The sequence below is a fragment of the Corvus moneduloides genome, chromosome 2 (assembly GCF_009650955.1).
Source record: "Corvus moneduloides isolate bCorMon1 chromosome 2, bCorMon1.pri, whole genome shotgun sequence".
Classification (NCBI taxonomy): Eukaryota; Metazoa; Chordata; class Aves; order Passeriformes; family Corvidae; genus Corvus; species Corvus moneduloides.
In genome coordinates this window covers 93,939,951-94,012,039 of record NC_045477.1, presented here as the reverse complement: position 1 = coordinate 94,012,039, position 72,089 = coordinate 93,939,951, and positions in this window count along the sequence as shown.

The window sequence follows — 72,089 nt, the reverse complement described above, 5'->3', positions numbered from 1 at the left end:
AGCCAGAGATAGCAGTAGATCCCCTAAGCTCAGTTCTTTGCAGAACCTATTTCACTTCACTGAAATATGGAAACTGAAGGAAATTTGCAGTTCTGAATGTGTGTATTAAGTCTCTGCAGCTAAACAATATGAATGTCTCGCCTGCCTCCTTCCACAGTTTGTACATCCCAAGCAAGCTCAGGTACCCATAAACACTGATGGATATAACAAGAGATTTTCTTGCATAGCTACTGCCTTCACTGCTGCCTTTTTCTCTCTGAAGAGCTGAAAGCATGCCTCGGCATTCAGAGATCATTACCGGGTGCAGTGTGTTGTTATCCCAAGCTTGCAAAAGAGAGGTGCATATTTTTGCAACACATCTCTTTTTTCACACACGCTCATCCTCTGGGGAAGATTTTCGTTGCATCTGCTACCAGCAGTGTCTTGGTGTCTCTGTTACCCCTGCAAGGTGCAGAAACTACAGAAAGGGTGTGAGTGGTCAGCAGCTTAAGTGGCACAGACAGTTTTTCAGCTGCCTGTTACTGATACTCAGCAGCCCTCACAGGGTTAACCCATAAGTGGGCTTCTGCCATGTCTTGACACAACTTGGAAGTTTGCCAAAGAGCATTCATTAAATTTCATGCTTTCTATCAGACTTACTAAATGTACTCATCTCTACCAGCTCTCATACTGACATGGGCTATTGTTATTCTTATTATTATTACTTTACAATTAGTGTGTTGTTCCCTAACCACCATTAAATATGGCTGGAGAGTGTTTCTGAGTTAATACTTTTAAGACCAGACTATACTATAAAAAGCACGGAGAATTATAGAAGACACTTTGATTTTAGGGGTCAAAATACTTTTGCTATGTTAAATTTTTAAGGAAATTCATCTTCCCAGCTGTGTCTTAACTTTTTCTAGACTTGAGTCATGCCTTAATCTGAGATATGTCTGCATTTTGGAAAGGTGAGGTTTATTTTGGGGGGAAAGAAAAGGGAATGATTACTACAAGAAAATGTGTGGTAAAGTATTCAGAAATGTTTAGAGGAAAACAAACTGTTGAAAATATGCAAATTTACTCAATCCTTGCCTTATATTTATATGATTTTTTCTGTTAGTATTTTAAAATTATGTCTTTAATTCAGAGCAGCTGTGTTAACTAGTTAGGATTCTGCTGCCATGGATTGTTTAGCCTGATGATGGAACTCAGATAGTGAGACTGTAAATAGGAGTGTTCACTTGTTCGGCCCTTTGCACTGCAACCTGTGAAAGGATCCTCATGGTGGATAAAAGTTGCTGAGAGAGAGATCACAGCACTATGTTGAGATCAAGTAAACATCATTCAAATCCCTACACTTCATCGCATGAAAGTGTATTGGAACAAATATTCCAAAATGTCTGGTATTTATAGACTTTAGTAATATGGAGTCTTCATTAAAGACTACCTGCTTTAGGACTTTCACCCTGTGCTACTTTCAAGCTCAGTGTGGAGAACTGTCCTACTTTTCTTTTGTTGAGTTGTGCAAAAATCAGCTTGCATTTTGCCTTGGGAAAGAGGCTCAATTTGTATTTGCTTTGCCCTGAGACTTGTGCAGAGAAAGCAAGTTTGTCATGTATCTGTCATGACAATATCTAGATAATTCCTTTTGATAAGCAGTATCATTTTTCTGGAGCAGTATTGAAGAGGACTTTACCCTGAAGTGAATTGAGAGCAGCTGATATTGTTGGATAAATACTGAAGTTCTGCCTGGTAGCAGGTAAATGCCTTCCATATGAGAGGCAGTCTATGTTCTTTGATTGTAAAAAATATCTCAGGTTACTCAAGAAATGATTCTCCAGATGCTATATTTTAAAGTATCTCTTTTCCAAATTTGGCCATTAATACAACCAGAAAATAAAAGGTAGTCCTGTTAAAACACAGCACTGTACAGAGGGAGCTTGGAAACAAACTTATTTCTTTCATGGCAGTTACACCACTGCTTCTGAGCTGCATGGTTGGATTGATGTTTGAACCTCAGCACGGCAAACACAAGAGCTTGGTGGACGGCAAAAGCCGAACAGAGAAACTGTGCTCCAGCAGGAAAAGAATTCAAGCTGTGGTTGTAACCCACAGCTCCTTTCCTAATGAAATATTCTGCTATTGTCAAAAAAATTCCTATGAAATACAGGGCATCTAACAGCAGGTTTTCTCTGTACCAGTATTAAAATTGCTGCAACCTGCTTTTGCACTGGTAGGAGATTAACTTCCAAAAATCACAGTAGGAACAAAACAGTAGAAAGCACTTTTTGTTAAACTTGTTCACACACCTCAAAGTGCCTCAAGAAAGGTAAGTGAGTCTTTCTACTCTCCATTCTGCTCTTGAATGATTGCTCCCTACCAGACCTTTTGCTGTGTCCTGTATTCCCACTCACAGCCCCACACGTGCAGAGCAGGTGGTACATTAGGGTGAAGGAGGGCACCATCAATACCCTCAGTGAGTCAGGGTCTGGTGTCGAACCAAGGTGAGGGAGCAACAGTGGCTTACGTGTCCTCATCCATCATGTCTGACCCATACACAAAGGCCACAGCTATAGGAGCATTTGTCAAAGGAGAGTGAGCAACTGAGGCAGCAGTCTTCCCATCTCCCACACTTCTATTCTTCATCTTGTATTTTTCTTAAACTGCAACCCCTGGAGGCAAACTACACAACCTGAAGATTTTGTATGTAATAAAAATTACATGCATACAGACTCACGCATACACACATTCTCAGCTGTTATGTTAGTTGGGGCAAAGCTTGAGAATACGGCAAAAAGAAAAAAAAGCCCAACTCTGTGGACAAAGGAAAACAGTACTTTTTAATTATTTAAACATTGCGGGCCGGCCTCATAATTTCTCAGCATTTGAAGTTGGCAATAATTTATATTACTAGGCACATGCCTTAGCACAGGTGGGACTTGTCTGCTTGAGAATCTGAGGGCAATATCTTTTATGGGCACAAAGCAGCCAGCCAAGTTTATTTTATTCCTGCTCCCATTTCCTTACAGCTCTCCGATTCTTTTTTCCCTTGTCCTTTAGGGTAGATGAATGCTCCCCCCACTCATCTATGCTCTATCTCACAAAGAAGAAAGAGGCTTGTGAATTTGTTATATTTGGTGTTAGAGCACGGGCAAAATCTGGAGGGATCAGGCAAGCTTGTTTTCATCTTTTAGAAGCAGCATCTCCCGCCCTCTATGCGCTGCAGCCTGTGGTGACACTGACCTCTGGTGATCACATAAGTAACACACCGAAGTGGCACAGCTGCAATTTTGAGCTACGGTGGGATTTTTTGCCAGAACAGTGTCTCCTCGTTAATGAGACTATATTTTTCAGTCTGTTTTCCACCATGAAGGACAGACACATGTACATCTCCTATGAGCTTGCTCCTACTCTGTTTTCGCACATGGGAAGTATCACAGTCCTTCTGTTACTCAAATAAGTTTTATACATTTCCCAAAATACATATTGCGCACGATAGAGAAGTTTATCGTCTGTCACATTAGTTCTTGAAAACTGACTTACATATTATGTTTCACAGGAACCTTAATTACTAAAACATTCTGAATAAGCCTGTGGCCCATGCAAAAGTGACACTGCAGCTTCTTGCGACGTGCTTCCATCTCTGTGATTTCTCCTTGCACTCGCCAAACATGGTATTAACTCCACTAAAGTGAACGGAAACCAGATCTCCACCCAGGCTACATTTTGTCCATTTAGCCAAGGAAAGCAAATAAATCCAGGGCTAAGGCTGTAAGTTTTCAATTGCTCATTTTAAATGTGCTCTATTATGATATTGGAATGATCTCAGCACACTGATGTTACAGAATCAAATATGTGCTGCAGACCTTGGCAGAAGTGAGCACTGAGTTTTCATTAAAAGAGTTTCAGCTTGACATTCACTTTATTTTGTAACCTTAATTCCTCTCTAATTTATTCTTTGGAAATTTTAGACCTCAATCCCATGCAGATGAAGTGAGAGAAAATATTGTGTTGCTTATTAATCATTAGGGTAATGACACAGGTATTGGAAAGCACACTTAGAATGAACTTTAATTAAAAACGTAAAAACTGATGATACTCTCATTATATAAGCAAAGTTTTTCGAACATCATCCAGTACTGCTGTAGCCCAGTAGGCATGAACAGTCCTTGATCTTAAGGATAGCTTAAAATGCAAGGAAAAGAGGGAAGGATTAATTAAAATCAGGCTGTTTCAGTAAGCAAAAAATTGTTTTCCAGAAAAAAACACGTGCAAGGTGTCAGATTAGAAGAAAGATATAGACAGCTAGATAATAATCCCCTTGACTGTGTGTTTAACTTTTCTTCTATTGATAGGTTTGCTTGGGTAGTATTAAAACATTTCATGAATATGTTTAAATCACTACTTTACTGTAGCAGAATGAAAATGAACGCTTAGTAGTCTGCTGTATTCTTTTAACAAACATATTTCATTTACTCCTTTGAGCCAAGCAAAATTAGAAGGACCTAGGGGTCTCTGATCATTAGTTCAAAATTAATGATCAGTTATTGAATAATTAACTGTCATTGATATCTCATTTCCAAACAAATCAATGGACCCATTTAAGTATTTGTGTAATGATAGTAATATAATCCTTCCTCATATGAACTGCAAGTGAATAGACCAAAGAGAAAAAGCACATTCTCCACCCGAAGTAATTGAGACCTACTTAAAAACCATTTGCTTCAGCAGAAATGTAAAGTATTTTTCTGCGTAATTTACCTCCAAAATGTGTGCATTTGGCTTCCACATTAAAAACTGAAACCTGTGTGAGTGGAGGTAGTGCTCCAATACCCTTGAAATGTGAGCACAGGGGTGTAGGAGATATTTCTAAGAGTGTGGTGAGGCCAGCCATGGTGTCCGAAGGACCCTGGGGGAGGGAATCCATCGGTCGTCCCCCGGCCAGGGACTTGCGAGGGGCAGCACGCGACTCGTGCGAACCAACTTGCGGAAGATGGGGCTGGGAAGGGAATAGGAGAGTCAGATCCCCGTGGTTCATTAATCTCTTCCTCCTGACTGTGCATTGCTTTTCTTCCACCACCCAGCACTGCTCTTCAAGGCAGTCAAACACTGTCTGGTAATCTAGGGTTTAAATCAAGATGACTACGTCTTTTCAAAATACTGTAACGTGTGTGTAGTGCATGAACAAAATTGCTGTCACTAATGAAAATGACTTTATAGACTACTCCATCCCTGTATTTTTGAAAATACTCTCCAGTGTCAAATACAACACTTAATGTTGATTGTCTTAATAAAAGCAGTGGCATCTAGGCACTTCAGGAGGGTTTGGAGGGGATGGGAGTGCTGTTTATTTCAAGTCACAAGTACAGAAAACTCTAAAACTATTCAAACCAGAAATTATTTTAAAATGTGATTCAGTTTGATCAGAACATTGGGGACTTACCCACTGCTAACCCTTCAGCTGGTAGGACAATGAATGCTTGAAGCAGAATTACTTATTAGTGTTATGAAGAGATTTGAGCATGCAGTAAGAAGTCTGTGCACATAACAAATACCACAATTGGAAGCAGAAATGTTTGCCTTATTATTTCAATGAATGTTTAAACAATAGCAGCAACAATTACTCAAAGCAGCAAAAATCCAAACTATGGGACAGAAAATCTTAATGTTCAGCTATTTTTAATAAAATACTAGTTATATGGGTATACTAATCCCAACATCTAGTTATTTTTGCTGTCACTCATTTGCTCCCATCCTTTGGCAACAAGCACTTTTTCAGATTTGCCTTCAAGTTTCTATTAGCTATTTCTTAAAGAGTTCCACCCCTGCTCTTCTGGTACAGCAATATCTGAATTCCCCAAGAATGCTGAGGTACATTCTTTGCCTTAGCTGTCCAGTTTTAATAAGCCACCAAGTTTTGCCTCAGTTTGGTATTTGTAGGTTTTCTAAGAGAACAGGCAGATACAGTAAGGGACTAGAGGGAGCAAAGATTTCCCTCCAATCCAAGCACAGACAGTGTTCTCTCTTGGTTTTGAAGGTGGTTTGTGTTCTGGAGCATGGCTGTCCCCTCCTATTCTGCTGAGTTTACCAGCTGCCATGTGACAAGAGTGTATTTTAAAATGTTTGTGAGCTTCTTTTTCAGTGAAAAATCTGTAGGTCTTTCCCAGCCTTCCCAAATGTGAATATCTCTGAGACATATGCCAACATATTGGAAATTTTTTTATGTTGCAGAAATTAGACTAAAGGCAATATGCATTTATGTCTGATTCCACTTCTGAGTGTGGAGTAAGCTGTGGGAGTGAGGGTGCTCCTTGTTAAAAACTGGGGAAGGGGAAGGCTGGTGGGATTTAATTTTTACAGGTGACCTGCTGCTACAGAGCTCCATTTGTGATCATTCCATGCTGGGAAAATTCAGAACCAAAAGTATTCATATCTGAGTAATATAGTAATTTTAAAAATCAGTATCTCACAGTACTTCATAGCACTTCATAGTAATTTCTAAACACATACAGAATTCAGTGTATTTATTTGTAGGAGTTTGCATGATAAACATAGGATAAACATATACTGCCCCGGAGAGGGAGAGGACTGAAGAACTTGGCTTTAGCCAATCCCATTCTCCATGGATGTGCAGGCATCACAGCATGTTGCAGCAAGCTCCCATCCCAACCACACAAATGCTCTCATGCATCAAGCCACTGTGTTTGTTCCTATTGTACCTGGAACGTTAGCAATTGAAAATGAGATGTCTGTTCCGTTGACATATTCACGATGTACAGAGCATTGAAAGAAATTAAAGATGCAAAAGCAATGTTGAAACAACCAATTTTTTTTTTCCCTTTCAGCTGTTTGAATAGCAAGCTGCTTCTTTCTTTCCTATGAATCTACGCTGATAATAAAAAGGAATTTTTAAAGAGAAGTGGTGAAGTTTCTTAGCTGAAAATGTTTATAAAATACCTACTTATCTTGAAATTATAATGATGAGAACAGCTAAGAAGCAATTACTATTTCCTTCAATATGCTGCCAGTGATCTTGTTCCATGATTTTGTTTGTTGTTTTAGTTTCACAGTATTTGACAGAAATTGTATCATTTTTATTTTTATTTTCTCTGCATCAAGATTTTTGTGGTTGGCAGTGACAGTCGTCTTCAAGTTCTGCTTGGAGCTATACCAGGCAACCTCTTCAATATGTTTTGAAATAAAAAATATTATTTAGATTTAGATTGTTATTTAATTGCAAAAGTGCTGTGTTTATAGCCATATTTATCAATCACCTGATAAAGGTTTTTATTTGTCAGGCTGGTGTCTAAAATAAATAAGGGTGACATGCTCTTCTTTCACTTTAATAAATGGTTTATGTGTGTGAGAAGTATCAGCCTTAATAAAGCCTATGATGAAGAATTTGTTTTCAAAGCCATGATCTAGTTCTTTAATTTGAATACAAACAAGTGTGATTTAGAATTAAATGAATACTTTGCACTGAGATTTGCCTCCTTGCTTTGTTTTGCATTTAATTTTTTTCCTTATTCTTCTGTTCTTATTGTGTGTTCTAAATTTTATAGCAATGAAGGCCAGCAAAAATGTTTCTCTGCCTCAGAGCCTGTACATATATTTTATATAGAAGTTTTATATTTTTTTAAGTGAAAAAGCTGTTTTCAAAGCAATTCCTCTCAGAATATTAACAGTTCAATAGTAATATCAGAGAAACCATAAAGCAAAGCTGAGAAGAAACAAAAGGAAGCCAGGCATAATTTCATAATTTAGGGAATTAGGAAGCTATAAACAAGCAGCAAGATTAATGAAAAATAAACTAAGTCTCCTTAGTTTTAATTCTAGATGATCCTATTAGTAATGTGTACAAAGGAAAGCCATAATTTCCGGTATAATTTTTTTTCTTTCTTTTTTAGGATAATGATGTTATTCTACTGCTCTCTCTTGACAGTCCAGGTTTTCTTAAGCAAACCTGAAATAGATAAGTTTCAGTGTGCTTGAGTTCTGGCTTTGAAACAAAAAGGTAACTTGGTTTTGATTGTCATCTGATACTATCGTCTTTGGTAGGGTGGGTAAGAGATGCTGAATTAAAGCAAATTTATTCCAGAATTTCTTGAATTTAAACTCTGAGCATATGCTTACCTGAAATAAGAACTCAAAAAAAATTGTGGAGGGCAAGGAGCTATTTTTTCTCCATTCAAGAATGATGAATGCTCTTGTCCAACTGACCAAGTTAAGAAGCAATTTCAAGTTTATCAACTAAAGAAAGAATAAAGGCTTTTTTTTCTTTCCACTCTTCTCTTGCTACTTCAATACATTTATACAAAATGCAACAGAGAATTAAATCAAAACACTGATTTAAAAATGCATAACATTAATGTCAGAACAGTGTTTTTATCAGCTAATGATAAACTCAGAACACCTCCCTTGGTTTACAAAGCTGATTGCAGCTAAAGGCAGTGCTAGACTTCTGCACATTTAGGAAACACATTATTATAGTTTTCAAAATCATTACTTTTTGCAAGCAAAATTTATTTTGTTTACTCAAATCAGATAAGTGTTACGGGTATTTTATTAATCATTTTCCTTCTTATGTATATTGACATTTTTCACCAGATTCTTCCAGTGCTCCAAGTTGGGATGTCAAAAACTGTGCTTGCAGAAATGAAAGTATCCTCATTATGCAAATTTAGGTTCCACTGATAGGCATGTTCTGTTTTATAAATTACATCCTCTTGTCAGAAGTCAAATTGTATTTGAATAACTTCATGGAAATTGTCACCAAGATTTTAAATTGTGTGCCTTGTATGCCATTGTTGATTTAGTCAGTGAGTAAAAAATGGACATATGTTGATTTTTAAATATGTGCATGATTGTTTTGTCATAAATGTTATTTAAATGAAACCTAGATGCATATGTAATTTTTCATGTATATTTTTGTAAAGTTTTGCATTATATAAATAATCTCAATGTTTATATTTAATAAAATATGTTAAACAGTATCAGTTGCTGTATATTTTAGTCCTAACAAGTTTGTTTCCTATAAACATTCTTGCAAAAATTTCCTGTAGGGTAAAATAAATATACATACCCCGATAAAAATATTAAAGCATAAAAGTTAAAATGAAAAGTGAACTTGAATTATGAAAATCGTTTTTATCTGCTATAAAAAGACTGACTTTCTTATTTACATTTTTATGAAATTTACAAAAAACAAACACAAGTATGTTTCACTCATTGTTGAGAGTATTTAGTAATATTAAAATATGTTCATTTTTTATTGTAAGCTACACAATTTAATTAAAAATACATTTAAACTCTTTACAAAGAATAAACTGAGTTAAGAAAAGAATATATTTAAATAATTTATAGAGCAGAGATTGTAATTTAAAAAATAAAGTATTACACCCTTCTAAAAAATAATTCAATGAGATGTATGTTACGAGCAAAACCACGTCCTTTACAGAAGCTCATAGTTCAGTTGATCTTAGTTTTCAGAATGACCATTATTGCAGCTGGAGTAATCTTTGATGTTAAGAAAAGTGGAAAAATCAAAGTGAAGTGGTAAATCTGTTCATTTTTCAAACATATTAATCTTGTCAAGATAATACATAAAATCAATCTTTGCTTTTTTTTTTTCCAGAGCCTTTTATTCCCTTTTATTGAAAATATGAAAGCACTTAGGAGGATAAAGAAATGTGGATGACTTTGGAAAAATGATCTGAAAATATATTTTGTCTGTTGGTATTAAACAGTGACACAAGTAATGTGAACTGTGCATGGTCAAAACATGAATTACTTGTTCAACTATTGGAATTCATCGTATTTGTTCTGCTTATAATATGAATATACAGCAAATTTCTGGTACAGCTTTCTTAACAATTCAACTGAATTTCAAACCCTGACAGTAACAAATACAAATTGCACCAGCCCAAAAAAATTGTTGGGGCTAATTTTAATATTAATGAATTCTTTACAACCTCAGTTCAGCAGTTTCGATTAAGCTTTAATTAGTAGCCAGAGGGGAATCCAAAACAAAAATAAGGAGTTGAATTGCTAATTAAGTTAGTTTGATGAGGTAGAGTTTTAGTAAAAGACTGGTTGTTGTTGGCTGTGCGAGTTCTGACAGGCTAAAAATACTAAAGATTATCATTATTGTAACTAACATCCTACATTACCACCAGATTTCTGCAAGGAGCAGACAGTTCATTAGAGTACAACACTTTTGTGTGTCAGTATGAGAATTAAAGTCTTGTTAATAAGATAGCAGTGCATGGGAACCATAGACCAAGACAAGAAAACGTGGTTTTAAATTTGACTGGTGATAAATTATCTAGTTATTTGATACTCCAGTATGCATCTGAATCTAATGTGCATTTATTTGTTAGGAACTGCTTGTCAGTCAATTCATTTCCCAAACGGAATTTTGTTTATTAGGCTACGGGGCTTAGTGATTTTTCTTTTGACGTGTCCATCACAGTCACATTTTTCTCAATTTACATGCTTTAGATGATAAGATGTTCACCAAAAATTGTATTCAGTACTGAATGTGTAGATGTGAGTAGGTGCAGTGTTAGATGCTCTGCCTCCAGAATCTACATCTCAAAGTAGGCAATTTAAGAGAAATCTATAAACAGACTTAGCTGAAGAAGTAGCATGTAATAAAATTATATAGCTATGTTTTTTTCCTAATGATCCCTTTGTTAACAGGTTAAAATCTTGGCCAGATTAACTCATTATCAAATGAATTTTTACACTGCCAAGTTAGCTATTGCATTCAATTAAATATTTTTGACATTATAAGTGTGCTACCATAGCTCCCAAAAGATTACTAATTATAACCACTAAAGCTCTGCAGTGATAGCAGTTCGACCAAACTGCACATAAGAAATGTGTTAGATATCTTTGTAAGGATCGTAAGGAATGTCATTTGATTTCACGATACTTTGATGTTTTCTATAATTTATATTTTGTCCTTTTGCTTAAGGTTTCAAAGCCTACAAACCCAATAACGAAGGGATAAGGGAAGACAGAAAAATAAATTATATTGTTTCTATGGCATTAAATATAAGCCTGCTATCAAAGCTGCATAGCACTAGTGAATTGTAATCAGGTACTTTGACTTAACACTGTTTTGTTTTGTAATAAGAGTGGTTGCCATATGTTGGAAGTCCTATCTGTCTGTGTCTTAGGGGTTTCATACCTCTGTAACAAATCCAAAAACTCATTTTATAATACCTTAAATCTACCCATTGTAATGTAGCTCCACTAGTGCAAATCCACATCAAACTTTCCTCATGAATGTTGCTAGAAGATTACTTATATTATCACTGAAAGCAAGGGGAAGCATTGAATTAGGATGCAGAAGATAGAGGAAAAATAACTTTCACCAAACCTTCTTTTAATGCATAGTTTACAATTTTCTTTCACTCAGCATGAAACTGATTAAAAGCACATGGATGTTCCTCATAAAGAACGCTTTGCACAAATAGATGCATTGTTTAATATATTTACATCCTTGAACGCTTGGAATTTGAACTTTAATGCAGCAATGTAGCGGTTGTTGGAAAGGAACATATGGTATCTACTATACATCTATTTGAATACACAGTACTTTCCTTTGCTGTCTCACTCTCTCCCAGTGGTATCCAGGGATTCCCACTGGAAGACCAGAGCTGGCTCCTGTAAACACTGCTGGTAAAAGCTGTCAGGGGCACCGTTCCTGCCGGGTGTCACACCAGCAGGCAAACAGGGTCACACACCCAGAGCTAAGAGCAGAGGTACAGGTGTGCACAAGCTCTACACTCACTGCCTTATTTAGATGAAAAATGAAACACAAAATCTTTTAAAGGAGACATGAAAAATATGATTTATGTTGTTTGGATTATTTTCTTCAGTGCACATTTATCACAGATCAAGGCTATTTTTTAGTTCTCTCTTTCTCAAATATCAGACTGACATTTTTCCATATGGCTCACTTTCTGTGTCAAAATTAAAAGAAAGTTAAAATTAATAGGAGAAACAAAACTACCTGAGTGAAATTGGCATTCATTTAAAAGAACAAGGAGAGATTTCTGGATTATTGAAATAAAATGCAAGATCATTAAAAATCTTCAAAATTCCCCAAAACCAGCTAGAAAGTTTAACCAAATGCTATATTCAGAAGTTTTATGTTCCCAATGTTTGTCTTCTTACTCCAGTTTCAATACTGGTCTGTCTGCTGATCTAAGTGCAATTACTACTGACTGACAAATGCGAAAATGACACAAGAATCAGACTTTTTACATGATGTAAAAAATCTACGAAAATTACATCATTGAAGGGAACTCAATTACTGCCTGTTAATAAATATTTTTCCCTTTCTGATTTTATTTTGATTTATTTTACAATCAAATGCAGACTATTCTAGTACACAATACTTGCAGAATGAGCATCTTTTCATACACTTAAAATCAAAATCTTTACAGTCACATTGTGTTAACCAGATGTTCAGTTTTATAAATTGAGTTAGTATGGAGCTACTAATCATTTCAGCCTTTAAATACTCAGGATAATAAAAAGAGCAGTGCTATTAACAGAATAGGTTATTTGTTTTGAAATGGAATATTAAAATAAAATTCATAGAATAGTCAAAATGAAATGAGTTTGTGCTTTGGAGTCTTCATATATGCATATATGTGTATGTGCATGCATGTGAATATGAATTTTTGTGCATAGACATATAAAAGTATAAATATATATGTATTTATAATCCCACTGAAACAATCTCCTGTTTCTCCACTCTGCAAAACTGCAATTTTTTCAGCAGTCTCCCAGTCCTAGCTAGACATGAGTGTAAGTGTCTCTAAGTATGTGTCAATTCTCTGTGAGGGCACAGAGATGGGGGAGGGGGCTGCCTTTATATTATTTTGTTCAGAAATTTATTCTTTCATCAGTTTGTACATACAAGCTGGTTTTATATTGATGACCTTAATTTAGTAATAATTGAATAGCACCAAGCAGAAAGAAGATTTAGGCTAAGTATAAAGGAAAATAATCATAGAACTTGTATAATATTCCATTTGACTGTGTCATGTTCTACAACAATTAAGAGAAAATGAAAGACTAGGCTATGTGTGACTTTCCAGGTACACAAGAGAATCTTAAAGTGGACAGTAGTAAGGTTTTTCTTGGATAGAACAGGTGTTGATCTCTCATTTTTATGTAAATTGTCCACAAATATTTCACCCTCTGAACTATATGAAATACATATGAAGCAGTATTTTGGACAGAGGAGATACTTAAAAGCTTGAGAGGGAGATATCTTCCAAAAACACACTGATGATTCTCATAGACAATAAGCACAGTTCAGGAGGGAGAGAAGTGTTTATGAGCAATCCAAATGGCCAATACAATGAATTAATAAGACAATCCTGGAAGAGAGTACATTTTTTTACATGAAAACAACTCCATTTCAATAAAATAGGCTATTTACATTTTGAATAATCCATTGATCTTAACTTCATTCACATATATCCTGAGGTATGTTACTATACAAACTACAGCACAAGTGCTCAGCCCTATGTTCAGTAGAGACTGAAAAACTAGAGCAAAAACCCTAAATTCAAAGGCAATAAATTTTAAGAGCTCCATTGTTTAGTGGAATATGCCTTGTGATGACCAAATTTTGAAAACAGTACAAAAACTTCTACCAGCTCTCAGCTGAGCAGAACCCTACAGTCCTTTCACAAATTAGCTGCAAACACTATTTTTATTTTAGTGTTAGTTTCTTTTAACTCACAGTTTGGGTGAATAGCACTATTTCTAGCTAGTGTGAATCTATTTCCACAGGGCACCTCAAACACAAATCAGCTTTCATCTAACCTGGCTTAATCAGGGTTTTCAAATCTCCTCTCTACAGCACCCGAATTGCCGCTAAACTTGCCATGAGGTCTTGCCAAACATGTACAAAAGAATCAAATTTCTGCTCAGATTCATGTTCCCGATGATTCGGCAGGAGTTTGGAATGTGTTTTAACAGTGTCCACTACAAAATCGATGTCTCTTCCCATATCCTTAGACAGATGGACAGGCTGGCAGGCAAGACCAGCCTGGTTTGGGGGCAGGGGCAAAAATAACACGATCATATTTCAACTCATTGTTCAAGTTTAATGAGTTCTGCCATAGCTCCAGCACTGGAAGGTTATTGTGAGGGAAAAACAAAGGGACCCTTCTTTTGTCTTTCTTCTCAAACTATCAGGCCCCATTACTGAAAATTAAGGTTCAATAAAATTCGTATTCAGAGATAATTAGCGGACAGCTTTGTGGTGCAGTGGATAATATGACCAAAGTGCTGGTTCACAGCAGTGTGTGCTGAAGTGTGAAAGAGCAAGTTCTCCATTGCTGCTTCTGAGGTCATACCCCCTCATCCCGCATACAATGTGGCAGTCAAAATGCAGCATTCTTACCTGCTGTGATAAAAAATACACCAAAGCAAATAAATTATTTCAACCCCCCTCCCCCTCACAGTTTTTTTTTTTTTTTTAAACAAAGCTAGATCATTAGTAATAAACTATGACTTCATTAGAATGTTCCACATAACAGGATTACAGAGGAATGTGTCAATAACTGGCAAAGGTTTGTCTTTCATTAATTAACACTTTTGTATGAATACAAACTTGTTATCCACACTTTTTATAGGTGAAATATTATCATTAAAATTAGACCTTCAGTTTAAAAAAAATCTTGATGGTGTTAATTTGTACAACTGAACATTTTCCAAATATTGTTTAGATTGGAAAAGAAACAAAATTTGAAATCAGGCAGAGTTACAGGAAGACTGCTTTTCTCTGCATTAAGGGAAAAAAAGAGTTTCAGAGTTCTACTCTTATATATGTACATATTGAAGTGTGCATGTACACATTTTCTCCATATAGTAGAATATTTAAGGAAGTAACTAATTAAATATTTGTTCTGGTTTTGTTGCTTAACAGAAATGCACATTAACTACTTCAGCTTTGCTTTTCCCATCTGTCACTAAGGAAAGAGCTCATAAGCTTAGGGATAGTCTGTAATATTGCTCTGTTTATCCTGACACACAAAATTTCTGTGTGGACAAAGAGCAAAAAGGAAATTCTATTTAAAAAAAGACGAATCAAAAAAATTTTTTTAAACAGTAGAGTATTTTCCTGAAGTAGGAACACAGTAATTTATATTTTCACCAGTTTCACCTGGTAGCTTATAAATGCGACTTTTAGCATTACAGAGATAGTAACTGAAATACTCACATGTGTATTGGAAACCTGGCTAGAACTAAGTTCTTAGATACTGATGTTGTTTCACCACTGACAGGTTTATTTGGATCACCAAATGATTTACAAGATAGATCTCATTAATTGAAGAATGTGCAAGTGCTTAATCTCACCCTACCTGAAAAACTGATGAGGTGATCTAAAATAATCTTCTCTTTTTTCAGTTCATAAAATCTTTTGTTTTGGACAGTTTGGATCAAAGTTCTGTGTGCTCTGATACGTGAGCCCTTCCTGTGTAATCAGTCCCAGAAGGAATGAAACACTTAGGTGAAACAAGACATCAATAAACTGACATTGTCTCACCCCTTTCCTGGGCATTGCTGGAAAGGTGGGTAGGGTGATATTTAATATGAGTTGTTCTCCAAGAGTATGGATAGGATTGTTGTTTTCCTAAATACCTCTTCATTTCACAATTCACTGAACAATAAGCATATTTCCAAAAAACAGTAGGAAATATGAAATTCTGTCTTGTTCAGGAAAAGGCAGTATATGATGTTACTTTAAAAACCTGTATGGAAATATCCAAAAGCAATGTTGGATTTGTCAACCATATTACAGAGATTTTCCATGATCTCAGATTTAAAAAAAGGCTTTAGATAATAATGAGCTCAATAAAGGAGGTCAATTTTTTTTCAACCAAAAAAAAAAAAAAATCAATATTATGATTGGTGACGAAAAGTAGGTCTCCAGCTTTATTTTTCAGGAGGTGTCTCCTTGAAATTGCATGGACTTCTAGATTTTTCAGATTTTGGGGAATTTTTTTTTTAAATAGCCTCTTGTTGCGGGAAAATCTCAGCACCCTGCAATACAAGGTTGAAACCTTACTGATTACAGTGGAACCAGGTTTATTAACATTACATAAGGAAGCAGTTTCATCTGCATTTCAGTGCCTGGTGAACTTAGAATGTGATTAGAAAAGGAGGATTAAGGCTGTGTCTACATTAGCAGATAATTCAGTGTAATAAGAGTAAATCAGTAGATCAAAACAGTCAATGCTGAAGCCGTACATCCAGTGGTTGAAAGTTTTCACTGTAGGTTTAGTATGATCTCCTGGTCTGAATGTCTTCATTGCACACATGGCTCAAAGTCACCTGCTTAATGTCCAAATGCTTATGGCTGCATTAGGGAATGTAGTGCACCAGGGGCACCTCTGAAGTGGGGAACCTCACTTACTTTTCTCTGAAATCCACCTTGCGAGCATCTTGTTTGCAGGAACCAAACTGTGGAACAAAACAGAGCACAGTAACATGAGGAAACTGCGGGACTAAAATGGGAGTATGATGCAGTCTAGAAGGGCCTTCCAGCTAGATAAGCACAGGGTATAGTAATTCTTGGAATTTAAGTGACTTTCTGACCCCTGTGCAACCTTCTCTACAGTGAAGTATGCAGCCACAAACTTTCTTTAAAGAAAGTCCTGCAGCTCCCCCTACTCCACAGTAAGGAGTCAGACTGAAAATCCTCCTGCAGCATGCTGCAGACACTTCAGTAAGCCCAGCACTTCAAGTTCATCTCCTTCAGAAACACATTAAAGAAAGTATATCATAATATACATTGAAGTCTGCAGGCGTGCTAAACTTACCAGGGATTATGCCTTATAAAAGTAAACTACAGAGGTCAGCAATATTCTGCCGCTTTACAGTGGCATCTCAAGAGAGATTTCCAAGTGAGGAGCAGTGAGGACCTTTGTTCAGTCCATGCAGCACAAAACCATAATCCCTCTCTACAGTGCTGTTCTGGAGACAGTTTCAGTGAGTTATCATAGTCCTGTGACAAGCTGATAAGCCCTGTCAAGGAGTTCATAAATCATCAGTGATTATTAGCTCAGGACTGGCGCTCCTCAGACTTAGATATACTGCTTGTAGACCTGAGCAACTTCACCGGCAGTTATCTTTTCTGTCTTTAGCCCCATGGTGAAGATGTACCCATAACCTCCTGTCAGTGCTTGAACTGCACCTTCTCCAAATCCTTATGCAAATTATATTATTCTGTTCTTTGCTCTTTTTTTAGAGATTTCTTTCAAGCAATTCAAGCCAGGAAATGCAATTGTTCCTCGTAACAGCGAGAAGCAGTTTTCTAACTACATGAGGACTGGTATTAACTGTGTTTGAACTGTAGTTCAGCACCTACAGGATTTTGGTGTTTTGATTAGTTTTTTTTTTTTTGTTTTGATTTGATTTTTTTTGTTCTGTGGGGTATTTTTGTTTGATTGTTTGGTTTTTTGTTGATTTCTTTCCAACACAACCCTCTAAAGTACTTACTAATGTCAATGTGATGGTTTTAAAATTTTCCAATAACTGGGAGGGTCTGACTTATTTTGATGTTTCCATAATCCTGAGGTCTCACATCTATAACTCAGTATGGGCAACTAGTTTGTGTGATGAAAACAATTACAATAAAGCGTGGGTAAATCAGAGCTGTACTCCTCCACGCAATCACCTTCTGTTTACTTAACATTAATTATTTAGGAGTAAAATTTAGAAGTCTCACTGTGATAGAAATATTACCTAAATAAAACCATATCATTCTGCATATCTTTTAAATATGAAGTGGGACTGGCAGGTATTTTATCGAACTGCTCTGCCTAGTGTAACATGCTATTCCACAGTTTCTCAGTTCATTTGAGGCCAGACAATTTTCATGCTGAAAACAGAACAAATGGAAGAAAATCAGGGTTTGAACCAAAGTCTGAGCAAAATAAACGGTGTTTTCAGAAAACTGGATCAAGCTTCAGTTTTAAAATTAAACAAATTGCATTTAAAATGAATGCTGAAAAATACCTGGGCTTATAAATTTATTTTCTTTAAAAGGAGAAGATGATTTTATATATGTATTTATAATATATATATATACACATATATATATATCAATATATATATATTAATCTCAAGGTCTGTCATTGGAAAAGGACTGAGAAATTCCGCACAGGAACCCAAAGTCTCTTGTAGCTGTGTGAGTGAAAACTTCTTCTATCGCTTCTTTCACAGATGCATTTTAGTTGTGCAACCAGGGTCTGCTTACCACAGTCCTGTCCCAAAGTTATGCTCTGCCAGACAAAGTGCGTTCTGGATCTCTTCCCACCCACCCCCCACCTGTGTCTAGCAGAGGAATTTTCCTGTGAAACTTTCCTTTCTCATAAGAAAGCAGTTAGAGAAGTCCAGCTTCTCACAGCTTCTCTGTGAAAGCTTTCATTCTCGTGAGAACTGGACGGACAACAGTTTCTAAGAATGTAAACCATTTCTGCACCTGCAGGTTGTTGTGAGAACACTAGAATTGTTTTCAGTTTTGTGAGAATAATATTTGGAAATGGGTGTCTTACTGCTCAACCTATCACCTTGGGAGGTGGTGGGCCAATGGGCCAATCGTGATTTCTCCTTTAAGAACCATGCTATAAAGGTTTTGGGTGATTAAACGAGGTCGCTTCGGCCATACCTTGCAACCCGGACTTGTGTCGTGATTCGCTGTTCTCTGGGGAATAACAGCGACATCTACCCACCCTCCTTCCATGGCTCTTTCTTGCTTGCTGCAGAAAGCTAACAACACATACAGGCTGGGCTGGAGCCAAAGAAAAGTTAAGTCTCTTACTGATAATCACAACAGGGTATCAACCTAATCTAGAGCTCAGCCTATTATTTCAGTCAAGATTTCCCCCAAAATTTTACAGGTGTATTGTATCTGGCTGAGATGTAGTTAATTTTCCCCACAGCAGTTCTGACAGTGCTGAGTCTTGTATCGGTAGCTAGGAAGGTGTTGGTAACACACTTATGTTTTGTCTACTCTTGAGCAATGCTCCACAACATCAGGGTGGTCTCTCCAACATTCCCCCCTCACCAGTAGATCAGCGTGGACAAAGTCTTGGGGAGGGACACAGCCTGGACAGCAGACCCAAAGTGACCACAGGGATAGTTCATAGCATAGGATGTCTGCTCAGCAGTATAAGCTGAGAGGGGGTGGGAAGAGTAGGGGGAGTTGGGAGCAGCATTTGTTATTACATTTGTCTTCCAGAGCAAATGCTATGCATACAGAAGCCCCACTTTGTGGCAAGTGGATGGACATCGCCTGCTGATTGGAAGCAAAGAATAAAACTTATTCCTTTGGTTCTGTGTTCAGCTTTTGTTTTTGCTTTATTAAACTGCCTTTATCTGACCCACGGGGTTTTTTCATTTTATTTTCCCACTGCCCCATCTTGCTGAGGAGAGTAGTGATAGAGTGGCTGGTGGCCATCTATCCAAGGCCAACTCACCCCACAACTGATCCCAGAGCAGACAAGACTGAAACTTCCTATATGCTTAATGAACTCTGATGTAATGAGGGTACACTTCTTCAGACACTGAAAACAGCTCTGAGGCAACTGTTCTGCTAGATACCTTCAGCTGAGAAAGGCCCATATTTTATTGTCTGTCTTACAGCAAGAATTTGGAGACAATACTGCAAATACATCAGTGCCTTGTTTGGCATTGAAAACTCACCTGTGCTACGAAGCACAGCTCTCTGCATTTTGGGCTGCAGGGAGACAGCACTACACATTCAGTGCTCTCTTCCTCGTTAGCCGAGATGCTATGTTGTCCCTGTGTGCTATGGACCACGTCTCCACCAGAGGAGCACCTGACATAAGAAAGGTACACCCAACCTCCAGATACTTCATGAATGTCAGTATGCCCCCAAACTACTTCTGCTGAGTGCACACCTGGATCCCAAACATGCGGAAGGTTTTGCCATTGTCACTAATCAGGTTTTCCCTACAGATGTGGGAAGATATAGTCCTAAAACTTAAGTTTTCAAGTGGGAAATTTCTCTTGACCTCCACTCATGAGTCTGCAGGATGAACTGACAAGGCTCCCTGCAGCATCAGAGACCTCCCAGTGCAGAAGGATATATGGAGTTTCCTTCATTTAGGAGAAGAACCTGATACAACAGGAATGAAACTTCATTCACTTCAAGTTTTGACATTGCAACTCCAAGGGGTATAGATAAACTCTGATGTTAACAGCACTTTAAGTAGTGCATAAAATCAATTCCTATTGATTAATATTAATTTAGTAATCCAGCAATCAGTTGCTATTTAAGCAAGAAGAAAGCTAATGCCTTATTTCTGAGTAAATTATACACAGTAAACAGACCCTGAGAGATACAAATATTGTCTGGCTTCACTTTTCTTTAGCAGGAAGTTTGAATGATAAATGTGTCAGCCTCGTGGTATTAAAATTTTTAGACATAAAGGCAGGTGATGAAAGAATAATGTCTTTCCCCTGTGATTGCAGCCCACCCACCACCACAGTGTGTAGATGGCAGATATCCCTGGCTAGCCCTGAACTTGCTTTCAGGCACCTGACTGCAGGGGGGCTCCGAGTAACTGCAGTCCTTGCAGAGCAGAGCTCTTCTGTAGCAGCTTGGGAATTTGATTATGTGAAACTGTAACAAAATTACCCTGTGAAGTCCTGAAAAAGAGGTAAGGAAAAAAATAGCTAGGGAAATGCCTTGAGTTACTAAAAAATTTAATTTACTGTGCATTAATTATTGGTTAATTAAGTTCAATCTCTCTCTGAAAGTTTTACTGGTATTCAAATCTTTGGTGGTTTTGATTACTTTTGCTCATTGACAGGATAAGGGTGTTTTGGAAGATAGAGGACAACATCATCTTTGTACCCCAGATTCTTTGTAGATATAATATAAAAAAATATTCCCATTGGAATTTTGATTCATTTAGTAGAAAACCAAAATTTGTAAAGAGATTTATTTTCTGATTAGTAATTAATTCTTTAAATTCCTGTTGAAACACCTGCAAAGAGTTTATTTCTAATTCTACTTTTTTGTTTTACATTTATATTTGGTGGGCAAAAACAGCACACCAAGGCCACAATCATGCTGACTTAGTGCTGGAAAATCTACTGACTTCCTGATTGCCTGATTGGATCCTATGGAATAACCATTTTTTGTCAGAACCAGAGATGATGGGAATGAAGATAAAAGGTAATATTTACAGTTATCAAATAAAACTAGCTTGAGAAAAGAAATAGCAGATCACAGAACTATGATTGTGTCTCGCCTTGTCTGAGATGGCAGACATCATGAAGCTCCTAAGGTGGTATCAGGTCTCATGCTGTGGGATAATTGATTTTATGAAGGCTGGCATTAATTTAAAACAAAAGAGTAGCAAGTACTCTGCAGTGTTCTGACTCCTTTCCTGTAGATACAAAGGTATAAATAACAATACTCAATCTTGCAGGTTTTGACCTAACATCATCATATTTCAAAGTCACAAATAGAACTGCTGGCAATCCTCATCATGAGGACAATTCTGCTATGTATTTGCACAACTGCTCTGACAATATAGGTGGTCAATGAGTACTTCACTTTAGGTACCATGTAAAAACAAGTAAGAAAAAATGTTGCTTAGGTGGGTTCAGTACCCTTGGTAATCTTCCTTCAACAATAGTAAAAAAACCTCAAAAAACAGAGTAGTTGAAAAGTCAATGGTATAAAGTTAACTCATTATACCCACTTAGGGACAAAGGTATCTACTTTAAAAAAAGGGGAATCAGAATCTTAGATTAGTATGTGATGCAGTGTAGAGTATTATTCTACTTCAGAATATTCTATTTCTTGTGCAGCAGTTACTTGAAGTAAGTGTCACAGTGCCAAGTTTCATAATATGGAGCCCTATACTACGTGTTTTCTGTTCCATAACATCAGGGAAGTGTTCAAAAATCAGTACAAAATCTACTTTGAATTCTTCAACTTGCTTGACTGCATTTTAAGTTTATCAGGAATCAATTGGTGGTCCAAGTAACATTTTCTCTATCAGACTGCTCAGAAAAGATTTGGAAAGCTATAGTTCCTTGGTGTGTGCTGCGGCATGGGTCTGCAGCATTTAAGGCCTATTTTTGTATTTTTAATAGCTCTATGGGAATTCATTAAGAGTAGTAGTGATACCTGAAACTCTGAGCAATGTGGCTGTGGCATCCCACAATATTAAAAAGATGGTAGCTCAAGAGATTCCAAAATTGTGAAAAACTGCACAAAAACAGAGACAGTTGGTAAATAAGAAAGATAGAACTACAAAAAGTTCTTTCAACAGGCACCCTCTGAAACCTGAGCTCACGGGCTTCCTTCAAGGTACGAATGAAAAGTCCTACTGTCAGCTACAAAAACTCACTTCTAAATTATTTTTTACTGAAAACAAGCAAACTTATCTTAAAATTTTAAAATATGTAAAAAGCTTCTCTCTGAGGTATCTGCATGATATGGGCTTAGCAGTTATTTTTTATCTTTTTTCAGCTTCTCTTCACTGGCCAAAACAGAATTTGCTGTTTTCACTTAAAGGTCATTAGTAGCCTGAAGGTCTATGCAAATCCTTCACACCAAACACTAATAACATTAGAATGGACTGAGTGATAAAAGAACTAAAGAACTAAATGAAGATTGGAAACTACTCGAAGTAAAAAAGGGGTGGGGGCTAGCAACTTGTCAATACAATGTTTTGACTGTGGATGGTCATAACTTGTGCGCTTTTATAGCCAAGTTCAGAGTTATCTTGAAGACGTGCAAAATCCTTTCAGGTGAGCATCAGAGAAGTTCAGTTTGGTTTTTATGTTCCTTTCCTGCTACGTTCTTGTGTCATTCCTTTTTGAAGACATTGACCATATGATGATATTCAAATGGCCAAGCGTTTACAATTTCCAGATCTGCCAAATAGCGAATCAACCTTTATAATTAAAGGTGACAAGCTGACAAGGAAAATGAATGTAAAATTGTATACGTATATGAATTTTTATGTCAGATTGCCGTCTGTGCACTTGTTTTTTCTTTGTCAATAGCCGAAGGCTCATTTCCCTGTACTAGAAGTGCATTTTATATCGAGGGCTTCAGACAGCTCCCCTTCGCCCTAGTGAATTTGCTGATTAATTTTGGATGCTCTTCTTAATTAACACCCCAAAGGAAGTCTAGATTTTCTAGCCTATATTCCATGTAAAACAAGTGAATCTGAAGAACAATGACCTAAGGAGACAGGCGCACTGTGTCCGAATGACATTACAAGAACATTGAATATCTCACAAGTCAGGACCTGGTCAGGCAACGCCTAGGGAAAATGTAGGCCTTTAATCAGGGCAGAAATGAGATTCATATTAGTCCAATTTCATTTTCTTTATTGCTGACAAAGAGAGGCTGGGATGGATGCCACCTGACAGTTGAAACATGGTGCTCCTATGCAGGAACGGGTGCCTCTGGCCTTGATTAATAATTGGTACCATTTTGACTTGCGGGCAGATAAGTTGATGATGGATGAGAGAAAAAGAGTGAAGTGATTTATTATAAAATTAGGATAAAATAATGAACTGGCTAATTGCACACAAGCCTCATAAAATGTAGCTGTGGAGTCAGAAGTGCAATGCCAGGCAACAATAATTTCCACCTCACTTTTCACAATGAGATCTTAAAGCAAAAAAAGATACAGACAACTTTTACTTATGCAGCTGCTATGTGCAGAAAAAGTCTTGCCCATTCTTCTACTTCAAGCAAATAAAATACTGAGACTTACATTTCAGTTTTTATTATTACTGTTGTACTAGAAAAGGGAACAGTGGAACTAAACAGGCCACATTAAACCAACTGTTGCTTCTTTGTTAAAGCCAATAAAACTTCTTAATTCCGGAATTTCTTTGCATACTTCAGCAGGGTAAAATCTGAAGTTATGAAACTGAGACTCATATATGTTAAAATCAAAATTGAATCAAAAAAATCAGCTTGTAAGGTCTATCGGCACCTGTAGAAATGTTCAGCCCTCTTGGTAGGTATCTCTTTTCTAGCTCACTTTTTGATGGTTTGAGCTTACAGACCTATGCTCTGTCAGCTATTTTAGAAGCTGAATCATCTATTGCTCGCAATTTTGTGCTGCATATGTCTGGCAGAGTGCAATTGTAGATTAAAAAAGTGTATGTTATAATAACCACTGGCTGTCTGGTAAAAATATTTTGCTATTATGAATCAATGTCATTATATTCTTTTTCTTTACAAGAAAAACATTTGGTCACTTTCTCTTGGAAATTTTTAAAGTCCAACCTAGTATAATTCCTTGAAAAGTTTTGCTACTAGCAGTGCCAATCAACATCCAATAGATTTTTTCTGCAAGCTCAACTATTAAACAAGCTGAAATTACTAAATTAAATACAACAGCCAGTGATATCTTCCCTATAAGATGGGTTCAGTCATAAAACTGAAAATTAATGTAGCATGGGGAGTTAAAATTAAATTTTCATGTAATCGATTTCTATTCTGCTGTTAAGAGAAAAATGTGGCAATTTCTCCTTATACTCTACAAAGTCTCCCATACTGAATTTGCCATGCAGATTAGGAGACAGAATTTTCAAATAATAATTTGCAAACACTTTATTTTGGTTCAAAAGCCACAGTCATCGGTTAAGAGCATTAAACTTTTTCCATATTCCTAAATAAAAATAAAAATGACGTATCATATCCCTTAAACAAATATTGCAAGGTTTCATATCTGATCCGGTTTTAACTGTATAGCATGAGTGCCAATTTATTCCTTGGGAAGATTTGAGAAAAGTTAACCTGAATTATTTTCTAAAGTGAACTCTTAAACTTTGTCAATCCCACAGGAAATTGTGTTTCAAAATTTTAAGGTGTCTTTAATATGACATAGTTTCATGAATTAGAGCAAAATTAATAAAGACTGTTTCCAAATAAAAGTATACACCATTTACTTAAATTCTTTTTAACTCATGTCTCCATTTTATCTGGACTAACTTCTTCAAGCGTACCCTGTTCAAAATCTTTTCACACTGATTCAATTGGAGTTTATTTGGAAAAAAACCGTATCAGGTGAAAGGTGATTTAACAGAAAAATTTCAGAAGCACCATCCTTTTTTTCTGATTCCAAAATGATGAAATTCATAATCATCTCTGTCAAATATAATCATCTCTGTCAAAACCTGAAGGCTACACCCCATCATGACCATCAGGACACAGACTTGAGAAAAATGCATATTACTGTGAGAAAGGAAATTAGAGTAATGCTGCCTGCATTGTCCTTGCAAATTGCATTAATGTCTTCTCACCATCAATACCTATGTTCTTTCAGTATCTCAGAGGTTTGGCAGTTTAAGGTAAAAGAAATTTATTTATTTATTTATTTATTTATTTATTCCCATGCTTTTAAGATCATGAGGTAAATAACGCTACAAGGACTGACTTGTGCTCTGAGCTTCTGCTCTGTACTTGAGAAGCAGTGTGGCTGGCTGTGACGTGGACTCTCTTCTGTAAGCCATATTGTAAGAGGAGTTCAGGCCATCATGTCCCTTATCTGTATGAGGTTGGTGCCAGGCATGAACTAACTCTTCATGTTTGTTACTTTGCTTCTGATATCTTTGCTGCCACTGGGACTGACACGCCTAGCAGAGCCAAAGCTTGCCATTTCTCCATACTGCAAACGTGACAGCATTGGGTAACATCACTAATGTCTGGGAGGCTTGTGGCTGAAACAATAACATTATATCAAAGGTTAGGACAGCTGAACAATTACTCTCAGATTATTGAAAGACATCTGAGAGCAGCTTCACGATCAGAAGGGAAATTGAAGTCTATGCTCTCTGTAGAAGGAAAATTAGAAAGACAAAAGCCCAACTAGAACTCAATCTGTAACTACCTTTGCAAAAGATAGAAAAAATATTTCTATAAATACATTAATAACAAAAAAAAAAGGGCCAAGAAGAGTCACCATCCATTTTTGGATTCAGATGGGAACACTGTCACCTAGGATGAGGAAAAAACTGGGGTACTTAATGTCTTCTGTGTCTCAGTCTTTACCAAAGCTCAGTTATACTCAGGATACTCAGCCCCCAAGCTGGTGGACAGGGATGGGAGCAGAAGAGAGTCCCTGCAATCCAAGAGAAAGTAGTTAGTGACCTGCTGTGCCACCTAGACAATCACAAGCTTAAGGGGCCAGATGGGATCTAACTGAGGCTATTGAGGGAGCTGGTGGAAGGACTCACCAAGCCACTTTCTTTCATTTATCCTGAGTCCTGGTTAACCAGGGAGGTCCCAGACTACTGGAAGCTAGCCAGCGTAACCCGCATCTACAAGAACAGTTGGAAGGAGAATCCGGGGAACTACAGGCTTGTCAGTCTTACCTCAATGCCAGGGAAAGTTATGGATCGGATTATCTTGGATACTATCACATGACACATGCAGGACAGCCTGGGGATCAGGCTCACCAAGCATGGGCTCATGAAAGGGAGGTCCTGCTTAACCAACCTGAGCTCTTTTTAGGACCAGGTGGCCTGCCTAGCGGATGAGGGAAAGGCTGTGTATATAGTCCACCTAGACTGTAGTAAAGTCTTTGACACTGTTGCCCACAGCATTCTTCAGAAGAAACTGGCTGTTCACTGCTTGGACAGGTATACTGGGTGTACTGGGTAAAAGAATGGATGAATCACTGGGCCCAAACAGTGGGGGTGAATGGTGCTACAGCTGTGGCCAGTCAAAAGTGGCGTTCCCAAGGACTCAGTTTTGGGGCCAGTCCTGTTTAATATCTTTATCAATGATCTGGACAAGAAAATCAAATGCACTCTCAGTCAGTTTGCAGGTAACACCAAGTTGGGGAGGAGTGTTGATCTGCTGGAGGGCAGGAAGATTCTGCATAGGTATCTGCCCAGGCTGGATTGATGGCTGGAGGCCAATTGTATGAGATTCAACAGGGTGAAGTACTGCGTCCTGCACTTGGGTCACAGCAACCCCGTGCTGGGCAGAGTGGCTGGGAAGCTGCTCAGCAGAAAAGGACCTGGGGGTGCTGGTCAGCAGTGGCTAAACATGAGCCAAGAAGGCCAGTGGCGTCCTGGCCTGTATCAGCAGTAGTGTGGCCAGTAGGAATTGTCCCCCTGTACTCGGTACTTGTGAGGCTACACCTCGAGTCCTGTGTTCAGTTTTGGGCCCCTCAATTCACCTCACACTGAGGTGCTGGAGCATGTCCAGAGAAGGACAGCAGAGCTGGGAAAGGCTCTGGAACATTAGCCCTGTGAGGAGTAGCTGAGGGAGCTGGGGTTGTTTAGCCTGGAGAGAAGGTGGCTCAGAGGAGACCTTATTGCTCTCTACAATCACGTGAAAGGAGGTTGTGGTGAGGTGCAGGTTCATCCCTTCTTCCAGGCAACCAGCAATAGGACTAGAGGACGTAGTGTTAAGCTGCACCAAGGAAAGTTCAGGTTGGATATTGGGAAAAATTTCTTCAATGAAAAAGTGTTTTTAGGATGGGAACAGGCTGTCCAAGGAAGTGATGGAATCACCACCCCTGAAAATATTCAAAAAACAAGTAGACATGACACTTTGTGATATGTTTTAGTTGGCATGATGGTATTTGGTCAAAGGTTGGACTTGACAATCTTGGAGATCTCTTCAAACCTTAATGATTCTGTGATTCCATGAGTCTATTTACCATTTTCTTAAGACTTGCTTTCAGGATTCAGAAACTGAGGAATGTCTGTCATGGAACTTGTGTCTGCCCACTAGCTTTCTCATAGGCAGATAGAAAAACAAAAGGAGATAAATCTCTCTGGTCTTGGAATGAGGTGGAAAAAATTAAAGAAAGGTGGTTTCTCCACACTATTACATCCAAGATCTGTTTATAATAAGTCTAAGTGGTGGCCTTCAAGTGTGATCTGGACTCTGGGAAACCTGCTTGAAAAATTAGAAATTAAGTTATGAGTTATATAGCTTGTTGAAGCAGCTCTTTTACGATATATAGGACTTTATATAGAACTGAGTAATTCCAGGGAAAGAAAATTAAATCCTATGAATGTTACCATTCCTAAATAACTGAATTTATCCTGCTGAGACGGCTGCCAGCTCTTCATTTTCATGATACTCCTGTTCCTGTCATGATGTTGCAGCAGCTTTGGGATGTGAGTATCATGCCATCAGCATAGACCTTTAGATTGTCGTTGTTGTCCGCAGGGACGGCGCAAAGAACGACACAGAAGTCCAGGATAAATGGGGTTATTTAATTAATTATCGCCTTGTTTATATAACTTGGTTCACAGGAGAGAAATGATATTATTGGGTGCTTGACCATCCCAGAGTGATTGGCTGAATGCTACAATGCCTATTTCAAAATATTTTCTTCAGTGTGGAAAACAAGACTATGCATAACAAGTTTGCACCTGTGAGATAGTCTTGGTTTACAAAAACCCTCTACATTTGGTTTACAAAACCCTCTACACTGTTTACAGCTAGCTTGCATGAGAAAGGAGACTCTCACAAGCAGCTGTAAAATATAGGAAATTTTCCTCTGCCAGCTTTTCAGCATCTACATTAGATCAGTATAAGATTAATCTTACTGCACAAATCTTTGACTGGGTCAGGCCTGGATCTGTGTCTGGCTCTGTCTATCTCAGAAGACTATAACTTACTCTTTTAGCAGTTGCATTTGAACTGTGTTTTGTGTCAATGTGGGATAAAGAAACAAGAGGCCTGCATGTAATTTGGATTTTTCTAAGTATCTCATTTCAATCTAATGTACTGTTGTGTAATTAAGCCAGTAAGTCTATATGACCAGCCCATTTCAGGGCTTGGTCTGCTATCTTTAGTCAGTGACAAATTCTGGTTTCCATTGCTTGTTCAGAGATGATAACAGTGTGATTTACAGGTATAAGTAACAAATTAGATCAATTAAAAAGACTAAGAGTGACACCTGTCTAAGTGTAGGGTTGCACTAAATGATTTCCTCATCTTTGTTTCCTGTAGGACCCTGCATTTGCAGCCTCTCCTCAGGAAGGTTAACAATGGGAGAGTTGTTTCTTAATGCTCATGTACCAAGAAAGCAGCCTTATCGTGCAGCCCAGGGATATGATTATAATCTCTGAGTGAAAACAACAGCCGTATTTTTCAGCTCCATGTGTACAAATGATCCCTGCGTTTCATACAGTTCTTGACTGTGGCATCTTGGATTGCCCAATTTGTTACAAGCCTGTATTGTGAGCTGCCTTTGTATAGTAGAGCTGAACTCACAGTCCGATACATGCCCCACTTTCTTTGTGTACAATTCTCAGCATTTTGTATTCTTGTAGACCTTTATAAAATATTTCAAAGTTTTTGCAGTCTTAAGAAATTTTCAAGTAGTCTGATTTACTTTTTCTCATAGTGGAAGGGAAAGTATGCAATTTTAAAGTTAACAGAATTAACAGATTTGTGATATTTCTATCCCTTCTATCTCTCTTATTGTCTAATGAAACTTAATCATTTTATGATAGACCATATTAATACAAAAACTCCTTAAAGGCTGTGCTTAAAATGAATTATGAAATCTCTATTTTTATTATTACAGTTAAAAGTTTAGACGTACATGTGCAGTTTGCTAGAGCATGTGCTTCTTTGGACCCTGGAGACTTAATCCAGCTGACTAGTAAATATTTGACATGTAACACTCCTCCATGGCAAAATCACGGTTAGAGATTAAGAAAACAGGCTTTTTATAGCAACTTCAAGAGGAGATATCAGGCTATCCAAGAAGCCAAAGAGGTGAAAGGGATGTGGACATACTCAGATTCCTTGCTCCCTATTGCTGTCATAGTAACAGATTCTCTGGTGTTGCATAGTGGAACAATACCCTTCATTCGTTGGCCCTGGAGTTCCAGGAAAAGAATGATAATGTTCCTCCTCTCGATATATGTATTCAAGGTCTTGGGAAAAAGTGCTTTTTTTAAAATCTTCCTCTCAAGTCAGAGGTATTTAGTTCCAGCTCTTTCTCCTCTACCTTTCAGATTCATCTTGCTCCTCTGAGACATGGTCAGAAGTTTATACTTCTGCAAGCACAGCCTTTCACACATTAATACATTGTCATCTCATTAGAGTGGAAATTCTAAGCGGGAAGGAACCCAATACTTGATCTAACAAACCAGTCCCTACAATGTTTGAAGGAAAAATTTCAGGTTTTGTGCTGTTGGGTTACTATTTAGTTTCAAAGTGGTAAATATCATTTGTGCCCCTAGAGCTCTTCAGTCTAGATCACAAGTTATATTTAGGCAGAATTGAGTACTGAGAAATATTTAAGCTAAAAATATTTAGATTAGTATCTTAAAGGAAATGCACTCTGAGTTAATGCAGAAGGATTAATATTCCTGTCATATTCCTCCTGAGAACCATCATCCAAAAAAAGAACTTGTCACCCTCTTAGAACAGGTTGAATTAAATCCAAGAACTAAATGATGTGAATTACCTTCATATTCGTAGAGCTATTCCCTGTAAGTAATGGTAATCACACACATTGGCAAAGCAGCCCAGGACAAATGATTGTATTGATGTCCACAGTGTGCCCCTACAAGGAATAGGGAAGATTTTTTAAGTAAAGGTCTGTTAATCTATTAAGCTGATGAGTTTTCATAACAATTTACTATAGAATGTACCAATTTGTATATGGTATTTTCACTGCAGTGGTAATCCCGTGCTTATTTGCATGCTGCAGACTCATGTGTAAACCTGTGTGGAACAGTGGAACAGACCTGATTCATGAAAAATATTGCAAATGTGTGAAGACAAGCAAAATGGGAAAAAGCAATTTGGTGCAATATAGTCAAATAAGTCTTCTGTTCTACTTCAGAGTGTTTGTTATATAGTCACTCTTTCTCTGAGTGCTGGAAATATCCTGTGTCAGAGGATCAAATTCTGCAGAGGAGTGCAAAGAATTATCCATTGCCACCCAGTTTTCCAAATTTCCAGAAATGTTCCTAATATATCCCTGATTTTTTAATGATACAGACACTTCCTGGGAACTAGATCTGAAGGTTAATAGCTCACTTGCCAGCCTATGCGGAGGAAATATTTTGAATCATTTAGTTGGAACTTATTTTTAACCTGAATTGTAACCAGAAACTTGTATGTGAAAGTCCCCAAACCTCTTTAGTAATACTTTGTGGTGTCCTAGCTATTAGGCTTCAAACTTTTTATAACAAAATTAAAATACTTTTTATGTTCCATTCTATGAAATTCCTACATTTATATACTTTCCTTTTATTTAATGATGTGACAGTAGATATTCCTTGGCCTAGAGTTAGAGATGCATTAATTAAAGTATTCAGCTAAAAGTCTCCAAAATAAATGAAATTGCTGCATATGGCCATGTTTGATGATTACACATAGGTAGCCCCTCAAAAAATTGATGTGTGTTACTCTATAACATATTCTTTATCTATCATTTAATGAATGTTATTATTATCTTTTGCTGAATTATTTAAAACTATCTTCAGGCAAACTTCAATTACTGTATTTATCTTTTAAATAGAAGCTATTTATTACACTTTGCTCTTTCTGTAACTTACCTGCTTTCCCTTGTCACGTCAACATCCTTCCAAGAGATGCTTATTCTCTTCACCCTATTACAGAAGATTTCTTAAAGAAAATCTCCAATTATAGAGAAGATTTCTTGGCAGTACATGCTATAAATGCACAAACCTTTGAAAAAGGTTGAGAGGTGTAATAAACAGAGTTATGACAATTTTCAAAAGGAGACCAGTAATATAAAAAAATACCCAAGAAATGTCTGCTGCTAATGCATTTGGGCTGTCTGAGTGTGTGTTTATTTGGAAAGGGGGATTTGTTATGGGAGAAGGGCTGCATCAGGGAGATGGTTGCCCACTCCCTGGATTAGCGCTTCATGGTGGTTCAGGAGTGGGGCTACAGCGCTGGCCAGAACCTGCCCCTCCAACCCATCTTGTGCTTCATCCAGCCCTGACAGGCTGAGCAAACACATAAACCTGTCCCAGGGAGTCCACTGCCTAAGCAAAGAAAAATTTCTCCACCTTGAGGCATAAAAGAGCACCCCTTTCCAAGAGGGGTCATATTCTTGATTTCCACAGGGCTATCAATTAAAATTTCCTACACGTTAATGCTGATTACAAAGGAATGGAAAACACCTCTGTGGCAAGTGAGCACTGAACTTCAGCCACTTACTCTGTGAGCTAAAGCAACAGGGGCTGCCCCACCACTTCCCTTTGTGGCTCCATTTGAATTCACTTGATTAATGTTGTATGTGCAAGTCTATTGAGGCACTACATTTAAAAGGATTGTTTACTATAGCCTTGTAATCAACCCGCCTTAGCAGCACCCTATTACCTGTGATGACAGGGCTGCTGCAATTTGGATCTGAAACAGAACCACCTCAGATGGGCTCTCAGATGCTTTAGTGCTAGTATGCTGCCCTGTTATCTTCATTTGTAATTTGTTTTCAAGAACAGTGATTTGCATTTCAGTTGGATTACACCTTTTAATGTATCACAAACGTAAAGTGGCTGCAGTGAAAACTCACATCTCCACTAGGTTTCAAACGATGCATTTGAGGCTTCAGTCGAGAGGATTACAATTACAATTAAAATCAAAAGCTTGTTCATTCTTTTAATGACACATACTAACTCTTTCTATACTAAGCCTATCGTGGTGCTATAGAATCATGATTTTTTTTTTTAATATGAAATAGCTGCATGTGCTCTGCCTTATCAACCACTACACACAAATGTTGTTTTTCTGAAAAGGAGCACATCGACTTAAGAGGGCAATTTAACTTGACAAAAAATATAGAAGAACACAAAAAAAAAAAGGAATGGGGAGGGAAAAAGTATCACTGGTGGTGTCTGGGTTAGTTTTTTTGGGGGGAGGGCGGAGTTTTTTAAGTGGGGCATATTTTAGTAAGAGACTTCATTTTCCTAGTATCTGCCAAGATGTGTAGTTACAAAGGCATCTATTGAAAGCATAAGTTTATTGGATGAAGAGTAAAATATGGGTTATTTTTCTTTTAATGAGGATTACATGAATAAAGGAAGGGTTTTATGTTTTGTTCTTATTTCTTTTTATTTTCGTTTTTAATCCTGTAGTTTTCCCACAGCCATAAATTTTCACTATTCTAAATTTTCTGGTTTTGTGGTAATTCACAATAATTTCCATCTAAGGCTTCTTCTATCACTTTAGAAGGATATGCAAATGGCAGACATTTATGTTCTTACTTGGGTTACTGTGTTATTCTTCATCTGGAAAATGACTAAAAATTCTTTACTTAAAAATTCAGATTTTTGGTGAGACCAAAACTTTCTCACATCATGAACGGCAGAAATATCTGTTTGAGAGCCTTTGCTGTGGTGTTCAAAATCCTCAGCTCCAAGCCAAAACCTCGCCTGGGTTCAGGCAGCCTAATAGTTTATATGTACTCTAATTCTCTCTGTTCCTAATTGCCAGGCTGGGACCACCTGGCACCCCAAGCACATCTTCTGGTCTCCTTGAGAAGTTAACCTATGTCCCCAGACAGAAGAGATTCAGACTCCACAACAATGGGCTGAGGACTGTCTGTAGCAGGTGCTGCTTACCCTCCACAGAAGGCTACCAAACAGGTCATTATTTTCCTGTTTTACAAAGACAACTGAAAGTCCTGGAAGGCACCAGTCTCTGATACATGAATTTCCTGTCTCCTAAAACTCAGCAGAAGTCATGGCAATGTCTGCTCTTTTGTGGCTAGAGATTTGAATGCCTTATAGACAAGATGGCAAAGATCTCTCAAATACTTCCAAACAGCCTGAAAGAAATGGGAAAAATTCAGTCTATTCTCTCAAAATTTCCTGAGTAAATGAAAAATTACCATTTACTAAAGCTAGGTAGCTATATCCATAAATAATATTTAAAACTGAATCAAATGCCTGACTCGAGCCAAAGTGGTTTTCATTTCAACCTTTTACAAGAAGATAGATTAAAGCACCTTTCCAAAATGAAATATTGAAAATCAAGGCTTCTAGTTTAACATTAACTGAGGAGTAGGTGGCATTCCCTTCACTGAACTGAAATGCTTTGAAGGCAACTGTCTACTGAAAGTAAGTCTTTGAGGTTTTCTTTATATTTAGCAAGAAGAAGGGGAAAGTCATGCTGACCTGACGATTTCTCATACCTAACCCTATCAACACTTGGTGAAAAAAAGGTTCCTGCCTTAATGTTAGACCAAAATGGAATTTGCAAACAGGTTACACAAAGCAGTCACACACATTTTAGCAAAATGTTATCTTGATGTTTCTCACCACCTACTCATGTCATTTAATATTCTGACTAAATTCAGTATTATTTTCCTTCAGGCAAGCCTTTCTTCTCAGGTATTCAACAGCATGGGAAGGGCAGGCTTAAAACAGATTTAAAACATCTTACAGATTACCTAAGGATCATAACACATTAATGGTGAAATTAGATTTATTTTTGTTCATGTAGTTATTTTTAATACTCATCACAAACAGCATAAAGAAGCCTTAAATCTGATGACCAAAAGTGATGACATAGTGACTTGCAAATGTCATTGAAGTATTCCAGGGGAACTGCATTTCAAATACCTCATATATTTCATTCATCTCTGTGAGATGATTTTCTGGTTTTTCTGCAAAAATGCATCATTGAACAGTGGCTCAACCTGACCCCTTGGCATCAGTTCAGTGTTCAACAACAAAACTGTGATTTCAAAAGTAATCAGAGGTGGTTTCAAAATTAGTATGAGATTTAAATTATTATTCTTTCTTTTGTTTGTTTTAACTGAGCTTTCCTCTTTTTTTAGTTGTCATACATTTGTACTGTGAGTAGGTTTTATAGTGGTCACTTTCATTATTCTCTTTAATCTTTATTTTATGAAAAAACATGTACTATTTCATGAAGGGTCTTAACAAAATGAATTTGATGATCTGTGATAATCTGTACTATATTACCTAATTTTCTCAAAATATCTTGGTGAGAGAAGTTATGTGGAAGCAATCCCAGACAATTCAGTGGGAAATGTGACCTTTTTTTCCCTGAAAGTTATCTTCACGTGCCCAACTCATTTGTCTTGTGTCATCTTCTCCAAGTTAAAACCTAAGAAGTTCTGAAGAAGTAGCCCATTTAGATACCACTGCAGGGCTCTGCTCCCCATTACTCACTGTTCTTCAGGCAAGGAATCTCTCGTGCTGTACTCCTGCAAACTTGGAAGGATCTTTCATAGTTTTACCTGTGAGGGACGATCACCTGCATACAGACACTGTGCTTGTGCTTCTGCTTCTTAGTCACCACCCATGCCTTAATAACCTGACTTGACTTGGGCCACAACAATTTTCCCTATGAACATTCTGTCCATTAGAGAAAGGAAGCTCTGAGGTGAGAGGCACTGGTCAGAGCACGGGGTTATTAATGCCACAGGTTCAATCCCCATACGGGCCATTCACTTAGGAGTTGGACTCTATGATCCTTGTGGGTCCCTTCCAACTCAGAACATTCTGTGATTCTGTGACAAAAGAAAATGCAGTTATAGCCTTCATGTATTCATTTCTAAGTCTGATGCCACTCTTGAAATTGACGCCCAAGGAAGTAGGAGGGTCTCAGCACAATTATGTGAAGGAAAACAAAATTGTGTGTGTTTTTGTTTATTGGTATTCCTAAAAAGCATCATAAAGGGAGAAAATTTTCATGGCTTGTCTAAAAAGAGGGTATTTTTTGGACATCAAATAAAACTTGCACTGGATATCACATTGTGAGTTAAAATAACAATATTTGTCTTCATTTTTCATCATCAATTGGAGATGTTTCAGAAGACAATCACTTTCAATTAAATAAATACATTTTATAAATATAATAAAAATTGCTTTATTTGGAGGATTTATCATTATGATTTTAACAACAATGAAGATGAAACAAAGACATTTGGTGCATTTCAACCTTTCTGCCTCCATATTTCTTTAGTAGGCAAAAGTTTCACACAAGATTTTTCACACAAAATTTTAGTCCATTTCAAATAACCAGCAATTCCCTGACAGAGCATTTCTAAAATTGCCATCAGTCTTTGTCCCTTACAATTCCAAAGCTACTCTCTTTTGATTGCCCCATTTCAGGCAAAAAAAAAAATAGTACCCATGTTGCTCCAAATGAGAAAAGGTCATATTCCTAATGGAACTGAATAAAAATCCAATATGATTTTCATGTTACACATTGCATCATTAGCTACAGATTTATAGGGAGAGAGCTGATATATTAAAGACTGTAACATAGCTCTCCTCAAACACACCTAATTTTTGAAGTTAGGCAGCACTAAATTTCTTCCTATAAGAATATCCAAAGTATTTTTCTTTCATTGGCTCTTTCCTTTAAGTGAAGACTTCAGAGCTGATGAATATTTCATGGGTAGAGAAACACCTACAATACGAAGTTTTACCTACAAAATCTTTGGGGAAAGGGAGAAATGGCAAAAAGGCGCTGTAAGGACAGTTCTTTTAAGAAGTTTTTGGAAAAGGGTCTCCATTTCATTTTCCACATCAATAACACCTCCTTCATCCTTAATACTTACTTCCTTTCATTCCATTCCATAATACTGTTCAGTCATTTTTTGCAGTTTTATTTGAATTAAAGAGTGTCTCCTGAGCTGGCTAAACCATTTTAAAGCTAAAAATTTAAACAGAAAATTCAAACAATGGAAAAAAAATTAAAAGGACATCCAAATCTAGTAGCTGTAAATTTGTACAAATCTGTGATATTGAAATAAGAATCAGCAAAATATTCAAATGCACACTTTAAATTGATTTCTTCCATATTGTACTGCTCAATCCTAATAGACTTGTCTCCTGGATTTCAAGAACACATTTGAACTCAAAAGTATCAAGAGTGACAAAAATTTTGTATTTCACTAAAGACTGTCTCATTCCAGACATTGGATGAACTCTCATGAACAAAACATGTAGAACTCTCTTCAGACTGCTGATTGCTAATTGAAAACAACAGAAAAACCAAAACCAAACCAAACAAAAACAAAAATCCCAAAACAAACATACAAACCTAAACAAACCCAAATTAAAAAAAATCCAGCAAAACCACAAAACAAAACAAAAAGCCCCACCACAACCAAACCCAAGGACAATACAACCAATAAAATCTGTTCAGCCTGTTCCAAAGTAAGGATATCAATCACTCAGTAAAGTCCACTACAGTCCTTGTTCTTATACAAAGGTTTCTTCAGTAGTATAATGACTAGTGAAAGCATAAAACCAGAGAAATGGAGAAAGAAAAAGGAAAAAACTCAAAACAAATCTAATCCTCCTCCCTGTCTACAAGGGGCTTTATCCTTTGAAGCCATTATTTGTCATTCTGTTCTCAGGCTTCAACGGCACATGGTAGAAAGTACTGACTTGTCAGACAAGAACAGAACTCCAATATTCAAATTACAAATTTATACTTACAACAAAAAGAAATCTGTGAAGCGCAAGAGGTTCCTTACCCATCTAAGCCTCTACATTATATGTTTAAATACCCGAAAATTGAATATCTAGGCCAAGCCCCCTTTCTACTACACTTCTTAAGGCAGCCTTCGTATACTAGATTTTCTAAACTGTCAGTCATTATTGCTGTTTCCTTTTCACCTATTTCTGAAGTGGAAACTATGTACTGAAGTCAGTATTTTCGATATTAAATCTACAAGCAGGAAAAAATGCACTAGATTCCTCTACTTTCACTTCTTAAAGCTGTGTCAGCCTTGTAAGGCTTCATAATTAGCAGGTTCTCCACCTTGCTAACTATGTCCTCCTTCAATGCACTGATTTATGGTGGGGTTTGGTTTGGGGGTTGGGATTTTTTTCCCTTTTACAGAAAAGACTCCCTCATCCTTAAAATGTGAACCACCTTTCCGTTTTCCCAAATGTGTCACTTTTCATTTAACTGAGAAGCATTAATGCTAAGTGAGCCCAAATGTATAATATATATCTCTTGCAAGAATTTCTCTTTGTTATTCAACATGCCACAGAAACTCAGACTATCTGAAGACTTCATCAGCTAGAGCTTTTTATTTATTTCCAGATAACCTGTTGCAGCTCTTTTCAGGATTTGAATTACCAAATTATTTATTCTCCATCTATAATAACTTACTCTGATCTCTCACTTGCTAAGGGTTTAATGAATTTACTTTGTATAGTGAATATAGGAAAGTATTTTAGAGGTCTACTTCAAAAATTCAATGATGTTGGTCAAACAAGATTGAAACCTCATCAGACAATTGTACTAGATTTGTGTGACATGAGGTTTTTTTATACGAAGCCACCCTGGCTCTCGTTAGGCTACTAGCTTTTACCTCCTTCCTAATTATATCTCTGCCTATTCTATTCATGACTTAGGTTGTGGTCTGTCAACCTAATGAAATTTGTAGTGAGTTAGATTCTTCTGCTTTTTTAAGGTACTCACAGAATACTTGTGTTGTATCACATCTCTGAATTTCCTCCACCATTGCAATCCATTTTCAGTATCAATACAATGGCAAGGGTTTTAGTATTTAACAATACAATTTATATGGTTGTATAAAATTGGGCATGTCTTTTTCACCTGGTAGGGATTTTGTTTCTCAAAACTTTTATTTTCTGAAAATTACTTTTTTAACAGAATGACAAAAGCTGTATAGTTACAGGAAGGCAGTTGCTGTCTATATCTTCAGCAGAAATGTTAGAAACTTGGGAAATTACTTTGTCTTTTACTTTCTTTTTCTTTTTTTTTTTAATGGCTATTAAGGACAGAAACTTAAATAAGTCACACATTAAGATTAGCCTTTTAAGCTTTTAAAAACTGGGATATGGAAAAGGTTACCCTCTTAGTGCAGTCTTTTATATTCCTGCTTTTCTTTGTAAGTATATGTCTTACCTTTAAGTGTGGTAAAATGTAAGATATGTCATAAAATATACAACCTGGCTGAGATAATGTTACTATAGGAAATGGTATTTCCTGACTTTCAAGTACTTGAAATTGTCACCTTCCCAACATATTTTCTTTATGTATGCAGTTGCACTCTCATTTGTTCATTTTTCTATCTGTGAGCACTCAGTAATATGCTTGAACATGAACAGATATTAGAAAAAATGGGACAGATATTAGATCTTTTTTCACTGAAAGATTGGTTGGGCATTGGAATAAGTTGCCAAGGAGGTGGTGGAGTCACCATTTCTGGAACTGTTCCAGGGGCAGTAAGGGATGTGATTTTCAGAGCAATTATGGTGGCGATGGGTTGATGGTTGGACTAGATGGTCTTGAAGGTCTCTTCCAACCTTGATGATTCTGTGATTCTATGAACAAATGGGGGCACCTACTTAAGAGAAAAGTCAGGAATTTACTTCTGCTTTTGGACGTACCAGTTCCTTACCAGGTTTTACTTGTACATTTCACCATTCTCTCTCAGAGGCTCCAGGTTTCATGCGAAATAAAGGTCACCCAGTCTTTTTCTTTTCCTTTTGTGCTGCTATCTGTCTGCTGAATGCCACACATAATTTTGATGCGAGAACATTACTACATTTTTGCTTTCACAGATGATCTTTTGTGAGGCTTTATTCTTACATAGCCTTTTGCTGCAAGGAAAGCAAAAGCAAGGAGTTAGGTAGATACAAATGACTGTACTGAAATGAATTTATGAAGAGCTAAAAAAATACTTGGATATAACAGTGTGACTCCAACAGGGGGGTTGGAGCAGTTATGTCACAGGGAATCATAAAACAGACCAGATTGGAAGGAACTTCCCAAGATCATCCTGTCCAAAGTTTTGTGAGAAAAAAAGAGGCTGCAGAAGCTGGGCTTGGTAGATCTGGAGGAGAGACAGGTTTGGAGGCACTTCCTCACCATCTCCAAGTATCAAAATTGAGAAAAGGGATCCAAATGTTCCTTGTGGTTACACAGCTAAAGGAATAGTGGCAAAGGACACACGTTTCAGGAAGGGAGTTTCCCACAGAGTATATGGAAAAATCTATTTGTAGGAGAGTAATGAGAAAGACACACCATTACATATACAAGTCATAGACATAGACAAGACATAGACAAGTCAGCTGGACAAGTCTCTATCCATGTGCTCTACCTTCGAAATCATCACTGTTTTGAGTAGGGTGCTGGAGCAGATGACTCATAAAAGTCCCTTTTCATCTGCGTTATTCTGTGTTTCCAGAGTTGATAACCCAATGCAGACCTGAATGATTTGAAAGATCAGTCTGTTCAGCTGACCGGAACTCACCCTTAGGGTAGCCCACACACAGGCCATGTTACATGTCATTTCAAGATTTGAGTGTATGGTAGGTAAGGAGAAGGCCGACTCCTTCTGAAAAAAAGCCTCTTAGGCCTCTTAGGCCTCTACCCTCAGTTTCTTACTCTTGTTTATGATCCTCAATTTGTCTTTTGCTCTGTATTATACTTCATTTCTACATATACTTTTCTCTTAATTCCTTCTGTTGATGAATCACGTCTTTAGTGTCTCCAACACTACTCACATGAGTAAAATTTCTAGGAATTGAGTGGGGCTTTTCCCCTGGATTCCTGTTGGCCTAAATCCAAAATGTCTTTCCATCAGTAATTAGATTTTCATTTGTGTCTGTACCTCACCAAATAAATGGGACCCTCATCTTGAGACTGATATTTCACTACATATGCCAAATAAATGACAGGCATTAATACTAATGATCCCTTTGTCTCAAACACTTAGACTTTACATCTACTATACATCCACCTCACTTAGTTTTCAAGATGACAACAATGTTGGCCCTTGATTTACTTCTAGCAGAATTTGATAATGCTCAATTAGCCTTTTACTCTAATCAATTTTTGGTGCTCATCAGTATTGCCCTCTAATTTTCCATTAGTAACTTGTGAGAAAGTAGTAAGGACTGGGCATATTCTAACAGCTTTTTTCATTCTGCAGCCCCTGGTTCATCTGAATCTAAAGGAAAAGAAATCCATCTGTAATTAAATCTGGCCAAGGATGTCAAGGAAAACTTGTCAAGGAGGGCTTCTTGAAATGCGTCAATAACAAAAGGAAAACAAAGGATAATGTGGGCCTGTTACTAAATGAAGGGCAGCCCCTGGTAACAGAGGACACAGAGAAGCCAGAGGTACTGAACACCTTCGTTGCATTGGTCTTCACTGACCAGTCCAGCTCTCAGGAATCTCTGACCTGAGAGGCCAGGGTAAAGGAATGTTGGAGGGAAGACTTTCCCTTAGTCAAGGAGGACTGGTTTGGAGAACGTCTAGGCAAGCTTGACAGACAGAGATCCATGGCCACTGATGGGGTGTATCCACGAGTGCTGAGAGAACTGGAGGATGCCATAGCAAGGTCACTCAGGATCATCTTTGAAAGATTGGGGTGATCCAGAGAGGTGCCCGAGGACTGGAAGAAAACAAATAATCACCCAAGTCTTCAACAGGAACAAGAAGGAGCACCCAGGGAACTACTGGCCCATCAGCCCTACCTCAACCCCTGGAAAGGTGATGGAATGCCTCATTCTGGAGGCCACTTCTATCCACATGGATGGCAAGAAGGTGATCAGGAGTAGTCAGCATGGCTTCACTTAAGGTAAATCATGCCTGACCAACCTGATTGCCTTCTGTGATAAAACAACTACCTGGATGGATGAGAGGAGAGCAGTGGATATTGTCTACCTTGACTTCAGCAAGACACTGTCTCTCACAACATCCTCACAGGCAAACTCAGGAAGCGTGGACTGGATGAGTGAGGTGGATTGAGAACTGGATGAATGACTGATCCCAGAGGGTTGCAATCAGTGGCACATGGTCTAGCTGGATGCTTGACATTAGTGCTGTCCGCCAAGGTTCAACACTGGGCCCAGTATTGTTTATTCTAATCATCACTGATTTGAATAAAGGTGCAAATGCCTCCTCATCAAATTCACTGGTGACACAAAGCTGGGAGGAGTGGCGGATACCCCAGAGTGCTGTGCAGCCCTTCAGAAGACAAGTTGGAGATGTGGGTAGAGAAGAACCATCCAAAATTCAACAGAGACATGAGCATTAGGAAGAGCATTGCCAGCAAGTCAAGGGAGATGATCCTGCCCTTCTGCTCAGCCCTGTGAGTCGCATATGGAGTGCTGTGTTTAGTTCTGGCCTCCTCTGTGCAAGAGAGATGTGGAGCTTCTGGATCAGGTCCAGTTGAGAGCAACAAAAATGATTAAGGGACAGAAGCATCTCTTATATGAGGAAAGGTTGAGGGAACTGGACCTGTTCAGCCTCAAGAAGAGATGACTGAGAGGGGTCCTCATCAAGCATAAGGTATATAAGTACCTGAAGAGGGGATGTCGCCACATACCTCTCTTTTCCTCCATGCACATTTTGGAGGTTTTACAAAATCTCCAGACAACCTAATTAAATGCTCACATATTAACAACTGCTTTGGAAAACAGCATGGAACACGGTATCAATCAGCCTGATGAAACCTGCCTGGTTTGTGCTTAAAATTAGTCATTTGGTAAAATCAGTCCTTCTAATTTGAGCACACTGTGTTACTCTCACAGACAACCGAAAGAGGTAAGTAAACAAAGGCTTCCGAAGAAGTTTTTGAGCAGCTCATTTATGTGCCTGGACTAGATAGGCAGGGTTAGCGTTTAGAGGCCACCTCCTTCCATACAGAGGACAGAGGTAATCACAAGCAAAAGCAAAAACTGCAACAAATACTGAGCCACTCTGTGTCTGGTCATCACCAGAACTACTAATTTCCCAGCCACTGCAAATGCCATCTTTCTCAATAAAGTAGTTATTTAGGAAACCAGAACAACACTCTCTTGTTTTATTGCTGTTTCCCTGCATATTTTAGGCTGTCATACAAACTACCTTTTTTATTTCAGGTTCACTCAAAAATATGTGATAGAGTACATCTACTCAGTTCTAAACCAAGCTCTAGGTGTGAGGGGGTTTTTCTGCTTTAGTTTTTTTTGCAAATTGCCAGCGATGTAAGAAACATTATGGCTTAAACAACAGACTTAAGACAGCCTTATAGAAGTTAGAAATAATCTTTCTTGATTGGTAAACTCAATAACATAGATTTAGTATATCTCAGAGATTATTAATTTAAAGTAATTTGTAGTGTCACTTCTCTAACAATTAAAAAAATAATGTTTAAATCCTATTAAAAATTGAATATTAATTTCAATGCACATTTTAATCTATTTTCATAGCTCTAATTAAATATAATGCATCAAGATACTGCTTTTATTTACCCATTTTAGTAGTTTTAGTCAGTTCTCTTTATACCATTAGTACACTTCTGAAATTTGTACATAATAGAAACAAACATTTTTATTTTGAACACTATCTTTTGAAATACTCATTATAGACCTGCTGGCTAACTCAAACTCTTTTTATATTGATATAATCTGAAAAGTTTTGTTCCTTATAATTAAAGTATCTATTCATGATTAATAATTAAGACCCAATTTACTTTTCTTTTTAATTAATATTAACTATTTTCATTTATTATACTGTTTAAAATATATATTTTGCCTAATATCTCTTGCATTTAGTAAATGATTTTCAAGTATTTTGGAAAGCAGCTCAGTGACTACCTCTGCCAGTTCCTTCAGGACCATGGGCTGCCTCTCATTGGGTCCCACAGTCAGATGTCTCAGATCATCACAAATCTGATTTTTTCCTATTATGGGTGGGACTTCATTCCCCTAGTCCCTGCCTCAAGATTCAGGGCCTCGAAAGATATGGGAAGGCCAATCACCAGTGAAAGCTGGGGAAAAAGGTTGTCAGCTTTCTCCATATCAATTGTCATCAGTTTTCCTGTCTCATTTACCAGTGGAGTAGAATTTTTTTTTCTCCTTTTGTGACTAACATACTTAAGAAGCCCACGTTATTATTCATCAAAAAGCTCAACAAATTTATCTCCAGCCGTGCTTTAGCCTTTCTAATCCCATCCCTATACTCCTGAGCAGTATCCCTATATTCTTCCCAAGACCTGGATCTCCTTCCATTGTGTGTGCATTTCCTTTGTATTTCAGTTTGACCAGGAGGACCTTACTCAGGCATGCTGATATCCTGCCTTCCTTGCATGATTTCTTGCAAATGGGAAGTGACAATTCTGTTGTCTAAGAAAAATACCTTTAAATAGCTGATCTTCTGCTTCTTTATTCCTGAGGGCAGTTTCCTAAAGGCTCCCAGCTACTAGTCCCTTAAAGAACCAAAAGTTTGCTCTTGGAAGTTTTAAGATCTTGACTTTACCTTCTATCTTCCCTGTATCCCTTCACGTCATGATTTTCACCAGGGCATGACCACTGCACCTCAGGCTACCATGAGTATGGACTTCTCCTTTAAGTTCCTCTGAGTTGTTGAGCAACAGATCCAGCAAAACATTTCCTCTCAATGGGCTTTTCTGGATTAGGTTATCCTCAATGCACTCTAAGAGACTACTGTTGCTTGCAGTTTCCTGTGACACTTTTCCAGCAGGTGTCGGGTACTGGACCTAGTATGAAATCATGTTAAATTCTGTAGCAAGTCATATTAGAGTTAAAGAAAACTTCCACATTTTCCCCATCTAAACCCAAAGGGGTGAGCACCTCAACCATATATTGTCAGCTATTTCAGTTTAGTATCTGATATTCAAACTGCAGTAACACTAATATTTGGCAAAGATCAGGAGAAGAGAGATACATTCAAGAGTTGTTCAATTGCCCCTGTAAAAACAGTCAAAAATAATTACTAATATAGTCAACAACCTTTCCAGAACTGAGGAAATATATTGTCTTTCTGTGACCTTGGCAATATTCACCATGAGTCCAGAAAGCCTTAATATGTCTGTGACAACATCAGCTCCAGTGTGAATTAGGTTATTAGTCTCCTTAATTTGTATCATTAGCAACTGTTTACAAAGCCTGTGTCTTTTAAGATGGTTGATTAAGAAATATTTTTAACATTTTGCAGTTGAATCACAGCAAACCCAACTGCTGTTGTCTTATCTCGCATTTTTAATGAAAAGTGATGCAATTCATCACCTCAGTGATTTACACCTGAATCAGAGTACTGAATTACTCTACCTGAATGATATGCTTCATCTTCAGCATTCTTTTCTACAAATCCATTAACATCATTGTGTCTGAAAGCACCCATTAAACACATTTACATCCCTGTGCATCTGTGCACAGTTCATAACTCCAGAAACATGCACATCAGGTCTTTCCAACTGTCCCATCCACGTGTAAGCCCTTTCCTTTGGATTTAGAATCACGTCAGCCAGAGATGCCAAATGCTGAGACGTTTGACTCACTGAAATATAAACATCTCTTCCGGAAAAAAGCTAACAGTAAAAAATCATAATCATTAGCTTATTAAGGTTAAGATGTTGCCAGGGAATGTTCTTGTTCCTAAAGGAAATGCTGTGTATATCCCTTGTCAAAGATGTCATACTCTCCAGAGAGAGAAGCTGGTCTCTGAATGAGTAGTAATGACTCAAACATAAACTTCTTCTGGGCCTTTAAGCATTTTTAAGTTAATAAATATAAGGATTTCAATGTAAAAATTACTACTTAGAATGTCAGTTTAAAAAGAAGCTTCTGATGAGGCCATGTAAATTTGTAGTGTTGGGTTTGAGGTTTTTTTCCTTTTAAATTCTTCTTCTTCTAGCTTCTGAAGGAAAAGTATTGCCTTCTAGTAAGTCCTGCAGAGGTTAATATATTCATCTTGAATAAAGCAAAAAAGCATAGTAACATTTGACACATAAAAGGATAGAGGAGCACATTAAGGTAATGCAAAGAACTGGCAGCTGAAAGGCAACAGTTGCATAATATTACCAAAGTAATGAGAAGTGTGCTACATATTAATAGATATGTGACCTTTTTATCTTGATTATTTAAAAATCATGTTATTTTAAAAATGAATAAACAAATGTCTTGTTTATCCTTACATAAAGCCATGGTTTTACTTGATGGACTATGTACAATCATTTCTGTATTGGTAAAGTGGAATGCAGCTGTACAGGTCTTTGCAGCATTTATCACACCAATCTGTTCCTCTCATTTTTTAGAAAATTGTACATCAGGACAATCATCTTTTAAGCTAAAGCCTTAGCTGAAACAAGGGTATGCAAGTGTATTCATTTACACATAATGAAATTTTAAATTCCTAAAAGACAAATATGATTAAAATTAAAGAAGAAATAAAAGAGAAAAGAAAAGCCCTATAAGTAAGATTGTATTTAAGTTTGTTATATACTTTAATGAGACACAGCTTCTTGTTTAAAGTTGTAAAGATTCGATTAATTTTTTATTATCCCTATATTAATAACCATAACTACAACTTCAGAAGATTTGTATTAAAGAAACAGAAGGAGCAGTTGAAATTGTAAAATAAAGAAAAGTGGTCTCTCCATTTAATTCATGTACTATTATTAATTATTTATCAAGTGCTAAAACCTCTGGGTCAATTCAATATGAGTAATTTATGTTATAAAATAAGTGCTGATGGTCAGTTAACCTAATATAACCTAAATGACTCAGCTTATTATGAGATAATTTATCACCTTTCCAGTGAGAGCTGAATTGTCACACGGAGCCACAGCTCAAACCCTGGAGTCCCTCTGTGTGTCACCGAGATGAAAGCCCAAGCTGCTTGGGAGCGCCATGGGACTGCAAAGAGCAGTTTCTGTGCTCCGGCTGTGTCAGGCACAGAGCAGAGGACACTGTCCAGGTTCTCTGTCCATGCTAGGGACTTGGCGTCCAGAGGTGCAGGAAGAGCGAGGCTGCTCAGGCAGAGAGAGCTAACTGCTAAGGGCATTCAGCACTTTAGACTGATGTGGTACATAGAGAGCTTTTCCAGCAAATCTGGCAAATTCTGCTCATTGAAGAAACTGTAGTTACACTACTCAAATCCATTAAGAACCTGCCATCAGCTTCCTTGTCTCCAGTTTCTCATTTGCCAAATTAAGAGACAAAACTACCTCCCCCTAGTTGCAATAACCGTCCTGTAAAACATCAAAGTTATTGGTTTTTATAAAGCATATAATTTATACTGCCACAATGGCAAATACAACAGTTAAAAGTGTGGTATATCACTAAACTTTCCAGAGCCTTAAATAGCTATTATAGTAACCTAAACAAATGGAGCTCTCTTCTCCTACAGACCTATAAGCTTGGTTATTTGAATGGGAGAAGAGGAAAATGGCCTCATACCAATCATTTGGCAAGATGAGTTTTTTTTCTGGAAGACTAGCAATCAGTTACCTCAACTCAAAGTAACACCATGATTGAAGGATGTAGATCTCAGGAAATATCATGCTGTGATAAAGCACAAGGCATATGGGAAGTGTAGCAGCTAAGGATAAACAGTCCACGTGTAAGTCATGCCAATAATTCTTTTTCTTACCCCCTATTTATTATAATTTCTATAGCTGCAGCTACTGTTTGCATTCCAGTTGCTTCTACTGGCTCAGCTAAAGCTGAGCCTCCATTGTAATAGACGCTCTGCAGATCCAGCAACTCTCATCTTATCAGCAACACTTTCAACTGTATAGAGAAGATAAGCAAAGAGTGTGATAAAGGACTTATAAGTGTTCCTGGTCCATAAATGAGCAGCCAAGGCAGCTCTGAAAAATCAAATGACTTGCTGAACTGCACAAAGGAAGCGTGTGGTAGAGATAGCAAGTCACCACAGCTGTCTCATATCGCACTTCTGTGGTCTGAAATCCAGCATCATTTTTGCCTGGATTGGGCACTTTTACCATCTATTCTTGAGGACAAAAGGTCACTCACAGAAGAACTAAGTATCAGGCAGAGAACTGATATGGTGTAAAGTCTGAGAAGGATAAAAAAAAAAATTATTTTAAGAACTACAATGAAAAAGCCATCAGGCTTTAGAATTGAGCTTTGTTCCTGGTAGTTTCCTCCATAGGTTCTTGAATATAGTGGAGGACTAGAAAAAAAGTATGAAAAATCTGCAATGATCTGAGGCAGGAATTTAAAAAAATTCAGACTAGTTTGTAGGACAGTACTTTGTTGATTTTCTCTATATTAATAATGTCTTAAGCATCAAACCTCTTAATTTCACTGCTAACAAAACTAACAGAACTTAGACACAAGATGCACAAGGAGAAACTTGACTGAGCTCTTATCAGAAAGGATACCTTTCCTGACTGAAATAATCACCTAGCTAATCTACCATATAAATCATAGCACATTCCTATTTCTTGGTCTTGGTTAGAGGTCATCTTCAAGTAACTTGGCACTACATCATATGGTAGGTTCTTTAGTTTCTTTTGAACAAGTAGGCATATGTTAACATTTCTATTTTGTTTAGATCTTGAGTTTGGTTTCTTTATTTGAGTCCATTCTCTTCAGTAGGTATTCAAATGATAGACAATACATCATTCTTACACTGATCCATTCACAACTATTTTATTAAGAAAGCGTTGTGTACTCTGAAGGTTAATTGGCTGGTAGCTTAATCTAAGTGGGAAACTGTTAAAAGCAATAAGCATTTTTTTAACATGGCATTATACATGAAACTATTTCATTCATTTATGTGCTTCTCTTTCTCTTTTTCATTTAGGAATACTATTGTATTTTGCTTTTATTTGCATGAGCTTCTGCAAGAATGTTGCTATTAACTTACTAGACTGGAAATAGGTTGGACTGCTTGCTAAATGCTGCCTGTTTTCTTCCCACTGAATTCTCTGTATGCAATTTAGAATTCTGTTTCTAATAAGATTAGAAATTAAATAATGAAAACTGGTAGGATTGTTCTGCTAGCAAGTCTCTTTGGTGATTAATGAGCTAAATAATAATGTTTCTCTCTATGGTCAAATTCTGTCTCCAGTTTCACCAGTGAGAAGCCAGAAGTAGCTCCCTTGATGCCAATCATAGATTCATAGAATAGTTTGGAGCTATTCTAGATTCACTATGGTAGATTTAGTTACTGTGGTATAAATGATCAGAGAATTTGATTTCACATGTGTCAATAGTTTAAGGCTTGTTTGTGGTTTGTGGGTCCTTCTTCAGAAAATTATATACTTGTATAGCCTTTAAAATCACACAGCCAAGAACCTTCCTAGCAGGAGCAAGGAAGTCTCACTTTAACCATACAGCACACAAAGAGAAGAGCAAGCCAAGAGAGACTGACTGTGAAGCAGGCTTACACATGTGAGAAATGATGAGTGATAATGGTTTCAATCTACCATCCTCACTCTGGCTGCAGGGTTCCTTTCTGACTGATATATGTGCACAATCTGCAATGTTTTCCAACATAAAACTTTACAGTTTATACAGGGTCTGGAATGAGCACCTACTGAGCAAGGTGGAAAGAAATGGAAATTGTAAACCATTCCTCTGTTAGATCAGTAAAACAGAATATATTTTGTTACTGGATGCAAAAAACAGACCTAGAACAAGTTATGGATGGCATGTGTTTCAACATAGCAGCTCTTTCCTACACAGATCAAGCAATTAAGTGTAGGTAATCAGGTGCCATCTGCCTGAAGATCCATTTTACAATTGTCTGTCAGGAAAGCTTGCCTAAGGTTCACCTTTTTCTGCCAGAAAAGCTGAAGGAGGAATGCACATCCATTCCATCTGCCCATTCTGTAAGGCCTTGCAGTGTAGAAAGTGGGTTGGCGCTAAGATAGGTTAAGTAGTTTCTAGTGCCCGAGAAAGAAGAGTGAAATCAAGTAAATAGACTTTAGTGCTATAGACCTCAAAGACTCCAGAAAAGCACCCTGTGCAATTCTTCCGCTTTTTCTATAGCAAATATAGACATTCAATAATATTTCAACATCTTTTTCTTTTAGAGACAGATAGAAGCAAAAACAGGTCAAACTCAACAGTCTCTTTAACCTTCTTCAGTCTTTCCATTGCAATTTTGCTTCAGAAACAGACTTTTTTTTTTCTTTCTTTCTTAGAGACAGAAAGAGCAAAGGCTACCTCTCCTCTCTAAATCTGGCATAGTTTTGGACAATCAACCACATAAGATCAAATTGTAAAAGTCTCTCTACTGGGTGATGGATTTTGTTTTTCTACACCTATCTTTTGTTGCAATGTGTGGAAACAGAGGATTGACAGCATGCTTTTCTTCTCTTAAGCATACACTCTCAGTCAAGGACTTGATTAGCACATTTTTACCAATAAAATAGGCTGTAATTAGCTTTTAATAATCGGAGTGTTTTTGCTATATCAGCATGCGATTTAGACACTTGAGGTATTTTTAAAAGCTCTATTCAGGAGCCCAGTACCACCTATTACATTTGGGGCAAATAAAGCTTTTAGAATAATGTTTGGAAAGCAGCACCCTGTAAATATAAGGTGGTGTTGCACCATATGGAGACTGGCTTTATGACATATGGTTTGAATTAACAAGTTTAAAACTGTTAGGATCAGTTTTTCTTTCACTGAAGGAGAAAAAAAGAAAAAAACAAAACCACAAGATACATACAGTTAAATAAGCTTCAGTAGCGGATACAGACCCAGCTTGTGCCAACGTGTGCTAATTCAGTTAAAATACTACTTATGCTATACAAGTTGGGTTTGTTTTTTTGTTCGTTTTGGTTTTTTTCTGGCTTTTTTTTTTAAGCAAACAGTACTGCCAGCTGTAAATGTGTTTTATTACTGTTAGTACAAGGACCATCATCACCACCACCATCATTATGATTGTGGTCCTCATTAAAATAAATGATTGGCCCTGGTTTTATATTAAAGCTGTTTGAAAAGATAGGGCTGAACAACAGATGAAAACAGAGGATGGAAGCGGGTCTTCTGATCTCACCTAATTGAATCTTTGTTGGCTGAATTGATCTGAAAAAAGTTCAAAGATCTGGGATCCATATTATAAAAACATTGTTTCATTTAATCAAAACACTCTTTGAAGTGCCATGCTTGCGGACCACCTGTAGCTTTGAAATCTGAAGTAGTGGGAAAGCTTCCCTGATGGTCCACAGATATGATATATCTGAGAAAAATAAAAACGCAAAAGGGAGAGGTCCTTGTAAATCTATTTTATATCCAGGTTTCTTTTAAGCACTTCTTTACCCTTGTCTGTGCTAGGTCACTAGAGCAGCAAGCAAAGCACTCAGCATAAGAAAGTGCATATCCTTTTCAGTCTTTTTTCACAATTTTAATTATTGCTGCATTTGCAGAAAATTCCAAAGATAAAATAGCCCTAAGGTTGTCCTTGGTCTCAAATAAGCGTAGCAATACTGTAAGAACTTCCTTTCTCAAGACTCATCCTTCATCTGAAAGAGTTCAACTCTGTACTGAAACAAGAAAAAAACACAGCATATATTAAAATATTGGCAACAGAATAAGGAAAAAAAGTCAAAATGAAACATTCGGAGCCAGAACCTCCTCCATGCATGCAGGTTATTGGCACAGTGGAGCTGAAACATAGCACTCATGGATGTTATCTCCTTAGCTTCAAAAAGGTAACATTTCAGAACTTCCTGTCTGTAGGTCAAACTAGATAAGCATTCTTCAGAGCTATTTTCCTAGGAGTTCCTATCTGAAAAACAAATATAGTAGGGACATGTCTGGCATGCTCTATTTTTTAGCAGTCATCAAGCATTATGTCTTCCCTTTGGAATCACAGCCATACAGCTCCATTTAGAGAAACTCAGAAGTTACCGAGGACTGGCAAAAACCATCACAGGATCACAGAATTACTCATGTTCACAGAGAATCTGGGTCACCTTTTCTTGTCAATGATTCAAATCTCAGGAAAAAAGCAAACACACTGAAAGTTATGTGATAAAAGATTAAGTTTTCTCAGCTGTAGATTACACCTAATTTTGCTGGTATTGGAACTGTGGGAATACAAGCCTGTAAAACTACTTGGAAATTGATAATCCACTTCTATATTTCTTCAGATAAGTCCTAATAATATCCAGATTCCTCTCCCCACCCCTTATAATCAATTTCTTAATTTCACACTTCTGTTCCCAAAATCTCATGATCCAGTAAGGAAAAAAAAAGATTTTCTCAGATACACAGTGCCATTTAAATGAATCCACATCTAGTTTAGAAAATCCTATCCTAGTGCATCCTAATACTGTACTACAGCTCCCAGCTCCTCAGAAGAAAAGGGACAAAAGCCCAGTATGTCAGTCTACCTGAGGTACCCAGAGCACATGAATTTCTTGACTGTTCAGAGCAAACAAAGGTCTGTGCTCCTCCTTACTATGTAGATTATATATTTATTGCAGTGTAAATGGTCAAGTCTCATTGTATAAAACAGAAATATCTCTCTCTCTGGAACTTCTAAAAACAGGGTGCCAACGGCAGAACTCTTATTTTAGAGTAAAATGATCAAATAATAATTCTTTACTTAATAAAAGAGAAGAAACCATACTACTCTTTGGGTGCTGCTTTAGTGAAAATGCACGGCAGAATTCTGTGTGAATGCAAAATGTTGAGAAACATCAGGGAACAATCCATACGTATGCCAACTGTAATGGGAACAGCATGTGGTCCACTGATTGTCTATCACAACACAGTTAGCAATTTTCAAATAAGCCATTGACACCTTATCTCATTCTACAAAATCCAGCACTATTTCAAAGAAGAGACTAAGGTGTATAAAGTAGAACATGTGTATGTACTGCCATGTAATTACACAAGTATTGTATATAGGCAACATAAAAATATTACTTTTTATTTCGCAAGATTATTGGGATCTTTGTCTTTCATATTCTCTTCTAATTGTCCAATAAAGCCCAGTAGTTAAACTAAAGGAAACCTAATAGTTCTACATGGGAACACATATTTGATACCTGCAACATGGTGACCCAAGCAAACAAGGACTTGTATTCTGCATCTTTGCAATCGCATGTGAAAAAAATTGAGATTATATATATGTGAATATGTATATGTATATGTATATGTGAGTGTATGTGTGTGTGTGTGTGTGTGTGTGTGTCCAGCATGTCCACAGTCAACGTGCATTTCAGAGCTGTTGAGCAATGCTAAAAAGTTCACATGCAACATACTTATTAAATACGTAGAAATAATATGTGAGTCTTTCTGTATGAATGTGTGGATAGACACATAAATGGATAATTTTGGCAAATTAAGTCCTCTTCCCTTGCTGATAACATATCTGCCAGCAAGTGTGCAGAGTGACAGACATTTGCCCTTCTCTACATCAATATCTGATAGTTAGGCAGAAAAGAGGCAACATCATATTAGCATATCTGTTTCTCTCTCTTTCCTCTACAGGTGCCAAATAATTAGTAGTGGCTGAATTATTCATTGCAAATAATATTCATTGTGAATTTAGCCGGTTTATTTTTTTATTTTGCTTACAAATCATTCAAGAGACAATACTGAGTTCTGCAAATATATTCATTACTCATAAGTATTCAACCAATAGTTGGACAAAGCTCTTTTGACCTAGAAAAACACTGGTTCATAAATCAATTTCTTCAGAAAATTGTAGTGTATGACCTGCCACGGTAAGCAGATGCTGCAGTTTCTCTGCCCTTGTTGGTGGACTTCATTTTCTTAAAAAAAAAGCTAGTAAAAAGTGCTAAGTAGCAAATAGCCCACACCTGGAGTAAGTTTTCTGGCTCATGACCATTTATGAGACTTTTGAGATTAGCAAATAGAAATTACAGAGAAGGAAGAAACTCGTGAATATGCTAGGGAGTCTATTCTTTTTCCACAGCCAGTATGCATTAGTTTAAGTTTAACCAAGCGTATTTGGAGAATACGAATCACGTTGTGACTGTCTCTGTATTTGTAACAAATGAGTCCCAATCTAGAAACCAGCTGTATCACAAGCAGCAAATATAATGATAATCTAATAGAATAGCATAGACAAAGCTTCATAGTAGGCCTGATTACAACTAACTGGGGTAAGGATGGCTACTTACAAATGTTTGTTCTCTTCAGCATTCTGGATAGGAGTTCTATATTCAGTGTCAAGGTTGAGAATTAAGAGTTTCTTCAAAAGCAGCATGTTTCCCACAAGGGTATGTGTATACAGATATACACATCACCTACTGGTTTAACCTAGACAGAAATCTCAGAAGCTTTAAGCTGAGAGAAACTTTAGCAAAATAAAAGAATTGAAAGTGTGCTTATTAGACAACTTTACAACAGAGATTACTATTAGGCCTCTTACAAGTGAGGTATCCTTAAAGTCTTCATTAAAAAGAAATTTGTCTCTGATCCAGAGTTCCTAAGCAGATAGAAATCAAGGGCTGTATACCAAGGAAGGCCATTTACAATGTCTTCTAATCAAAAAAAAAAAAAAGGAAGGATTTGATCTTAAAATATCTGCCAGTCACTCATCTGTATATTCATCCAGCACAGGAGGACAAATTATAACAAAACCTATTGCACTCCAGCTCCCTGTCCTTATGCATTTTTTGCAGACTTCACACTCTCTCTTACATATGAAAAGAAGAAAATTCTGCTGATTTTTTTATCACTACGGCTGAGGAGAAATTCTGCTCAGTTATGGACATCCTGCAGGTTAACCCCTGCTGAGTCTATTTGCTGAGTCTTGAGAAGGTTACTGGAGCAGAAATATCACCTACCCTTCCATACAGAGTGACTACACGGCTTGAAAAAGTTAACATTTCAAGATTACATAATACTGAGTTCAGTGTGCAACCTTCCAACTATGTAAATTCCCTGAATTTTATGAAATTAATATAATCAGGTGATCTAATATCAGCCAGCTTCCAAAGATAATTGCTTCTCTGGAAGAAAAAAAGATAATAATTTTGCAATACTCAGCACTATGCTGTTTATCATTTTCAGCTAGCCCAGTTTTATTTTGAGGCTCTCTCTACTTTAATCTCCTCTAGAAACATTGTTCAATTACTTTTTTTCAAAGTAACATTAAGCTTTGGTCTTTCTGCTTATGACTAGCAACAGGGCAACAGAAACACTGCAGATCCTTTGGGCCCACAGACATTATTATTTACCATATTGACATATATATTATTACCCGAAAAACCAACATGGAATTAGCCTCACACCTATTTCCAGCTGCAATGGATATTGATATGAAAATCCCCATGAATGATTGAATGGATTCCAGTAAACAAAAGGGTCTGAACATCAAAGTACAAATGTAACATTTCAGCTAACAGCCTTATGGCAAAGTCAGGTTCAACATGACAAGCCCTGATGATCCACATAATTTCACTGACTAAGACACCACCAAGAATTAAAGTGGTAAGAAGACAACACTTCAGCATTCTCCCTATGAAATTCTTTTAGACATCAGAGGAACTTCCATCACTATACATGGGAAAAAAATAAAATGAGACCAGTGTTTGCTTGTGGCCCCTGTTTGTCTTGGACAGCACCAATCTTGCACTGTCACTTAAGCTAGTAGCTATTTCTTGCAATGAGGCTGAAGATGGCTTCATCCTGGATGTGTGTACATAAGAGATTGCATAATTGCTCGGTTTTTAAAGGAAGCAGGTGAATCGTCAGGCTGCAGGATTGCACTCTATTTAACTTGACCTCACTTAAGCCAAGATGGTCTTTTCTGCTCCTCTAACCATCTTCTCTTTGGGTCAGGCATTTCCTCTCTTTTCTCCATGGTGATAATGAAAATGTCTGGATCAGCCAGTCTTATTTTGGACTTAGTCTTCTACAGTTTCAGGGAATGAGAATCTAAATGAAGGGAGGCTGTGAAGATTGGGGCTGCCATTTTCAGCAGCAACTGCACTAGCTAAAACAGAATGTGAGACTACACCCTTGGTTTTTGGGTACTTATAGATGTCAGAATAGACTGAAAGACATATCAAAAATTTATTCAGTCCAGAAACTAGTTTCCAAGGGCTCAGGTTTTATAACTTCTAGCTCACTCTTAATGAATGGATGTAATTGTATAGAGGGTGACAGTTTTGGATAGAAATTAAGAAAGCAGACGTAGGCAGCTGCAGATTGAGGATTTTAGACAAGAGTTGACAGAAGCAGGTTGAGGCCAGAAGCCCATGCCAGCAGCAGCATGACACTGGCTAATTAATTTCTCACTTTGGGACACTTCCATGGGCTTCATCCTGACACACTGCATGGTCTCAGGCCTACAGGGTTGAACCTCAAGAGCCTGTGTCTCTGGATCCAGACATCTTGGTGGTGTTTCTCCTAAAGTAAGGAGCAGCAATGCCATCTCCAGCTGTGCTTAAGCTGTGTTAAGTTTAAGGACTGGCCAGCTGTAATTGGAGCTCATTCCTACATATTCAATGCAGTTTTTTCTTTCCAGTTCTTTGATCTCACCAGGTCCCATCAAATGTTCAACCTCAGATGGCATATTATGCCACTAGTCTCAGCACCCTGGAATAATTTTTCTTTTAAAACCTCTAAAAATTTCTGCCATAAAAATTGTTTTACTTTTGACTAGTTAATTACTGCAAAACTGGAGACAAGACTTATGTTTATTGCACTGAGACAGGTTTTTGAATCAATTTCTGTTGAGTTGAGGCCAGAAGTTTTTTTTTTTATCTATCCCTTGTGATTGCTTTATACAGTGAAGCTGCATGTAGCTTTGTTTATATTTGCGTGAGCTCAGAAATATTCTATTTTTCTGACTGCACAGTATACTGTTGCATTCAGTCCTGTCCTGTATAGGGGGACTTTCCTGTGTTCCAGTCCTGAGCCAATAGCCTATTCTCTATACAGAAGAGCTTTTAGTTGTTTGAAGTGTGAAACAGTGTCACTGTAATTTGCTTTCTGCTTTAATACATGTTTGTATCATTTAGCTAGTTAATAACTTCATGGTTGAATTATTGCTCAATTCCCATCTATGCTTTTCTTTAATTTTTATTTGGCTACCCCTTACATACTTTCTACCTACATGTGAACGTGAAATTGCATCTAGTTATTCTACGAATGGCCCAACCCAGGCCAATAACTTTTTATCATGACCAAAAGCCTTCTGAAAATAGATCTACCTATTTATTTTAGACATCTTAAAAGGCCAATTATCCTATTTGGACTCAATTCATTGAGTTCATTAAATTCCTATATAAATGTGGAGAGTGACACATCTCTAAAGTTTCCCAAATGTCTAAAGTACCCAATCATTTGTATATTTGAGAAACAATGAAAAAAAGATAAGAGGAGTGGTAACTATTTGATATTTTATTCGGAGAAACACAGATATTATGGGTCTTCTATGACAGGAAACAAACATTTTAAAATGTCTACAAAATATATACAAAAAAAGTCTCAGCTTGAATTTCTTTCCTACTCACCTGAATCATTTGAAACAACTCTAAGATCTTGGCTGCTGATGCTGAGAACACAAACATAGTAGATTTTTAAATATACATTGTGGTCTACTTACTGATTTTTATTTGTGATTTCAAGTCCTGTAAAATAAACATGAAAATTGTTCTTTAGTAGAAAGCAGTGACCGAGTATTTTGTATTTCACACAGAACTACTGGAGACTCCACACATAGAGTGCAGCATAGTGCAGTGCTACGAGCTTACCAGAATCTTACATACAGGATATGTGTGCTTCATTACACATTGAAAATAGAGATGTCAAAGCCATGGCAGAAATTCATTGTATATTAGTCTGCCTTATTATATGTACAGGTAAACTTTGTAAATGTAAAAGCGCAAGTGCTAGCAAAACCAGCTGCCAATACCCAGATCCTGAAAATGTCACTAACACACTTATTGCAATTTTTATTAAAAAAGGTTAAAAAAAATTGATTATATGAAAAAGAAAAAGGGAATATGAAAGAAAAATAGCAAATTAAAAAAAAGGCTTATTCCTTCAGACAGATAGGAGCTGGAAAATATCTCTTACAATGAGAAGTCAAGCAGCTCAATCTACTAAATTTGTTAAAAAGGCAGATAAGAAAGCATTGAACACTGTTTACGGAAAGGCATAAACAATATAGGGTCTGGTGAGGGGCTTTTCAGTCTAACTAATAGAGATATTAAAAGACATATTAGCAAGATGATATTAGCTTCAGCCTTGAAATAAGACTCCGTATCCTGTTGGAGAAGGTAAATACTGGAATGGCTAAGTAGGTGTAAGTAGAGTGGCCGTTGCCTGGCATCTTTCAAATTAAATCTTTCAAAATGCTGGTGTTGAATAGAGTTTCCACAAGAAAAACTGCCAGAACTTTCTGATGACAAGACTGTGTTTTTAACTTTCTGACCTTTGGCACCTGTCAACAGACACCCGTGATACTCTTTCTTCATTCCCCTTTTTTACAGAAGACTGGGAAGCTTTGCATTGTCATCAGGACATATTTGACTTCACCTTATGACACAAGCTACAAGGAATTCTCTTGCTGGTAGGCACAAATAGTTATCCCCAAATGCTTGGAAGGACTTGTCAACTGACCAGCTATATTCCTATCCTTATATTTGCTAGGATTGCTATATTTAGTGTGAGGAAAGTATTTCTCTACAAATGTGTGTTAGTTGAGTTTATTTTTCTCTGCAGCACAGGATATGGAATTTCCAGGGAAATTCTGCCTTCAGATTGTTATGGGGTTTGGGATTTTAAATATACATCTACATGTAAGCTAGTGGTTTCCTCTATACTTACAACAATCCAGACAGTTCAGGAAGGCCAGGGTGTAGCTGAGCCAACAAATGCTGGTAGAAGCCTCCTTTAGAGAGAATTAAATAGCTCTCTGGACACCTTCAACTGTATGGAATAAATACACTTTGCTATAGAAAATTTTACTTAGCTCACATGGAGATAACAGCATTTAATTGTGAAGAGACTGGTTTATCCCCACTTTTGGGTAGGAATGCACAGGTGTAATACATTTTATCATCTGACATCACAGGGCTCTGGACACTGTGAGTATCCTGTTATCACCTGTTCTCTTCTAGAGACACAATTTCAGTGAAACTCAAGCTGTGGTCCTCACTGAAGGAACAGCTCCAATTCTGTGAAACTTAATGTTGTGTAATACATAAGAGAGAAGACTAAACGATCTCTTCCAGCTTTAGGTGCTAATATGGTTGTTCAACCCTGAAATGCAGGCTAGTGATATGCTCTTTTTGTCAAAGATATTGCTGCCTTGTAAAGAAAATGGAATTAAAATTAACAAAGTGTTTCTTTTTACTTTTGTTTTTGTTTTTGTTTTTGTTTAGACATGCTGGTATTACAGTCCTGTCCAGAACATAGCTAGACACACCTTTTTCCTCTTCTAGAAACAAAAATCTCCTTTTCAGTATAGGTTTCCCTAGAGCATTTATCAGCTCTGAGGCTTAGATTCACTTTTTCTCTGAGCAAGCTGTCCTAAAAGGCGCTTGTTGAAAATGTGCCCCAAGAAATCAATTGTCAGAGACAACCCCAGGGAGAACAAATGTTTCCAAAAGTACTTAATGATACTTACCATCTATATAAATTTTTATGTTTTCTAGCACAGCCCAAACACTCACAATTAACATTAATTATATTACCACTTGTAAAGTGACACCATTTCAGGGTGCAAAAGCTCATACAACCTATTTTCCATTATACTCTGAAGAATGAGATTTGCAAAACAATAATGGAAGTGGGTTTTTTGATTCCCCAGATAACACAGCCATGATCTCAAAATCAGTATATGAGTCAGCTCTCAACTTGAGTGCTTCTGTAGAGGCTGTTAGCTTGGTTGGCACCACATTTTCTCACTCATAAGAACAGTCTGACCAAAAGCTCCTGAGCTTTTGCGCATTCGTCATGCCAGAATTGCACTCTTGAGTGTTTCCCACTAAATACAGTGCCCTTTTCACCTGACCTACCTGATGACTAGGTAAGAAATTTGTTCAAAAATACCTATTTCATCAGTGCTGAATAACATGAAAAACATGAAATAATGACAGAATATTTTTAAAAGGAAGAAAAATAGTATAGCCCTAAAAAAGAGAGAAGTAGTAGTGAGATGGGAGAAAGAAATGAAAGAAAAGGAAAGGGAGACCATGGTGCTGTAGCTTTGGATGACTAATCAAGTGAAATTTTATTTGATATAAAACAAGGTGAGGTCATCTTTAGGTACAAGAAATACAACATAATGCCAGGAAAGGACAGCTGACACTCAGCCAGTAATTTCAAATAAATGTAAAATTTGACCAGAGCACAGTTAAATCTTCTTTTTTTTTTCCTCTAAGGTATTTGCTTTGCTAAATATCCTCAGTTACAGAAGAAAGAAAGCAAATAAATCAGTGATGTCAAACGACTTTTTAGAGCTAAAAGTGGAATGAAGTCTGAAGCACGAATAAGAGGTTTGCTGTGACTTCAATCCCAAATTTTCAGATGTTAGTCAGGCCTCTTGATCTCAAGGAAATGAGGAGGGAATTTAAACATTAAAGTTTTATTACAGAGTTCTTGCAATACTATCTTTGTTCTGGCTGAAACAAAGCTTATAAAAAAGATTCAATTGAACATTGTTTAAAAAATTTAATCTGACAGATCTTTTGAGGTTTGGATTTGGTTTGAGGTAAAAGTTAGTTTGAATAATAGCAGAAAATCATTTCAGGTAGGTCTATGTCTTCCCTGCTGTCTCTCTGTCAATGTACTTCTGCACTATTTTTTAAAATAAATCTGTTCTTGGTGGTCGCTGAGCAAAAGTGATATACTATCATGGAAAAGGGTGACACTATCTATATAGAGAGACCTACCAAATACACATATTGAACAACCAAGAAGATTATCTGTGTCATTTGTGGTTGTCATAGGACTACTTGTCACAAAAGCAGGTAGACCAGTTTCAAAGAGAAGTGCAGTTTCAGAGTTACACTGTCCCTTTTATTTCTGTAGGGGGTTCATTCAAAAAGACATACTCTGCGGGACCAAGTAGAAAGAGCTTCGATTAGGGCTGTACAGTATGTGACTAAAGGATTTGTTAACCTTAGCGCTTCAAAGCACACTTGAAAATAAGATTCAAATGGGCTCTTTCTTTTGTGGTTCTGTAGTGATAAACGAGTTCTCCATGCACCAATGCTCATGATTACTACTTCTCCAACATTGTGACTCTGGATGAACGTTAGATCAGTCTAAGTAATGTCCAGAACATTTCATCCATACTAAATAATGTATGTCATGGCAGGCCTCTCCATTTTGCTTAGGAGAGAGCTGCAGTGGTAGTCATAGCTTTTCTGGGGTTATATCATCAATCTTCAGGTGCCCCACAGAACTTGTAGACTTTTTCCAGTAAAGAAAGGAATGGAAGGGGAAATCCAATGGGTAATTGAGTTTCTTTTCTGCTTTGTTTTTTTTTTTTTTTCCCTCTGTGTTTTTCTTTGGTTTTTTTCCTTTTTTTTAAATCTAAAGTTAGAAAATCGTTTCCTTTAAGGTTCACCCATGAACTACATTTTAAAACATGTTTGAATTTGTGCAAGAAACTTACTTCCTAATGGTCAGTTTATGAATTAGTGGAATAATTCATTACATGCCTTGTGGGTCATCTCTCACATGATTCACCCCAATATAGGAAGTAGAACTATTCAAATACTCAATATTATTCACAGGTGTAACTGATTAACAAACTCTTTACTATTCACAGGAAAGTGAAATTTCCATTTTGCTCCTGGAGCCCACTGACTACATCTTATTTAGGGTTCCTCTGTCTCTGACAACAGTGCATCATTAGCAATGTTAACTGCAGTTATTCCTGTCTCTATCTCAGTATAAGAAAGGCCTCCTACATTTTATTCTTCCTCAAGAGCGAACACATTCCACAAAGGGTACCAGAACATCTCCTTCAAGGTTTACGTGAGCCATTACTTTCTTGTCTGTAACTGATATCTGTTAGTCTTGGTGACTTATTGCCTGATTCAGGGCTTTATATTCTGATGACTTGTTTTCCTCTTTAAGAGCTGATTAAGTCTAATAACACAGACCCTAAGAAGTACAGCTTTGCCTTCACTGCTTGTTAATGGTACTGCTTTATCTATATCCCTTCGATAGTTTAGTCAGTCTGGCTGGCTGGCTGGCTGGCTGTCTACCTGTCCTATTCTACTCTCTTCTACAGACAGAGCTTTGTTGATGTCTTTTAAGCCCTAGAACAGCTCTATCACTAATCTTCCCAGGAAAAGAATCTTTAACTTTGTAGTAAACATATTGGCAACATCTAGGAAACATTTGCATTATTTTATATAAATATTAAATATATCTTGCATGCATCTGAATAACATTAATTTATTTCACTTTATGTAAATTACATCAGTCTTCCTACATTTGCAGAAATATTCAGAGGAAGCTGTAAAACAGAAAATTACAAGGAGTCAAGATAACAATGGTTGAGCAATGAACAAGGCTCTATCTAGACCAAAATAGTTTATTTGTTTTTCCAAAAGCCAAAGCCTATAAGAAACGGATTGGAATTTCTTCTGAAATAATTTAGGTGAATTAGGCTTGAGCACATTGGATTTTTAATCAATACATATGAGAAAAAGAGTAGAAACAACCAGGGAAGAAGATAGATGTGATCAGAGCACATTTCTCCCTGTCAGGATGGATGAACTGGGAAGAGATTCTGGAAATTTTTATAAAGGTATTACTAAGGCTCATAGTTCTGGGTCATTTGTGATTTTATCCTTATCAGCTTGGAAACCTGAAACATTGTGTTGGGTTTTGCTTGTGTGTGGGTGCGTCTGTTTAAGTCACTACTTCAGCACTGCTGCAAATTTATACTGTCCCAGAGGAAGCTGTGACAGGTACCAAAATTGAGGGTGACCTGCTAATGGTGTTGCTAGACAGAAGCCTGGAAATGGAAATAGAGATCCTAGGAGACTAAGTGGATCTGCCGGTTTACAGTATAAGTCACATCGTTTTAGGGGATAGGACCAGAGCCTTCTGGTAGCCATCTTGAGCATTAAACCACTCCATTCAGCAAACTGGAAAACTGTTGGTACTCCCTGTTTCCCTCAGACCTTCACTTTGATTCTCTGGGATAGTATTGTATGGGAATATAATAGATAAGCTTCCTCACTCTCTCAGAGTGCACTGGTTTGCCCCTCACACTAAATCAGTTATGTCAACTGAAGAATAGCAAAAATTCTCTAACTTCTCAGCAGGCAGAAAAATCCATGTTTTGACTCCGTTCTGCTTTCAGTGATCTTTGCTCCCACCTGGTGTCTCCAATTGACAGCTTCTTTGCAGAAGGTGGAGACAGAAACATTAAAGGCTTTAGCTTTAAATTATATTTTAAGACCTCATGAAGTGTGATTTACTCTGAAGGGAACTCCGATAAACCCTTTCAGCAGAAATGAGGGAAAGCATTACAAAAGAAATAGCCCCAGTTAGGCCCAGTCAGAAGAGCAATGCAAATAGAAGGATCACTCATAGGGGACTGGCATGCAGCCACTGACGGGGCAGAGCACAGTAGGCTTCAGCGTCCATCCTCCACACTGCAGAACCTGCATTTAAAACATAGGCAAGTTTTGCTCCTCAGAAATCCCTGGCAGGACTACTTTGCTGTCAGAGCTGTAGAGCTCTGGGGCCAAGCAGGGAGAGCAGGTCTAGGTCAAGCTAGATGAACCCTACTTATAGACCAACATTATCTTGACTTTGGAATAGAGCTGGCTGAGGGAACCCACAGACTGGTGGTACACTGGTCTTCATTCCCTCCAGGATTCTAAAAACTTTGTTTCATAGGAAATTATTATCTTGCTACCAGTTTGCATTTGGTTCTTATGTAAGTTGTGACTTCAGTGAGATTTTGTTTGAATAAAGAGGAAAACATATTGGCAAAATTCTAAAAGAGGGGGATCTGTGTGTGTGTGAGAGCAGGTCACCCAGGTCACTTATATGAGCAGAGAGCATGGGGCAGCCATCCTGGGTCACACACATGGTGAATAAAGAGCAGAAAAGCATGGAGACACTCTGGGGTGCTCATAGAGGAATGGTGCAAAATGTACAGAAATAGGCTCTTTCTCTGCCAAAGTTCAAAGGTAGCATGAATATCTATTTTCTATATCCACCCACTGCATCCTCTGTGAGTTCAGCAAGAAGATGGAGGTTGAGCCTTAAAACAGGAGCAGCTAATCATATGTCTGTTCTTCAGTGTTTCATGCAAGGTTAAAAACATTCCGTTACACCTGTTGTACTCTCCCTTCAATGCAACATTTCAGAGCAAAAGAATTAAGAATTTGTCTGTTCCTATCAGGAATCTGTGGATAAAAATTACCCTGTAAGTCTCCATTCCAAGCATGAATATATATTCCTCTTAAACCACAAGATCTTGATCTCGAAGCACCATTTTTAAAGAAGCCTCCTCCTTTCCTAATAGGTTTTAGTTTGCTCTCTTCCACATGGTTCTTTTAAATTTGATCATTAAAGAACTGAGAACTCATTTTGCCTACGTAAGCATTAAAAACCACATATACTTTACATAAAATAGCGGTTGATGAAGCTTATTCACAAAGTTTTCCCTCCTTGCTCTGCCTTGCTGCCATTGATATCAAATCTGCAGCACTCTATGTATGGCTTTTATGAAGCATTTTGGGATACTTCAAAAGTAAATTCTTAATAAAAATGTAAATTATTATTATTGTAAAAACATGTTGGCCCTCTGTGCCGTGTAGCATTCTCAGGAGCAGCATTCTTTCACACTGGGATTTGAAAAACAGCACAGAGTTTAGTTTGAATCAAATGACATTATGTATTTAGTCATTTATCAAAGCCACTTGGCAGAAATTGGGGAAAACATTAGTTAATCTTATTCATGTGGGAGTTCCTGGTTAAGCAGCAACACTCTTCCCCATTTCTTAGTTCCCCTTTCCTCTCAAAGGCCTGGAATGCTTCAGCCTCCTGCTGAGCTTGAAGCCAGACCACTCTAATGCTACAATATATGAACCAGCCAACAGAGAATGCTTAAAGTTAGTGCAGGATATTCCAGGCACTGCAAGGAGCACCCAGGAGAAGTAAATAATAATCACAGCACGAGACATTTGCCTCAGTGCGTCTGAATTTAGGCCCCCTCTGAATCAGTGAATTATCAAGGCTTTGGCCCATTGATTCAACGGTTAAGTGATTTTGGTTGAGTTTTTGAAGAGTATTTTTCACCTTTAAAGCAACAAAAACACTTGTACAGGTTGCTGAAGAAGTTTGGGCCAAAATTTCAGGAATATGTGGTGCACAGGAAAGGTGACAATTTGTCAGCTTTCAAAAGAGAAGTGTTTTGTTGAGAAACAACCTAATGGCCATGTAGGCTATCCATTATTAGGATAACTTGAAATACACAACAGCTGCCTAGCCTAGATCCCACAAGGGTCCATGGGACTTCTTTTTACTCTGACAAGGTGACAAATTAGAACAATGGCTCATCCCTGCAAAAAGTCTTTGTTTTATAGTGACATGCCCTTCTAGTGACACACGTTTTGCTCCATTTTCCTCCAGCAGAGCCTGTGTGAGACAGAATTTATCTGTCTATTCAGAGAATTCCACTTCAAGTAGCTATCTTTTTTATTTCTGTGGCAACTTTGCATTATTCCATCTTCACCAGTACCAAGGAAACTCCTCACACCTGAAATAGATTAATAATATTTTTCACTTTACTAGCCACATGACACACCATACAGGGATTTATCATAGCAATGACACATCTTATTAGAGAGGTCGACTCTTGAACCAGCTCTCTTCCCATTTGTGATCACATAACATCTCACTGCAACTGCAGCAATTGTGATATTGAGTAAGTATTTAGTTTTCAGAGTGTTTTTAGTGACACTTGCCATCTGGAACAAGGTCAAGAGACAACATCACACAGTTCTTTGGCCCATTACAATAACGGAAAAGTGATTTGTAGACCAGAACTGTCCATATGCCACAGTTTTGAGAGTGCCCACTTTTGAGAGTTCTGATTTAAAACAAACAAACAAACACAAACAAAACAAACAAACAAAAAACCAAAAAAAACAAAAACAAAAAAAGAAAACCCACCAGACAAACTACAATCATTATTAAGTTAAACAAAAACCAGAAAACAGAAAACTCCAAAGAATTAAAAAGAAATAGCCAGGCTACTAGAAACATTCTAATGGGGTTGGTAGATTTAGTAGAAAGAGGAGTACTGCACACTTTTTTACAGGCAACCAGAAGCCAAGCAAGATATGGTTGGCCTCTAAAATTACTCTAGCAATGCATCACTAGCAATTGCACTGTATATGCAGTTTTTCTGTTACTTACCCCCCTATGACAGAAAGATGATTTTCCCCTTAAAAGCAGTCACATTCCTCAGTAGAAAGACGACAGTCTGCTACCTGGAGATGTCATTACTTTGAGATTATTTGTTAGAATCACTAAGAGATGATAGTTTTAAAGTGAATATGACCTGCAAAGAAAGAATATGACTTGTGTACCTGTTGTTTCGTGTATTCATGTCTGTTTAGGCATAAAGTTAGATATAAAAGCTACCAACTGAACATGTTCTCCATTCCCCAGAGGACCCACCAAAGACATAGAAACCTGATGTAAGGAGTATAAGAACATCCATACCAGGTCAGAGCCAAGAATCAACAAATCCAATACAATGTCTCCCAGTAGAGGACAACATTATTCCATAAGGAAGACAAATTTGTATTTCAGTTCCTGGGGTTTCAGTGTAGGGTTAAAGCTGGACTCTGTGCTCATTGCCAGCAGATGAAGGTGCAGATGTGCAGATGTGCAGATGTGCAGCAGCTCCTACAAAGGACTACGGACAAGTATTTTTGGAAATGCAAGGGGAGGCCAGTGAGGCCACTGAGCAACTGGAGCAGAAGAGCATCACCATACATATGGATTGTTTAAAGGATGCCTGGAGCATGCTTTCAGAGGCCTAGCACTCCAACAGAGCACCAACAGGAGGCCAAATTCCAGCATCTTCTGGGAATGCTGCTTCTTTGCCAGAGTGTTTTACGCTGGAAATAACAGGAAAGGACTTCCTTGGATGGAAAGAGGTGACCCATTTGACTAGGTGGGAATGACATTTGATTGAGGACATCTACAAGATGTTTTGAGTCTCTGATGGAGTGGGTCAATACATCCTTGCTGAACCCTTACAAAGAAAAGGAGCAGACAGTATCAGGTGCTGAGGGAAGAGTGCCAGAACAGGGTGAGCAACACAAAAAAGGTCCAAATATTCTCCTAGACTGCAGCACTCAACTGCCTTACCCTTACACTCACTCAGCTTACCCATTTCCTAAGCGAAAAGTGATTATTTTTGTCCATAAATTTAGGAACTTAGGTCTAGGGAATGGCAGAAGTAGAAAATTTTCAAAAGCAGAAATTTAACTCTGTTCTTGTAAAAAGCTAGAGATAAATGGGGATTAACAGGAGAAAGAGAAAAAGCACAAATAATTTGTAACAGTCAAATGTAGTTATATGGCACTTTTTTCTTGAAGATTTCAAAGCTCTGTTCAAAGGAAGCAGCTATTATTGTTCCCACTGTACACATAGGCAAAATTAAGCCCAGAAACACAGATACTGACCAGAAGTCATGTAGCTATTGCATAATAGAACTGGACATTTATTTCAAAACTCAGCAAGTGGAATTTTTTAGCTTAATAATAAAGCTGCTAAACAAAAATCCTAATATTTCAAAACTTATGGCGATAGTGGGGAAGCCAGGAATGCTTCCCAGATCTGTCTGGGTTTACTAAAATGTGAAAGTCAAACAGACTCAATCATTGCTTCATGCTTTCCTGGTTTTCATGCAAAGTAAATCCAGACATGCAAGATAGGAAGCAGCCACTGTGATCTCTAGCAGATCCCACCCTGGACTTGAGGAGGCTGAGGCGGTTTTACTGGCTTGCAGTATAAGCACATCTACAGGGAGTAAATCTAGTTTCAAATTCTCAGTTTCAAATATTCATGGCCAGAAAATAGGACAGGAGGGAAAATATTGAAATGGGTCGCAAAGATTTAGTTGTGTTATATTTAAAGGGAATAGTTCTTTGAAAAGTGATAAAATAGTTCAGAATAAAATTTTTAGCCTTCTCTATTTAAAATATTCAATTTCCAGTCTTCCAAGAAAAATAATCTAAATTTGTAAAAAAACCATTTTGAAGTAAAGCACTTCTTTGTTCTAATTTTTCCTTTGTTTTGATTTTAAGTACAAAACTGTTTTTAAAGATCTGCTTGAGATTTTCCCCAGTGCTTGGGTTTGATCACTGAATAAAAAAAACTCCACCTTATTGTCTGCCTAGTTATGTTAATGAGTCCCAGCCCAATAAGTTAACCTTCAAATCACACAACCTCTTCGTTAGTCTCTCAGAATGCTGCAAAACATTTAATTCTTTTGCCTCTGAAAGTTTCTCTTAGCATATCTTGAAAGAAAGACTTTTTATCTCAGATACAAGCAAAATTTTAATTATTTTCTCAAGTAGCTGCTTGTGTCATATACGTAACGGGAAATATCTGCAGGAAATCAATTTGACAGACACTAATGTTGCATGTTCACCAGTTCACCAAATTATACCAGCCATGTTATCACAACGGGCATGAATGGTTCTGGCCCTTCAGTAAACCAAGGACACCTAACGTGGTCTAATTAGGACAGCAGTACACAGAAGTAATACAGTCTTAAATGAGGGTTAGAGTGTCTTTCAGCAAGTCATTTTAGAATTTTCCTTTGTCAATGGACTTTCACACACTTTTCTATGTATTTATGTATATTTCTGTGTCTTTCTAATATTTCTAAGAGCTAAGGCATAAACATATCCAGTTATCTAAAAAAGATGTCATGGATAAAAATCCTGTTGTTGCTTTGTGGTTTTGTCTTTTTTATCTAGCTGCTTGCAGGTGGCATTTTTAAGCACTACATTTAAATCTCGTGTTTAAATTATGCCAAAAAATTTCTTGGGACTTGGCAATACTATTTGCTTTTTGTTGTGTAACATGAAGGAAAATGTAGAAGTTTCTCTTTTGTCTCCCCTCACCCTTGAAGTGTTCTTCTGGAGGTAATCTATAAAAAATTCCATCAGTGAGGACCACAGTGCACAGTAGTTGGTATTGGTGATAAAGATTACATCTTTAAAAAACAGAAGGTATAAGATACACCATTACTGCAGGAACTTCAGGAGCAAGGAAGCAGAAATGAGCTTTCAGAATAGAAGGCATTTGGGTGTGGGGTTTTTATATTCTTGCTGAACAGTAATTGTGCATTTCCCTTTTCATCCTCTCACTCTCTATTTTTTAATACTGCTTTATAGACAGGACTTTAAAAAATTTTCTCAACTTTTGATTACTTTAGTCTAATGTGTAGATGACTGGCATCCCAGGCATTTCTGCAGTACTGAAACTCTTTCAGAATTCCATCCACACACATCCTTGCAATGATAAAACAGAAATTCTATAAAAGAGTGAAGAAAGGGACAAAGCTAAACCTTTAGTTTTGTATGGGGTATTATTTCCTGTTGTTTTTGCTACAAAGCTGTAATTGGCCTAGTGAGATCTGATAAATGTCTTATTACAAACTTGAGCATCAACTGATGGTGAAAAAAATATCATGGAACTTGTGACTGAGAGAAAAGTAAAAGGGTATAAATGACTGGCAGTTCCCATTTCTTTACAAGTGTTACATTTCAGTCCCCTGCCACTACCACATGTTTCCTGTTCACAGATAATTTGTACAACATATTTTATCATTCAGTTTTAGACATAGTTGAAAGGCTTTTGCCTAAGGCTTGGAACACTTTGAAAATTGTATACCATTTGCAAGGCTTTCTTCTGCTTCACTGTGCAATTAGGTGACTGCCTTTCTGCAGACACTGGATTTATCATATGTGGAATTGGTTTTTTTTCACCAAGGTGAACTGGGAACAAAAATGCAAGAAGGTTTTCAGTAACCCACAGACAAGGGATTAGTGTGCTGGCACAAAGCTTGTAGGCTGCCTGTCAGTCCCAAACTGGACGCCATTCCCTCACAGAAGGAGTATTGTAAGCCACAAAGTTTCGTACAAAAATGCTCTGTCTCACTGCTCTTACAGACCATGTCTATACATGATTCAAACTCCTAAGGTGAAACAAAGGCATCTGATCAAAATAATATTTTTTTCTCTAATTTTTGGATATGACTATTTATGACAATATTGATTTTTGATTCCTTTGCCCTCCTCCTCCTCCTCTGTTCTTCCCCCCTCCCTTTCACCATCTCTGTCTTGGCTAAACTTTGCTCTCATTGCTTAAAGTATGAAGATACTGATGTGCTAAGAGCTTCCCCTGCTGGAAGTTCCTAGCAAGAGGTGTTGTAGTCAAGTAGGGATGGATCTGGGACTAGCTCCCAGTTCAGCTAATTTATGTGCTCAGTTCCTGTCGAGCAGAGAGTACATAATGTGACTTGAGATGCTGATTAAATTTCATGTGTATTTCTATGTTCTAAATAAACCAAATTTTAAAGTCAGATTTGAGCAATGGTAGTTTATAACCCTCATTACAGCAGTTTGATTTTTCCAGCGAATTCTGCAAGAAAAAGGGAGACAAATTCAGCCCTTTTGTATAACGTATTTATGTGCTTTTACAAGGTCATCTTCCAGTAGGAGATCTGGAGGATTTCTTAAGAAGTAAACCTTATCTATGAAAATCGTGTCATTGTTTAATGGGAATGGAATTGTGAATTCGTTCCTTGCTTTTGGTTGCAGACATGCAGCTTGTGGAAACCGTGAGTGTGAAATAAGCGCATAAGCGAGCTGCAAGGAACACCGGTATCCTGTAGCATAATCCCATCGGAAGAAAGGCACATTTCTTCAGACTGCACGTCTGTCTCAGACAGTCACTGAAATTGCCTTTTCTGAAAGCTTTGAAAAAGATGCATTTTTTAAATCAAAACTAAGGGACTTTCAATCTCGTTTTTTACATATCTATCTTAAAAAAAAGCTGGGGAATTTGCAGCAAGGTATTGCTGAGTGCAAGGCAAAGTATTATTACTTAAATAGTGTAAGCACAATAATATGCTTCTGCTGGACTCTGCTGGAAGCACGGCCACTGTGTGTTTGCACAGTGCGACTGAGTGGGCAGGATTGTCTTGGCCACTCTGTAAGGTCTCTCTGCCTTTGCACAGGCCAGTGATGTGACTTTGGAGTAAACTGCTTCGTTGGTCACTCCCAGCTCTGTCTATTTTGTCTGGTTAGATGGTAAGAGTTTTCTGGGGCACAGTTTGGCTCTTTCTCTCTGTGGTTTTTAAAGTCCTTACTGTTCTGAAACAGGTGACACAATGGATGGTGTTGCATTGCCCCTGTGATGGTATAAATCAACCTGCAAGGTTGCAGTGAGGTCTCAGCCGTCTCAGAGGTGACTTAGAAGTCTTCACTGTGCCAAAGCACCTCTTCTCCCACCTGAATTATCCAGCTTACCTGGGGATGTATTTTGCATCCTACTGAATTGTAGGCATTTGGGGCAGTACAAGAGAAACCTTGCTCTCCAGCTGTAGCCTGGTGAGGACTGAGTCACAGCAGAGCTGTCTTAGTGTGTGTGAATCAGCAAATATTTGGAGAGCTCCTGAACTCCCAGCATCTGTATACATGCAGATACACAAGTAGATGGAAAGCTTCCAAAGGAAGTTCACTTTCAAGCCCCATAAAATTCTCTAGACCCACCTAGCAATTTCAGCTTGGTGCAAGAGGAGCCAAGGATTTCCTTCAAATTCTCTACCTGGTTTATTTGAATCTGCTGCGTGGTAGAAGATTCAAAGAGGTTACCAAAAAACAAAAATAAAAGCACTGGGTCATGGGATTTCCCAGCCTAAACATAATGGTAAACCCAGACTGATTCCCTTCTTTCTGTGCTATCCATTGTGCTTTGTCCCAAGTGGGAAACAGTTTGCCAACACAGAGGCAGCATACACTGTAAACAATGACAAGAATAAAGCTAAATATTATGCATATTCATTGCATGCAATCCCAAACACAAACATCCCTACTGAGTAAAACAGAAAATAAGATTTTTTTTTTTTCAACTAAGGAGCTGCTGAGTCTTTTTAACCCTTTATTTTCTCAGCTGTGCAATTTTCAATAACATACAACAATGGTATTTCACTTCATATGTTATAAGCAAGTACTCTTTAAGTGGAGGGGGTTTTTCACTACAGCTTAGCTGTATGATAATTTAATTGACTAGTTTCTCAGAGAAGTTCTCTCATTTCAAGTTTCCAGAAGGCAATGGTACAGTTG